General features: G+C 39.2%; 1 protein-coding gene across 1 annotated transcript; it reads right to left on the reverse strand.

Annotated features, from left to right (window-relative positions):
• Positions 1 to 14,031: 14,031 nt before the first annotated feature.
• Positions 14,032 to 42,642, reverse strand: cnmd (chondromodulin). Its single transcript, XM_007893456.1, has 7 exons — positions 42,395 to 42,642; positions 41,573 to 41,710; positions 34,910 to 35,050; positions 33,418 to 33,531; positions 24,470 to 24,623; positions 21,385 to 21,623; positions 14,032 to 14,782 (listed from the first exon to the last, which is right to left on the reverse strand). Exons 1-7 carry the CDS (start codon positions 42,464 to 42,466, stop codon positions 14,561 to 14,563), a joined length of 1,080 nt encoding a protein of 359 aa, XP_007891647.1. The 5' UTR covers positions 42,467 to 42,642; the 3' UTR covers positions 14,032 to 14,560.
• Positions 42,643 to 72,089: the final 29,447 nt, after the last annotated feature.

A 72,089-nucleotide genomic window follows, 5' to 3' on the forward strand; every position in this document is an offset into this window, starting at 1 on the left:
AAATTATTAATAATAATTTGGTCGTTCAATCCACAATTGTTTGTGAAGCACTATGCTATTAGCTGCCGCGTTTTACCCACAAAATATACAGTCAATTCACTTTACAGTATATTCTATGAAGTGCTTAGAGACCACATGATAAGGCTCTATATCAAATGTAATGATTATTATTATGACAGATGTTACCACATATAATGTTAATTCTGGTGCCAAATGCCAGTATGAACAGTGGTCTCGATTTGTAATGGAAATGTGTTCCTTGTAATCAAATGGGCAGCATTATCTCTTTACTAATGCAGTTATTAGATGTTAAATTGAATTTTCATTAAGCTCGATTCACAACTACAATGAAAGGGTGGATGCCTTTGCATGATTTTATTCTATCCTTAAAAAAACATAAATAATACCTTTTTAAAATTGTTAAATTGCTGAAGGTGTTGTACAAATAGATGAAGATATTTAAGTAATCAAATACTTGGATTTGATATATTGCCTTATCACATCGTTGAGACATTGCAAGGCTCTTCACAGGATATGCTAAAAAGTGGTGTGACTGGATTTTTTTTATTAAAGGAGACTGTTTATGTGAAGATGACAAGTCAATAAGAGCGCCTACCTAGATAATAGAAGTTGACTGTAAGAGCAAAAACCTCAATGGATGGTGTACTGTCTGATTGACAGCAACTTTTAACTGTCAATGCACATGTAAGGTTCAGCCAGACGTACTCAAAAGAACTCTCAAGACAATTGACCAAAGATGACTCCTGATGCCGAAATCAGCACTTCTACATCGCGAAAGGCCAAGCTGCTTCAATACACTTACCTTGATAAGAGGTATGTTTTTGTCAGACATCCAATTAATAGATTTGATGTTGAAAGGACACAATTGTATTTACTTTAGATTGCAATTGCTAGTTTGGTTAACACGTTGAACAACTAAAATAATGTGAACTGTCAATGCTATATTATTGTAACAGAAAAGTTGAATGATGAATTCTAATTGAACCCATATCGTGCTGGTTTTCTCTGTGCAGATATCCTTGAGAATAACAACAAACAACAGCAAATTAGATTTGTTTTGCGCCTTTCACGTCAGGAGGCTGTCCCAAGGCTGAAATAACGATGAATAACAATATTTGCATTGATATACAGCTTTATTGTATTGTCCTTTTCAAAGTGCTTCACATGATCACTGTATAGTGACTATATTTGTAGGCGAATGTGGTTGCCAATTGGCAGTGTCCCATGAATTAATTCATATGTTTTTAAGAAACGTTAAAATTCCTTCCTGGTTGAGCTATTGATTTCAAGAGAGGAAATTACTCATTGGAAACAAATGGCGTGAATTTAAGGTGTATAGCTGACATTGGTTATCGCAAAATATAACACATATTGATAATTTAGTACAAAGGAGATCATCTGATGTGTAGATGTTTTTTCAGATTATGAGCACAAGGAATTTGGGAAGAAGTAGCTTAACCCGAATCAACATGGATTGGGGCAAATTATTAATTTAGCATTAAAATGAAGTACAGTAAATATCAGAAATCATAGTAACTAGTGAAAAGTTGCATCATCTTTGTTGATGACAAGATGTTTAAATGAAGAACACCCATCAGCCCATTTCATCTCATTCTAAAATACCAACGATTACAGCAAGCATTATAGCATTGAGATGTCTTCGCAAAGGGCTCAGCGTCCTTGCCACTGTTACCCTTCCTGGTAATAGTGGTAACTCATTACAGCTGTTGGTTACCTTGGTTCATCAGTACATCAAAAACTGAAGTTGCATGTAAAATTGTTTTAGCATAGTACAGAACTATTATTATAGTAGTTCATTTTCTTGGACTTGTATAGGAACAAAGAATGTTAGGAGTGCTATCTTCATGAACAATTTTATGTAAATGTTTTCTCGTTGAAGGAAGCAAAAGGTTATTTTTATCACGTGTAAATGTTTTTCTTATATCCTTGCATCATGTTTGATAAATGTTTGATAATTTGATAATTATGTTCAATAATAATTGATTTTCGCCCACAAAATAAACAGGTTCTGCATGATTACTGTACAGTAAATCGTGTGAGGTGCTTTGAGACATTGCAACGATGTGATAAGGCACTATATCAAATGCAAGGATTACTATTATTCTTACATTTAATGTAATAAAATTATCCTTTGATATAGCATCTTAGCATGTCGTTGAGACATCTCAAAGCACTTCACAGGATACAGTGTAAAGTGTATTTTGTGAGTAAAATGCGGCAGCCAATTGTACACAGCAGTGTCCCACAACAGTCGTGGATTATGATAGGTATCAATCATTGCAGTTTTAATGAGAGAGAAATATTCCACTGATAGAACAATATTATTGCTTGATTTTGTACAAAATCTATATTAACCGTTGCAAATTGCAAAAAGTAAGAGAGCCCAACTACCAAGCTCCATCTGCTCCAGCTGGTATTGCAATGAAAGGTAAAGCAGCAAAGCAAGGCAATAATCATGTTCTCAACAAGGGTCTCCAGATCTCATTAAAAATTGCCAGTTGACCTTGGAAACCAGGAATACACTGTTCCAGGAGATTGTTTTCACTCTGGACAATTTGAAAAGGGGCAATCTAATCTGGTCTTGCTTCTTTCTGCATGACTACCATCCTAAATACAAGATGCTCCAATAGGGGCCAAAGTCTACTTTTTCCGTTAGGCCTAATAGTACAGCCAGAGCAGGAGAATTGGTCTGGATCATTCTTACTTAAGAATCTAGGTCATCTGAGAGACCATTATTTCATTCACAAAAAGATCCATAAAATTGAAGATGAATTTTTGGAGTCTGTAGAATCAAAGATGAAACAATATCTGCAAATATTGTATCAGCTTTTAATTTTAAAGGTCTGTTGTGACCATTGATCATTTGTGAGATATATGCATTTGTGGAGTACTGTAGCTCAATGGTTAGAGTACCTGCCTTGTAAGCGAGGGAACCAGGGTTCGATTCCCGGCAGGGCGAAGCGTTGGGCAAGTTTCCTTACTCCACATGCCTCTGTTTACCTAGCAGTAAGTAGGAACCTGGTTGTTAATTGATTTGCTGATCACTTTTCCAAGAGTAATAATTCCTTCAAAAAAGTCACTCAATGCACGATTGTTTATGGGACACTGTGTTTTTTGCCCTAAAATATAGTCAATTCACTATACATTATATTTTGTGAAGAGCTTTGAGACGTTTCGAAGATGTGATAAGGCGCTATATTAAATGCAAGGATTATTATTATTTGTGGTCTTTTGAAAACATTTTGTAGAATTTTGAAATTGATCTGCTGGTGCTTGATGCAAGATGACACTGCCTTATCTTTTGTAGACAAATGTGTTTTTTGTGCAGAAGTGCTATTTAAACAGAAGAAGGCAATATTGTACTATCACTATATTCTGTTGATTTTCAGTTTGTTCCACATTTCAGCACCATAGGAAATATATAATCTGTTAATTGTGTCTCTAGGTGCATTATTCTGTTATCCCCTCCCCAACTTCACTTCCTACTGTAGCAAAAAACTGCTCTCTTTCATAGTTACTAATAACTTCTCACATTTTTGGTTTGCTCTTCAATTAGATGCAGTGCTCACTGAGATCTGACATAATCTCCCCTTAACACTTGAAAACACTCCCACAAACACCAGTTAGAAAGTTTGATCCAAACTAGATCCAACTGACTTTGTTGTTAGATCAATACTCAATTCCTAGTGCAAGGCACATTCCTGTTTGTTTTGATGAGACAGAAACAATTTAGCACAAAGCTGCAACCTTGGAGTTGCACTTCTAGCAATGTATTTTTCCTCGTTCTATAGGATTTTTTTTAAAAATGACTTGCCTGCTTTTCTAATAGTATTTTATTGAATGTAACAAAATACCAAATTGGGAAGTGGTATTTGAAAGAGCTGAAAATGTAGTTCACAAACATTTCCAATCATTGGTGCCCATCAAAGTCCGTACAAATAAAGGGGTAATTTGCCCTCAGTAGTTAAATTGTTTCGAATATCATTCGGGGGATTGAAAATTTAGAACATATTTATTTAATATCCATGCTTTTGGAGCTCATGGGTAGGAAATGAAGGATAGCTGAAACATTGGTGCTAACTAAGCTCATTGTATATGAGCATGGTCATCTATTGTTGCATTTTAGTTTTAACAACAGCTTAATTGTATCAATATTTCACACAGTATCATGGAAATAATAATTCCTTAGAACAATGGGAACTGGTTGATTTTTATTGAGTTTGACAATTAGCCATGCAAAATAAAGCATGATTTTACTTTATACTGACAATTTGGATATGAGGCCAATTGTAGATGTTTAACTCTATGATGTTTATGTAGTTAACATCCAAACTGATGTATTCTGTAACAAACTCCAGTAATAAGATACAATTGCTTACTGAATTAAAGGTCAATAAGCAATCTTTAAATAGCAAAGATTCAATTAGAAATGTAGCAAGTATTTTTCTCCCAGTTCCAGTTTATAATACCCCAGTTTTACCCCCAAACTGGGGTATCGTAAACATCGGTGACAAAGGGTTGTGGACCCTAAATGTTGACTCACTATCCTTTCTCCATATGCTGCCTGACCTATTGAGTGTTCCCAGCGACTTCCGCTTTTGCTTCAGAATTCCAGCATCTGCATTATTTTGCGTTTTGCAGTATTGTAAACTAGTTTCTGTCCACATATTTTAGCGCTTTATGCCAGAACACACCAATAAATTCTTAGCAAATCTTTCCAGCCAGTTAACTGCATAGGTAGGTAGACCTTTTAAGTATAATGTGCACAGTTACTATGGAAAAAGAACTGGTCTAAAGTAGTAAATATAAAATCATATACTTGAACCACGAGAGAACCATTATAAACAATGATGAAAAGCCATGTGATTCGACTGGTATTAAGACAACTGGCAGTCGTCAATCATCTTCAAATAGCTGGCAATGGCAGTCTACAAAAAATAGAATGCAAAGGAGTTCAGTACCTTTCAGCATGAGCTGGAGGTCAATAGAATGAAAACTGACAATCTGATATTTTAACAAAACCTGACAATCTAATATTTCAACAGAATCAACAAATATTATGACTGACAAACAACAATGTTTTGGAGCAACGTAAATGCAGGACAGAAACATTTGATTTGCATGAGTACACAACTAATGCCTTCAAGGAAGCAGCGGTACATTTTTGCATAAATTTCCAGAAAAAACCCCAGCACTTCAAAGATCTATAATTGCCGTTAATATCTCGTCCTCTGAATTTTGTTAATTTGCTTGTTGTGGAAAAATGTCTGGCCTCCAATAGGGCTGCCTCTTCTGAACAACAATTTATTTCAGCTTCTTTACAGTTGTCCTCTCCATTTGTCTATTTCCAACTTCAGCCCATCAGATCTTTTTAAATCCTAGTCTTTATGTACTTCCCAAGTTTCTACATCACTTTTAAACCTTCAATTGATTCTACATCTAAGGGTTTCTGGTGTAGTGAATTTCAATTTCACAGTTCTTTCTCTGAGTGCAATATTTTTGGAGTGACTTAACCTGCCTCAGCTCTAACTTTAAAATTCGATTGTCTTTGAGATCACCCTTAACCCCTCAACTCTGTTTACTTGACACAAGTTTATCCAGCTTTTTATCATCCATATCCCCATTTTATCTGCAGGATTATTCTGATGAATTATTTGAATAAAAAGTGGCCCCACCATGGATATGAGTCTAAGAATATATCTCAAAGCAATAATTATCTACACGAGAAGATTCAACCTCATAAAGACAAATGGAAGTCTGTTTAAACTTAAATTCTCCAGAAGAATTTGGCACATAAGAAACTTGAGCAACACTTCAATCTGATCAAACTTGATTAAAGTTACTGACAACTAAGGAATGACTAAATTGGAAAACTTTAATTCAAAAGGTATGGAAAGATAATGTAGATTGAAATATTATTTCATCCCATGCTGTTTCTTTCACCATTTTATTTTAGAACCCTCCAGGAAATCTTTATTGCTTTCTTCTGTGGCTCCTCTGGTGTCAATTTCAGAGATCAAAGGCTTGGATCTTTAATTCAAATCCAACACATCCAGATTTCCAGGATGCCTTATCCACTGTGACTCTGTGTCAATATTTTTGATTGGCCACCATAAAGACGATTCGCAAGCATGTTTTATTTCAAGTGGTGTCTGTAAAGCATTTGATCACAGCCTGAAATCCACTGTCTTTCAGGAAGCCCCTTTTACACAGGTTCAAGTCAATTGTTTAATGTTTTTTGTTGGGGGCGGGGGGTGGCATTTAGCATTGGTGAGTCTACAGATGGACTTCTATACCCAGCAGCTACAATATTACTGTCTGCGATTCGCATGCATTGTAGATTTAATCATATCGAATACCTTAAAACATAAAAATATTTGGAACTAATTTGATTATCTTCATATGAGTCAGTTTCTCATCCTATCCCCTAGAGGATACTGTGCCAGTTTCAGATTTTAGTACCAGTAGACTGCTAGATTTGTCGAGTTTGTAATGTTTTACCTCCACTTTTTTAAAATTTGTTTCTTCATAGCCCCCTGCTTTTAAATATTTCTCAAAATAATTGTGTGCAGATTGTAATGGGTGCCATTTTAAGAATTTGAACAAAATAATAATCCATGACCTTTCATGTCAGGAGGATATCTCAAAAGTGCTTCACAGAATTCACAGTTAAGTGTAGTGAGTGTATTTTATCGGCGAATGCATCAGCTAATTTTCAATCCATAGTAGCTCACTCACAACCATGATGCAATTACAGACCCTCCAGTGCAGCACACCCACAGCAACATTGCAATGTTTTTGCAGTCATTATGTAAATGTACTATAAGTAATAATCTGTATCTGACTTGCCATTGCTAGCGAGTATCAGGAGATAAAATTATATCATGATAAAAGTTTGCAGAAAAGATCTTTCGTAAATAAGAAACGTTAACATATTTAAACATTGTTGTATTTTAGCATAAAATACTATACCTATAGTAAGTTTATTTGATTTGACTTATTTCATATGAGTGCTATTAAAGGAGTAAAGTGGCATCTAATGTTTTTCCTCTCCCTGATAATTGGGCCTTCAGCCTCTCTGCCCTCTCTCCCACCCTTTGGAACTCCATCCCACATTTCCTTTGCCCCGCTCCCTCCCTTGCCTCTTTCAAGGCAAGTCTCAATATCCTCCTCTTCGACCGCGCCTTCAGCCACTCTCTTACCCCCCCTGATCCTAACCCCCTGCTCGGGTCCAAATCTGTGACTGTTCAGCGCCTTGGGACATCCTCCTGATGTAATGTAATCCAAATGTAATTTTGTATTATAATTGCAGTGTGACTATAATTGTTTAAATGTCTAGTTGCACACAGTTTTATTCATACAGCTGTATTCAGTTATATACAGTGGTATCATCAATGCTGCATTGTGAATGTGATAAACCAATTTTTCACAAATTCTATTTCATTTGTGCACAGACTCATATTCCCATGGCTTCAGGGAGAATATTAACTTAATCAACGTGGACCTTTCCTTTATTTGTCTGGCGTGAATTATATTTATTCATTACAACATTTCAACATCGCATATCTAGTTGAACAATATAGTTTCAATTTAATAAAATTAAGGGTTGAGCAATGACATGCCTAATTTATGTAACCAATATATATCTGCGGCTTTTAGATACAGTATTTTCAAGATAATTTTGTACAAAAGGATTTCAAAGAGGTGTTGGGGACTTTGAAACCAGAGTGTGGTTGTACAGAAATATAAGTGAGAAAGGGTAGTTAGTGAGTTGTCCTTAGCTAAATTGGAGAATCAATGTACTTTGATATCACTGATTGGGTGAGAGATACTGCTCCTGTGCCTGGGCATGTTGGCATGTTCCCGCTTCTTATGGTATAAGCCAAAAAGGAAATACTTGAGCTTCTAAATGAATAATGTGACTTGGACAGGAAGGAAACAGTCTCTAATGCTGCAATAATACAATAATGTTTGCATTTGATATTGTTCGTTATCACATTAAAACATCTCAAAGTGCTTCACAGAGATTTCTGTGAAGTGTAGCAACTTTTCAACAGAGAGAGCTGAAATAGCTTTGATCCCCACAGTAAAGAATGCAAAGTAACTCCCTGCAAAGGAAAGCTACACTAATAAATGGTAACAGCAATGTCAGTGTAAGGTACAATAATGTATCAAGTTTATACACAGAGGAGAGTTCAGTAATACATCTGATCACGATGATGACCATTGAATCATTATTTGGTCTTATGTAACAGATTCATTCTTTTTGTTTTATAAAATGAACCTGCAGCAGAGGTTTATGCAAGGCAGGTTGTTCCTAGCAGAAACTGAAAATCCCCAATATCTAAGTGTGATCTCTTTAAAGTTGTGGTAATAAGATCTTCAATCAATGACTTAATCTTGTGCAGGTGGACAGAGGTGTTATGCTATGATTTCTTCAACGAATATGTAGTCAGACAGGAACCAAGCTGTGAACTGTGGAATGGATGTTGTGTGCATGTTCCTCAGAGCGGTAGGGAAAATTCTTGAGTCCTTAATAAAAGACGTAATTATGGGATACCTGGAAGACCATAAAAAGATTAGGCAGAGTCAACATGGCTTTACAAAAGGGAAGTCATGCTTGACTAACCTTTTAGAATTTTTTAAGGATGTATCCAGCAGGTTGGATAAGGGGGAACCAGTAGATGTGGTATATTTGGATTTTAGGAAGGCATTTGACAAGGTGCAACACAAAAGGCTGTTACTCAAGATCAAGGCCCATGGGATTAATGGGAAAATATTAACATGGATAGAAGAGTGGCTATCGGGTAGAAAGCAGAGAGTAGTGATAAACGGATCATTCTCGAATTGGCAGGATGTAACTAGTGGAGTGCCACAAGGATCAGTGCTTGGGCCTCAGCTATTTACCATTTACATCAATGATCTGGACGAGGACATTGAATGTAATGTGTCTAAATTCGCGGATGATACTAAACTAGGTAGCAGAGTGAGCTCTCAGGATAATGCAAAAAGATTGCAACAAGATATAGATAGGCGAGGGGAGTGGGCAAGTCGGTGGCAGATTGAATTCAATGTTAGCAAGTGTGAAATTATTCACCTAGGTAGCAAGAATAAAAGAACAGATTATTTTCTGGAAGGGGAGAAGTTAGATAGAGTTAGTATTCAAAGGGATTTGGGTGTCCTTGTACACCAGTCCCAAAAAGTTAGTTTGCAGGTGCAGCAAGCAACTAAGAAGGCGAACGGCATGTTAGCGTTCATTTCGAAAGGTTTAGAATATAAGAGTAGGGAAGTCTTGCTGCAACTGTATAGGGCCTTGGTGAGACCGCACCTAGAGTATTGTGTGCAGTTTTGGTCTCCTTATTTAAAAAAGGACATACTTGCCCTAGAGGGGGTGCAGCGTAGATTCACTCGGTTAGTTCCTGGGATGAGGGGACTGACCTATGAGGATAGGCTGAATAAACTAGGGCTGTATTCTCTAGAGTACAGAAGAATTAGGGGGGATCTTATTGAAACTGATACGATTCTTAAAGGGCTGGATAAAGTAGACACAGAGGGACTGTTTCCCCTGGTAGGAGAATCTATAACCACGGGTCACAGTCTTAAAATTAAGGGTCAGCCTCTTAGAACAGAGTTGAGAAAACATTTCTTCACTCAGAGGGTAGTGAACTTATGGAATTCACTACCCCAAAAGGCTGTAGATTCTCAGTCCTTGAACATTTTCAAGGCTGAGGCTGATAGATTCTTGAAAAATAGAGAGATTAGGGGATATGGGGATAGGGCAGGTAATCAGAGTTAGGTGAGAAGATCAGCCACAATCTTATTGAATGGCAGAGCAGGCAAGAAGGGCCGAATGGCCTACTCCTGCTCCTAATTCTTATGTTCTTATGTTCTTAAAAACAGAAATATTTACAGAGGAACAGACAGCCTCTCATTTGTAAATTATCATTATTCTTTCATGCTTTGAGATTTGCTTGTCTTTAAAACTTTAATTTGATCTACAGAAAATTACAAAGTCTTCTCTTTTCATTATCAAAGCATCTTTATCCTGGGTTTTGTTGTATTGAAAGTTTTCTTGGTTTCTAAATGTTTTAAGATTAAAATGTATATAGGAATCCAAATGAATTGAAGGCGATTTGATTAGTTTTTTTGTAACTGCAGATTCCTGTTATATTTGCCAACAAATACAGTCAGTACACTTGAAAGAAATGTTTCAATGTGATAAAGCATTGCATCAAATGCTATAAATATTTTATTATAATAATGGTCACACTATACCTCCCCAGGTTGTATTGTATCTCTTACTTATTAGAACCAGTAGTTATAATTCCAGACGAACAACTAATGCTTCTATTGATTTGTGGTTTTGTTCTTCTGAGGCAATAATTTAGCTTACTCTGCTCTAAGCCGAGTTACTAAAATGTTATCTCTTGCTGCATGTTAACTGTCTGGAATGGGAAGAGTGGATTCCTCCATTGATTATGTGAGGAAATTAAAAATGTAACAGACCCAGTGGAGATTGTAAAACAAGTTTGAGACTTATCCCTACAATGTTTTTTCTCCCCTACCCAATGGAATTGGTGTTAATATTTCACCTATGAAGCACTTTCTCCATTTCACAGTTATACATGTAACAGATCACCTGATTTAATTACTCATGCAATTTGTTTTGCTTTCTTGGACCATTTGGTCACACCACTTGCTTAAATATGCTGAGGCCCACAAGCAGGTAGGTGCAAGTGCTGTTCTGTCCAAGTACAGAGCCATTTTCAGCGACACTCCCAGGCTTTCTGTGAGTAAATACAGTTGGCATTGTTATAGTGCCTATAATGTTGTCTGAGTCCTTCACAGCAATTGCTATTATGTGTACTGAAAGTTCCTGAAACAGGCATGAGATGAATAAACAATTAATTTATGGTTTGTTGGCTGGGACACTGAACAAAACTCCCTTGGATTTTAGAATAGTGTTGTGGGATCTTTAACAATCATTAATCTCAGAGGGTGGTGGTGGAGTGTGGGGAGGGGCTGGAGAGAGGGCGGGTGGGGGGGACTATGGAAACCTATAAGATCATCAAAGGGCATGATAGAGTAGATAGTGGGAGATTGTTTCCCCTGGTTGGATGCATTTGTCTGTTCTCTAGGGAGTGACTTGTGTTTTGGAGGATTGGGGGGAATCCCATCCCAACTGTTGGGGGTTTTGTACAATTATGTATCTGGGTAAACTACAGGAAGCTGCTTCCTCTGCGATGGCTTTTGTGACCATCCAACATTTGGAAGATTCTGAATGTAGGGCTTTTCTCTTTACAAAAATAACATAACATAACATGTAGGAGCAGGAGTAGGCCATTTGGCCTTTCAAGCCTGCCCCGCCATTCAATCATGGCTGATCTTCTAATCTAACTCCAGCTAATAACCTAACCCTGCCTTATCCCCATATCCCTTAATCCCTTTTGCAATAAGAAATCTATCTATTTCAGTCTTGAATATGTTCAAGGACTGAGCATCAACAGCCCTTTGGGGTAGCGAGTTCCATACATTCACCACCCTTTGAGTGAAGAACTTCTTCCTCAACTCAGTGCGAAATGGCTGGCCTCTGATTTTAAGGTTGTGACCCCTGGTTTTAGTTTCTCCAACCAGGGAAAACAATCTCCCACTATCTATTCTATCATGCCCTTGGATGATCTTATAAGTTTCTATAAGATCCCCTCTAATTCTTCTATATTCTGGAGAATTGGTCAGCCTATCCTCGTAACTCATCCCCTTCATCCCTGGTACTAACCTAGTAAATCTACACTGCACCCTCTCCAAGGCAAGTGCATCCTTCCTTAAATAAGGAAACCAAAACTGGACACAGTATTCCAGGTGTGGTCTCACCAGGGCCCTATACAGTTGCAGCAAGACTTCCCTACTCTTATACTTTGATCCTTTCATAATGAATGCTAACATACCATTAGCCTTCCTAATTGCTGCTGCACCTGCAGACTAACTTTCTGTGATTGGTGTACAAGGACACCCGAATCCCTCTGGACGCTAACACATTCCAATCTCTCCCCTTCTAAAAAATAACCCGCTCTACTGTTTTTGCTACCTAGGTGGTTGACTTCGCACTTCCCTACATTATACTTCATCTGCCACCTACCTGCCCAATCACTTAACCGATCTATGTCTCGCTGCATTTTTTTGTGTCATCCTCTGTGTTAACACTTCCTCCTAGTTTTGTGTCATCTGCGAATTTAGATATATTAACTTCGATGTCCTCATCTAGATTGTTGATGTAGATGGCAAATAGCTGAGGCCCAAGGACTGATCCTTGTGGCACTCCACTAGTTACATCCCGCCAATCTGAAAAGGACCGTTTATCCCTACTCTTTGTTTCCTACCTGTTAACCATTCCCCAATCCACGTTAATATGCTCCCCCCAATTCCATGGGCCCTTATCTTTTGGACTAACCTTTTATGGGGCACCTTATCGAATGCCTTCTGGAAGTCCAAATAGACCACATCCACTGATTCACCCTTATCTAGTTTACTCGAAATATCCTCAAAAAACTCAGATTTGTCAAACATGACTTCCCTTTTGTAAAGCCAGGTTGACTTGGCCTAATTATATTGTGCTCCCCTAAATACCGCCCTACTACATCCTTAATCAATGATTCTAATTTTTTTCCTATCACTGATGTGAGACTAACTGGCCTATAGTTCCCCATCTTTTCCTTTCCACCTTTTTTAAATAGTGGTGTGACATTTGCGATCTTCCAATCCAATGTAACAATACAAAAATGTATCAAGCCTTGCAGAGTCAGTGAGATAGAACACATTAACTGGTCTCCTTTAGGCTTCAGCAATTCAATTAACTTAACCTTTAATTCTACTACAGATATTTCTGCTTAAATACATCAGTTAATTAAATTTTATCCATATTATTTTTGATTATCTTCTCCTTTTCACTGTCAGTGACCTATTGTCTGACCAGTGTCATCAGGCACCACACCACTAGTGCCAGGCTACAGTGGACAGACAATGAGCATGGGGGAGACCTCACTAACTCATTAAATTATACTCTGGTCTTCAGGAAAAGTACAGGAGGCTCCTGTGTATCTGAGAACTGAGATCTCATAAGTGAGAATTTCCAGTTCAAACCTATTTCCTGTCTCGTTCTCATCACATTGGCACATCAGTGGTATTGGGGCATCATGCCTGAAGCAGTGGTTGAATCAAGACAATATAGATGTATTCAAGAGGAAGCTAGATCTTCACGTGAGGGAAAGGGAACGAGAAAGATATGGAAGGGAGTAAGAAAGGAGTAGAGACTTGTGTGCAGTATAAACACCTGGTTGGGCTGAGTTGCCTGTTTCCATGCTGTACATTCTTTGTAAATCTATTGTACCCTCTTACCATATATATCTCTTCTTTGCTTCTACTGAATGCCCAGCTGTCTCACTCAGCTGTTTCAAACATTGTTGTAGTTATGTAGCCTTAGACTGCTATGTGATTCCTGTTCATGTGGTGCTTTGTTTAATGATTTGAGGTTTTGAAATTTACACTGAATGAATTAGGCTTTGCACTAGATTATAATGTGTTTCTGTTTTAAACATGCATGCCTGTTTCAGTTTTCGCATTTCATTTGGGCTGTGTTTAAGAGTATAAATACATCTGGCTTCTCCAAGGTCTTGTTTGTTCTCTCTGGGCTATGCATCGACTGTGACTGAGTAGGTGAATAGCCAGAGGCCTGCTCGTAGGCTTCTGCTCTGAGCTGACTGTTCAGAGCTGGTTGACAGCAGCCTAGATATGGCTCTGACTTCAAATTGCCCTCCTCCTACAGGGAGCCTCCTGGCTTTCATTCAGTCCCTGTACATGGTAGGTCAACAGAGATCAGAAACTCAATGGAGCAGATGAATCGTTTTTTTTAAAATGCAAAATGAACTAGAGGTGATGGGATTTTTTTAAACCTTTGTATAGAAAAGTGGAAGACAACATGATAATGCACTGCATTGTTTAATAATTAGAGGAAAAGCAGCGTCCAGCTCACAGCTATTCTAATTCCAGAGGCTTGATAGCAGAAGGCAGTTAACAGTCCCAGCCATCTAGTTCTAAGGTATTAATTGGCCTCTTTAATCTTAAGAGTTACATATACACCACCAATGGATCATTTTATCTGTACAACATTGCAAAAAAGATCTAAGCACACATACATGTTGCTGCATGCTTTATTGCACCATTACAAAACTCTGTACAATTTTCTAAACAAGATGAATCATCTCATGCAATTATACTTTTGCCTGAAATGGTCTAGCTTTGCTCATTTTTTTTTATAGTTTGCAACACTTAAACTCAATTAATAATGCATTTCATGGGAACATTTTGTCATTAATGTGAGGTTATAAATGCATTTTGATTTGTATCTCTATCTGAAAACTTCTTTGGCACTAACCATTATTAAATTTATAGCCAACAATTTTTGCCACTGTCCTGCACTTTATTTCAAAACAACGGCCTGGCAATGAAGGGCTTCTGCAGCAGTTTACAACACACCAAGTATGCGTCCTACCCACCAGGTACATGGCATGATCATTGTGCAGGCAACACGGCATCCCCGATAATCATAAGGCCAGGGCATATAACCACCGAGCGGTTCACAGATGCGCTGGCAATGTGTATAACTGCGTCTGCACTCAGCACAGCAGATTCCTTGGTGGTCCAACATGGGGTCAAAGGTCATTCCACCCTCGCCCTGTAAGAGTCGCTAGAGAAGAAAATAATGAAGACATGTAAGTGTCATGTTTTGAAACGTTTTTATCTCTTATCTAATTCATATGTAAAGCAAAGTCCCTCTTTTCAAACAAAATGTTGTTAACCTCGTCATTTTAACTCTGACCAGTTTAGAGAACTGTACCCAGGTTAACAATAATTTTCCTTCTGTAACAAGTCTGTCTTCCTCTGTTGTAACAAAATATACAATCAGTGTACAGTTCCTGACAAAGTTACTGATATGAGCATCCATGTGCTACAAGGTTAACAGGATTTAGTGTAGTGCCACTGAAGCATATTATACAAGTCAAACATATCAAACATGAGTCCAGCCAAAATTACCGTGACATTTTAAAGGAATAATACATTGTTAATATGCATAACTAAGGCCTTTTTAATTTAAGGAATTATTTTCCTTCTTATCCATTAGCATTTTCCCACAGCTGGTTCCATTTTTTCAAACTCTTTATAAATCATAAATTCCTCCTAGGTCTCCATAGGACCCACAGCTGAAAGGGCAGTCAACCAACCCACTGCACAGCCTCTGAGAATGCTGCTCAAACCTCATGATGAGAAGGTGTTTGAGAGCAGCCTAAACAGCTACATTACATTTTATTAGGAGAAAGTGCTTAGATTTTTCTGGAAGCCTTCCACATCAGCACATTGAGCCTCGGAACTTGGTACATTAAGGGAATTGATCCTGTAGCTTACTTGTGCATCTCTTGCCCGAGCTAAATCAAACAAATACAGTTCATAAGGCAGAATGCTGGACTAAATATACAGTAGCTTGAGATAGCCTACAGGCTTCAAGTTTCAATTCCAAAATGGGAATCCAGTTATTGTGAGTGGAGATTTGACAAATAAAAAACACTTAAGCTCTGAATAAATTCAATGCAGCCTAATCTTTGGTATTTCTCACTTCCAGTGCCAAGTTCGTGCAGGAATTCTGATAGGAATCCTGGCAAGAAATATCACGAATCATACCCTAATATGGCAAACCAAATGTAGCTTGCTTGATCTCCAAGTGAAATGCCGTTTTGACCTTCCCTGATTTTCTGTTGTATTTAACTGTTCTCTGTCTGGTGCTTGGCACATTATTTGTTTGTGGCAAGTGCTTTTCAAAATTATAGTTGTATCCTTATATTTGTATTTATAAAGGGATTGTTGGATAATGTTTGAAACACTGCTTGAAATATACTTAATAGATCCAGCAACCTATTGGGTTGAATTAAAAATGTTAACAGTATGCTTAATATGCCAGACTGGGACATTTCTTAATTTTTTTAAAAATTGTTTTGTATTCTTCATACCCACATGAAACAATCATTTAATTTTTTTGAAAAATTTATTCCATTCTGATTTTCTTCCCACGGCTTCTGAAAATTGTGAAAAATATGTAGTTCCAGGAAGCCTCTGGTACCTCCCCGGTCATAATTTTTCATGTATGAGATTAGATAGTGAAGATTAATTGACTTGATAGGCTGCTTGACTAAAGGGGCAGGGCATTGAGCCCATTAAGTCCTCATTCCAATATCTAAAGCACAGTTGGTTTCTCGCCAGAGCCTCTTGATAGCAATAAGAAGTGGGGACAGGAGCTTATGGTTTTCACCCTCGTGGTGTTGTGGATGCTGATGCCAACAGTAATGTTCTTTCCCTTACTAATTATGGCAGCATTTAATGTTGATGAATGTTATGCAAATACAGGTCATGAATATAATGATTTTGAGCCCACTGTCTCTTATGCAATTTTATTACAACTGTAGCGTTTGAATAACAACAAATTATTTATATAGTTAAAAATTAAATGATTGTTTCATGTGGGTATGAAGAATACAAAACAATTTTTAAAAAAATTAAGAAATGTCCCAGTCTGGCATATTAGGCATACTGTTAATATTTTTAATTCAACCCAATAGGTTGCTGGATCTATTAAGTATATTTCACATCCAAAGGACGTCCCCTTATCTTTATTATAAGATAGTTAAAGGTTCTTCAGAAAAAAAATGCCTTCTATTCAATGCTACAAGAAGTGTACTATGCATACTAGCCGCTTAATTCTTTATTTTCCCAACACTGCATTGAAAGCTGTAATGCCCATTCTGCTAGCTTCAGAAGGTAACGATTTACAATGCTGAATGCAGAAGCTCCCTTTATTGTGTTGCTCTCAAAAGATTTGATTGAAAGGTTTATGAAAAGGCATAATCTCTGGTGGCTCTTTAGATCCTCTTCCTACTGAGATCAAGACTGCATTCCATTCAACTGCATATTTGAATCAATCACTGCACCACCAGCTAACAGTGCCTCTATTAGCTGTTCATGAAAAACACCTAAAAAGTCAAGGTCAACAAAGCTGAAGGACATCTGAAGTAAGGTTATGAAATCAAGATGTAAACTAATTTTCTGATGGCCTTAAATATTCTTTGTGTTCATGTGAGTAATTTTGTGAACTTGCGATATCAGACTTTGAAAAACTCCTAGGTAAGCCAACTGAAGCATTAACCTTTGAGCTTTATTATAGAAAGAATGCTAATCAAACATCAGGAATAATATTGCTTCCCTCTGTTAATGCACTTCCTATCTATTCCTAGTCGACCTGGGTTCGATTCCCGGCAGGGTGAAACCTTGGGTAAGTTTCCTTACTCCACACGCCTGATAATAATCCCTCAAGAAAAAAACAATAATAAATTGGTCGGTTCAATCCATGACTGTTGGTGGGACACTGCTGTGCGCAATTGGCTGCCGCATTTCACCCACAAATATACAGTCAATTCACTTTACAGTCTATTCTGTGAAGCGCATTGAGACGTCCAGAAGACTTGAAAAGGCTATATCAAATGCAAGGATTATTATTATTATTATAACCTTAAAATAAAACACTTACATTTCATGTTTGTGCTCCCAGCTTTAACTGTCCATTTTGCAAAGTGGGAACAAGTTTTATTTGCCTTTTTATTGGCAAAGCACATTGTTACAACTGCTAAAACTCATTGCATTTAGAATTTTACAGCTGGCTGTAAGTAGAGGATGCAAACATACTCCTAGAAGGCGTTCTAATACTCTGTGCCATCCAGTCTTTTGTGTTTATGGAAATTTGCAAACTATAAAATTACTAATTTTAATAACAAAACATACAATGTTTCAATCCCTTACACAAAATCTTATTTGTTATAATTAATCCCTTTGTCTGAGACAATGAAATCTCATTCAATTATGAAATTTCTCTATTCTGATTCTGAGGCTAGTGAACACAGTGGGGGGTTGATATATATGAATGTTGAAATTGTCACTAGAAATATTTCTGAAAAGAAATCACACCAGTGGAATACAAAGACTGTGGTATATTAAATTCTGGATTCATTTTTCAAATGGTGCTGGTGCTGTAAACAATATAAGGATTTCAGATATCATCCTATGGCAATGATCACTAAATTTAATGCAGGCATTTGTGCGACTAAGGGAGTAATCCAGCAAACATTAGTAAATTTACTGATCTTGGTGGCCCTGCACATCTGATTCTCTGGTGGTCAGTACATTTTGTGACCTTAGTCATTTGAATTTATGATGGCAAAATTTCATCATATGCTCAGACCAGTAAGGCTAGTAAAATACTGATAGTCAGAGACGTACCCTATAAGAATCCTGCAGCCTGTGCTGTGTACCTTATGATAGTTACGATTATTGAGGTTTTATATAAAATGTGTCTTAATGGATTGATTAGGTCTATTTTTTCCTTAACTTTACAAATTTGATTTTGTCCACCATTGCTTTTCTCCACCAAGTTTCTATCTTCTCTCCTCTCATAAAGGACTCCTTGATGCTGGCTCAACTTCAAGACTGTGATCAATAGATATCTGTTAGGTAAAGGTATCAAGGGATATGGAAAAAATAATTATAATAATCCTTGCATTTGATATACTGCCTTATTATGTCGTCAAGGTGTCTCAATGCGCTTCACAGGATATTACTGTAAAGTTGATTGACTGTGTATTTTGTGGGAAAAACGTAGAATCCATTTTATGCACAGTAATGTCCCACAAACAGCTCTGGAATGAGCGACCAATTTTGTTTTTAATTTGGGGTGATTGTTGGCCAGGACACTACAAAAAACTCCCTTCTCTTTTCAAATAGTGCCATGGGATCTTTAACGTCCATGTGAACAGGCAGACGGGTGTGTCATCTAAGGCTATGTGATTCCATTATGGTGCTTGACCTCACAACCTTCTGACTCAGAGGCGAGAGTCCTGCCAGGGAGCCAGGCTGAAAAACAATGGATTTTAGGTACAGATCAGCCATAATCTAATAGAATGGTGGAATAAGTTTGCGGGGCTGAATGGACTACTTCTGTTCCTATGTGATAAAATGCAATGAGAATCAGTCATTCTCCAGTACCTTTCATAAGTATCCATTTGTCATCAGTGAGCTTTAATGGTGAATAGTGATAAGCTATTTGACTTCATGGAATATCACCTTTTCTGTTCTCATATGTTGCCCCCAAAATGCACCTTCTAGGAAAAGTTGTGCACTGTGATTCTAAGCAAGAACCCAGGCTGATTTTCCCCTCCTTGACTTATGGGAGTGAGAGACACCAAGGTCAATTATATTGTTCGTATTGCTAACTCATCAAAAATCCAGGATTCAAACATTATGATTTGTGTGACAACACTTGTGGTGCATGAAACCCACTATGTCATTGGAGGATGATCTCACCCATGTTATTAGGGTATAGTTATTTTTAGATCCTCATTGTTCACCATTGAACAGCAAGCGGTAGGGTTCAGGTTACTCATGTTTTTCCTAATCAGAAAAACTTTCTTTAGGTGTCTTCAAGATCAAAGATCCATGTGCTACATAACATTTATGGATGTTAGCAGGGATTTTACGTTGATTGTCACTTGTACAGATCTCAATCCCTCTCTGAGTGATTTGGTATTTTCAATTTCAATGATAATTTCTGTACCTTCCTACTATTTACTCTGTCATTCTGAAGTGTGTTGCATTAGTGAATGACAAAAAAACATTATAACAGATTGTAAACAGCATGTTCTGAGCTGTTGTTTTCCATCGGGCTTTTGAATTGTTTTGTCACTCAGTTCCTCTTGTGATGTTTCCTTTGTTCCTCTTCTCTTTTGCTTCAGTAGTTTTTGTTCTGTGATGTTCTGTAAGCTCTTTGGTGATTTAAGAAATTCTCTAGTTCCACGAAACGCAGCCTGATGCAAAGGGAATACTAATAGTCTTTTTTTTGTTTCTAATACTTTGAAAGATTGGCTCATTTATAATTGGTTCCTATTCTTATTTTGTTTTTCTGTTACACTCGTGGGGAATTTTCTAATGATTTAGTTTAGTTCATTGGGGCAGATGTTATTTCTCTTCTTCCTTCAGGACCTTGGTCATTAAATCATTCAGAGAGAAGCATTATTCTATGTTTTCCTCTGAGTGTTTATTTCTACAAAGCAAGGCATCTATGTTCTCATTTGTAAACATTTGATGCCTTTGTGCCTTGACAGGTGGATATTTGATTACCATTTCATCATTATCATCTTCACAGCTATCCTTTCAGAGAAGGTCTTGCAGATTTTCTATAATTATACATTATAGGTCAGATTCAGGTAGCTGATTGTCAATTTGCACATTAGTATGCCTATCAAAATCATTAGTTTTCTTGTGGTGTGGAGGAGAATATAGCTTAGCTCTCATTATAATGATTTTAGTTATTTATAGTATTCTGATCAGAAGCGAGTACACTGGTTGTCTTGTTTTTTTGCAGACAGAATAGAGGTAACATACGATGCTTTGAAAATACAAAGGACCATTGATGTTAGCACAACCTAATATCTCCAGTTTTAATGCTTTGCAGCATTTAATAAACTACTGTTGTTCCTTAATATGTTGATAACCAAAATATACCAAGACATTGGATCATTTGACTTAAGCAACCTATTAAAATAATGCTGGGTGATTTTGAATTGGTTTATTTGGAAATTTGTCTTATAGACCGCAGGGAATTAAAAAGTACTATGCTTGTGCAAAAAAAACCTGAAGCTGCAAATCAATGAGAGCTAGCAATATCGTCTAAGTTGTAAATTGATTCAAATCGGGAAAATTCAAAGTATCCAACAAATCTCATCCAACATGAACAGTGCTTTTGTTTATGTTCCTACGGTATATAATACGCTGGATTCTAACCATCTGAGAACTTAGGTTATCACACTAATGTAGCAAAGTACAACAACAACAACAATAAATTTGTAAAACGCCTTTCCCGTTGAGAGGATGTTCCAAGGTGCTGAGTGATGTGCTTCCCTCCCCAATTGTTTTTGAAAGACGTGTGGTACTCAAACTTCTGTCAGATGTGTCTGACATGATGAAACCTCTATAGGGATAAATTGGAAGTGTTGCAGCCTTCCAATTTTATTAATAATTGTGTTCTTAAAATGTTTCAAAAATGTAATTAAGCTAAGCATCATCATGACCTACAATTTAAATTAAACTTGAAATCAATTATTTGACATGAATTTTAAATTTTGTCCAGGTTCCACTGCTTGACGAAAAGTATATAAACTTACTGAATGGCTATATGAAAGATAAATTAATACTCACATGATACGGGTTTTCTGCGTTAAATGCAGATGGACTGCCCTCCTCTTCTGGAGCAGTTACGGTTCCTTCGGGTTTTGCCTCCTCAGGTTGAATGTCTGTTACTTCAACATCGACCTCTTCAGGTGCTCCCTCAATCTGATCGTATTCATCAACTACAGCCGGTCTGAAATCACCGTCGTAATGGGGGTCAAGCAACTGACGCCTCTCACGTGCCACTGATCGTTTCTTCCTTTGTTCTTCTGCAAAAAGAGCATTGCAAATTTATTTTTGAGCTTCAATTGTTTCAATGCTACGAAAAATATTCTTGATCTCTGAGAACGGGATCTGAATCCAGAACAAACTGATGGGCTGAAGATTTCCTATCTCCACTGATTGTAAGACCATACATAATGTGAGTTTGGACAGTTCCTAGTGGCACAGTCCACAACCGTAAAACTACCCAGAAGTTGAACAAAACACTAATATTGGCAACTCATTCAAAAAAGCCCTATGAATGAATGCCGGATGTGTGAAATGGAAGAATTCACATGGGAGTGCAGTGCTCTTCTGAAACAAAATAAATCTTAAATGACAGTGCTCAATCATAGCAGCCAGGATCTATTTGTCATACACATTGGGGATTCTGTTTCCCTCAAAATCTGAGACAGCTAATACAGGCATACACACATGGGTCGCTGCACATGGCGTGGTCCCAGAGTAATCAATGGAAATATATGTGAATAAAAATTAGGCTGCACATATTGGGGGAGAAAATGCAGTATATTCTGTCTGGATCTGTAAGTTTAAAAACTCTAAGTCACAAATAGAGATTCCTGATGGATCTGTAGCTATTACCCTTGTTGTCTTGGCTTATGCAGGTAGATAGCTAGAAGACATTTTTATTGCATGTCGAGAGGGTTTGATATTTTCATGCTTATTGATGGTTGAAGCATTGTGATGGCTCCAGCACAAGGTTAGATCTCGACCAAGAGAGAATGGGATTCAATCGCTATAGCCTAATTTATCTTTGTATGGGTGTAAGTTCAGCGTGTAAATAATAGCATAACTACAAATATCAAAGGGTTTTGGAAAGGGCAGGTAAATGGGGTTAAAACACATAACACTTTCAGAGAGCCAGCAGAGGCACGATGGGCTGAATAGCCTCCTTCTGTGCTGTAAATTTCTATTGTCTTTATCCATTTCTGTTGGCAGAAAGTAAAGTCAGCTACATTTGTCTGGTCTGTAACATTTCCAAACACCGATATTCCTCACTTGATTAAATCACTATATAAGTATATATATCGAGGAATAGCATTCTTTTTGAAAACTTCTTTAATCTTCATGTAATGTTCATTTATCTTTGAGAAATGCGGTAGCATTTCTGGAGCAAATGTCAAAAATGGGATAAGATTGATAGTTTATTCTCAGAATCTCATACCTCTAGCTTTAAACTCTACAGCTTAATTTGCATTGCACAAAAACTTCCGCCGACATGGACTTTTGGTTTTAGGTTGAATCTGTTTTAGTCCCCAGTTTATACTGTCAAAAAACAGTAGGGAAGCAATTTTCTGAATTTACACTTGTGACAACAGTTTTTGCATCAGCCTTTATGCCAGTGTTCTAACAACATCAGTGTCAAACTGGTATAAATCATGCATCACAAATCATGCTTCATTCACAGGGAAATCACAGTTTCACAGGGAAACTTGCAATAGAAATCATTTTTTGTTGCAGATGAAAAAAGGTCTATATTTGAAAGCAGGGTCAAAGTACTCAATCTCTGAAAATACTGAGAATAGGTCTTTCCTGTCACTGTCATTCTAAAGAAGCATTAAGTGGCATCAAGGTTTCATCCGGACATGGTGCAGTTTCCTTCAAAGAACCATTCAATGTAAGCCAATTGGAATTAAATTATTGTACAAGTCCGTCTTTTTTTACTGTGACTGATAACTCTAGTGCAAGGACTCTGATTAAATTGTAAAATTAGTGGAAAGAGGACACTTCTATCAAGCTGAGGTCATATTTAATAAAATATATTACATGTATAGATGTAAATGACCTCATATAATAACGTAGGAACTCAATTTAAAGTTTTTCAAGAGTGAAAATAAAACGTACATATAGAAAGTAGATTTGTTTTTGGAGAAGAAAAATGATAATCAGCAACGTGATAAAGAAAATGTCAGTAAAAGGGAATTAATTGTGGTTCTACAATAGGGTTAAGTCAAGTTGTTTTTCAGACAAAATGGTTTGGATTACTAGAACATTTATAGTTTGTTTTATATAACAAAAGAGAATTGTCCTGCTCCAAGTAGAAAGTTTGTTGCTGTGGGCTAAAGGTTATTCGGTTTCTTTCAAATCATTTAATGAATTTTCCCATGTAAATTTATAAATAATTATAATGTGCATTATTAAATTTTACATTTATTGTATCACGGTTATCAATTTAATATTGAAAGGAGAAATTAAAACTTAGCCAATGCTCCAGTTCTCAGGACTCACTGTTAATTGCTAAGGGAAGAATTAGCAGCTAACCTATAGCTGAAAGTTTCCAGGTATCCATCTGTCTGTCAAACCTGAATATGGCAGCCATTATAGAATCCCACTATAAAGACGTGGTGAAAAGATTTCCTTTTTGAGTCATCAACTTTTGTTGGATCCTATCCAGGGTTGCCAATTCTGGTTAGACATTCCTCTGGGGGGAATGGTTGCTATCGTCATGTGAGAGAGATTAACTTTACGGATGCATCATAAAGTGAGACAATAATGACTTTACAGTCGCGTCATAAGTGTTGCAAAGTCCCTATAATGTCCCTAAATTCCAAGAATTCCCTATGATTTTTCTCCTGGGTAATTCACAAAGATTCTAGGACAATCTAAGAGGGTTGGAACCCAAATCCCATCATACCTTTTTCTCATGTTCCCTTGGCATAACTGATAATATTGTTCTGTTATTTATTTCCTGTAATGTACCTTGTATATCACTGTAAAGGTCCGTGTTATGATCATATGTTTAAAGAACCAACATTTTGGACTGAAACAAACCCTGCACTGGTATGTTAGCAGATCTGCGACAGCAGATGGTGCTTGTTGCTTCACTGGTTACCTTTTGTGTATGTTGGACGAAGCCAGTAAATAGGGAGATCACTGCACAACTCCAAAATCTTGGGGCTCAAGAAGCTGTGGTCTTTAACTGGTTGTTCTGCTGCCACCCAAATAAGAGACTCTTCCTCAAACTTTGCAGGCATGATTTCATCTTCCTAAAGAGGGCAACATCAAAGGTGTCACATTTTGTCTATTGACTGTAAATGCGAATACGGGTTATCAAAAGAATAGCTATTTGAATGAGGAAGACAGCTGGCACCTGTAAAACTTTACCTGGCCTGAGTCAGCACTTCTAACAGAAGATGAGTATTTAAAAAAAGGGCAACATTCTTCCATTCATTTACACTACTCATAATTCTATTATTAATATCTTATTTGTGGAGTCCTGTGGTTCAGTGGTTAGAGCACTCAACAACAATAACAACAAAATTACACTTATAGAGCGCCTTTCACGTCGGGAGGATGTCCCAAAGTGCTGAACATGGGGAGGGGTGGTTTAGGGGTGAGGGAAGGCAGAGAGGTGGGAGGGAGACCAAAGGCACGGTCGAAGAGAAGGGTCTTGAGACTGGCCTTGAAGGAGGCAAAAGAGGAAGCGAAGCGAAGGGACCGTGAGATGGAGTTTCAGAGTGTGGGGGCAGAGAGCCTGAAAGCCCGGCCACCGATGGTAGGGCGGATCGGGCGGGAGACATGGAGCAGACCAGAACCTGATGAATGGAGACAGCGGGCAGGTTGGTAGGGAGTCAGCAGGTCAGAGAGGTAGGAGGGGGCAAGGCCATGGATGGCCTTAAAGGTGAGGACGAGGATCTTGAACACGCAAGCGAGATACCCGAGTTCGATACCTGGCAGGGCAAAATGTTGGGCACGTTTCCTTTGTTTACCTAGCAATAAGTAGGAACAAAATGCAAAATATTGCAAATGCTGGAAATCTGAAACAAAAACAGAAGTCTCTGGGAACTCTGAGCAGATCAGGCAGCATCTATGGAGAAAGGAAAGTGAGTCAACATTTCGGGTCCATGACCCCTCATTAGAACTGGGGCATGTTGAGATGGAGAGGCTTTTAAGGGCTAACAGAGAGGAGGAAGGCAGGGCAAGGAAGACAAAGGAGAAAATGGGGAGAGGACAGGGGATGATGGGTTAAAGAGGTGTTAATGATGCAAAACAAAGGGGGAGTGCAACAAAATAAGTATATCAGAGAGAAAAGTTGTATCTGGGACCCAGGTGATGAGGTAATGGTCACAGAAGAGGGGGAGGGGGACGGTGAGCTGTTATGGTCTGAATTTGTTGAAATCAATACTGAGGCCAGAGGGCTGCAAGGTCCCTAGCAGATAAATAAGGTGCTGTTCCTCGAGCTTGCGCTGTGGCTCATTGGAACAGCGGTAGGAGACCATGGATGGAGAGGTCAGAGTGCGAGTGGGAGGGAGAGTTGAAGTGGCAAGAAACTGGAAGCTAAGGGTTGAACTTGCGGACAGAATGGACGTATTTGGCAAATCGGTCACCCAATCTGCGTTTCGACTCCCCAATGTAGAGGAGTCCACATCGTAAGCAGCGGATACAGTAAACTATATTGATGGTAGTACACATAACTTGTCTGTGTTTGGGGCCCTGGACAGTGGTGTGGGAAGAGGTGAAAGAGCAGGTATTGCATCTCCTGCGCTGGTATGGGAAGGTGCTGGGGGGAGGAGAGCAACTATTGGCAGGAAGTAGTAACCTGGTTGTTAGTCGATTGGCGGATCGCTTTTCCAGGGGTAATAACTCCTTCAAAAAATAATAATAATAAATTGGTCACTCAATCCACGACTGTTTGTGGGACACTGCTGTGTGCAATTGGCTGCCACGCTTTTCCCACAAAAACATACAGTCAATTCACTTTACAATATATTCTATGAAGCGCTTTGAGATGTCTCGAAGACTTGGTAAGGCGCTATACCAAATGCATGAATTATTATTATTTATGTCTTGTATTTTTAAAACATGTCCTGTTTGTTTACAATTAAAAATGCAGTTTGCAAAAACACAATGATTTATGTAATGTCTCACATCAGCAACTTTACACAGCAAGACAGATACAACAAACACAAACAATGATCGATCTTTCAGCTCAAATTGGTAACTGGTTTACTAGACCTAAATACTGGGCTGTTTTTCTTTTTTCCCTCTTAAGATGACACTTCCAGAAATAGCTAGACTACATCGATGATACCACATGATGGTGCTGTTGGCACAAGGCTGAGATCTGCATGGCTTAACTGGTGAATGTGACTATCCTGGCACTATCATCAAACTCTGTTGTGCATCAAAGACAGGTTCATACTGAAGTTGCTGCACATATCATTCTCGCTCACTTACATAAGGGCACAGCTATTGTGCAGAAAAGATAAAGTTCCACCTTTTGTTAACCCATTTCTTCAAGAAAAATTCTTTAATCTAATTGATTGATGAGAGATTTCTGAATGTTCCCCTCAGGCATCTCTGGAAAGGGAGTCGATGGAACATCTTGTGAAAAGGGCACCTTGCGTTGCTTAGACAGGCATATAAATATGTCTTGTCTTGCTTAAAGGTCTTATATTAATTCCCAGAAGTAAGATGCCAGCTGTTGGTACTTTATGCAATCCTATGCAATGAAAAGTTTAAGTAAAGAAATATTAATTCAGTTTCACTTGCGTAACTGGATTTCGTATATGGAGTGAATCTTTACTGTTTTTGAGTGTAAACTATTACATTACATTCATGTATAAAATATAGGCTGTGCCAGTATTTGTTAATTCTACAATATAAGTAGATTAATTTGTTTAGTCATAATTTTTGAAAACGTCAAATTAGGTCTTAACAGCGCAGAAGATTGATGTTCATTACAGTAACATTTTCAAATACACAACAAAATTATTATTCATTTTGCTGTAAAGTGGGTATAAATGATCACAGACTCGCATTTTTTCTGTTTTCCTTCTTACACCCTGGAGGTGAGAAGATTGAGAGGGGATGTGATACAGGGGTATAAAATTGTGAAGGTGTTGGATAAGATGAATAAATAGGCTGTTTCCAATTGTTAGTGAGTCCATAACAGGAACAAAAATATAAGATAGCCACTAAGAGATCTAAAACAAAGTTTAAAAGGAACATGTTTTACAATTGATGCTGGTTAAAATGCAGAATTTACTGACAAACCCTTGGTTGAAACAGAAAACACCAATGCATTTAAGAGGAAACTCAATGGATACATGAGGGAAAAGGGAAGAAAGGGGTATAAAAGGAGAGTTTTAGGATGTGTAGACACTCAGACTAATTGAGTCTAAGGGCCTGTTTTGGTGCTGTGGATTCTATGTAATTCTATCTACTATTGATAAATGATTATAAAATGCAATGTCAAATTGTGGGATCCAAGCTTATACAATTTACTCCTATTTCTTAAAATCTCTATAGATAGTGGAATGATTTATAAACAAGTATTTCATACCAATATGTATTTTTAGAATACTATATAATACATATAGGGGACACTTTATTCTAATGTTTTGAATTATATTTATGGTAATATTTGATATTAAATATTTTGGTTGCAAAAAGAGATTTGCTCATGCCATGGCAATCAAGCTGCATTTGTTGATCAGGACAGCAAATGTACTGTTTTCCTGTTAATGTTGTCAAATTTAAGAGAGTTAGATAAAGTCAATGCTTGTTGCTGGAAACTCTGTTATGGAACTGAATTGTGAGTGCAGTTTCATAATTTCCACTGTCAGGATATTTGAAGGATAATGTCCAAGAAAGACTTAATTTCATAGAAATGGCTATCAGGTTTACCTAATCTTGAACACCTCAGATTTAAAATTACATTTACCTGCATTTTACCATTTTACTTAAGAATGTTCCAGCAACAAGCATTGGAAACAAAAATTGACAGGTAAAACGGTAAACGAGCAATAGGAGGCTTTCAAGGAGGAGATAGTTTGGGGACAGACCAAACACATTCCTATGAGGGGGAAAGGTAGGGCATCCAAAGCTAGAGCTCTCTGGATGACTAAGGAAATTGGGATTAAAATGAAGCAGAAAAAGGAGGCTTATGATGAACATCAGGTTCAAAATATATTAGAGAATCGAGTAGAATACAGAAAGTGCAGAGGAGAACTGAAAAACAAAATAAGAGGGGCAAAAAGAGTCTATGAGAAAAGATTAGCGGGTAAGATAAAAGGGAACACTAAAGTCTTCTTTAAACATATAAAGAGTAAAAGGATCATCAAAAGAAGGGTGGGGCTGATTAGGGACCAAAAAGGAAAACTTCTTGTGGAGGCAGAGGGCATGGCCGAGGCACTGAATGAATACTTTGCATCTGTCTTCACAAAAGAGAATGCTGCCAATGTCACAGTAAAAGAGGAGGGGGTAGAAAAATTGGATAGGATAAAAAGATAGAGAGGTGGTATTGAAAAGGTTAGCAGGACTCGAAGTAGAAAAGTTACCCAGGTCTGGATGGGATTCCTCCTAGATTGCTGAGGTAAGTTGGGGTGGAAATGACAAAGACTCTGGCCACAATCTTCCAATCCTCCTTGGGTATGGGAGAAGTGCCTGGGGACTGGAAGGTTGCAAATGTTACACGTCTGTTCAAAAAAGGGGACAGGAATAAACCTGGTAACTATGGGCCATTCAGTCTAACATCAATGGTGGGGAGACTTCTAGAGACCATAATTGGGTACAAAATTTGTTTTCAATTGGAAAAACATAAGTTAATTAATAAAAGTCAACACGGATTTGTTAAAGGCAAACCGTGTCTGACATACTTAATTAAGTTCTTTGATGAAATAACAGAGAGGATTGATGAAAGTAGTGCAGTTGATGTAGTCTTTATGGACTTTCAGAAGGTGTTTGATAAGATGCCATGTAATAGATTAGTTAGCAGAATTAAAGCCCATGGGATAAAAGAGACAGTGGCAGCATTATTATAATTATATTTCTGGGCACCACACTTTAGGAAGGATATCAAGGCCTTGGAGAGGTTGCAGAGGAGATTTATCAGAATGGTACCAGGGATGAGGGACTTTAGTTTTGTGGAGAGATGAGAGAAGCTGGGATTGTTCTCCTTAGAACAGAGAAGATTAAGAGGAGATTTAATAGAAGTATTAAAAATTATGAGGGGTTTGATAGAGTATAGTAGAAGGAACTGTTTTCACTGGCATTCCCCATGTTACCTGTCAGTAACCCGGGTACATATATTTAAGAAAATTGGCAGAGGGGAGATGAGGAGAAAATATTTTGCAGAGAGTTGTTTCATTCTGGAATTCACTGATGGAAACAGATTCAATAACAACTTTCGAAAGGCAATGGGATAGGTACTTGAAAAGGAAAAAATTGCAAGGATATGGAGAAAGAGCAGGGGTGTGGGACTAATTGAGTAGCTCTTCCAAAAAGCCAGGACAGACACAATGGGCCGAATGGCATCCTTCTAAGCTGTAATATTCTATGCTTCTAAGAAAAATAGGGTTTACCATGATTTTAAACCAAGAGGTAAACTGTTTCTCTTAAGTATGATGCTGAATTGTTCTCCCCCTGTGAATTTAGGATAGGTGAATAATATTTTGATGGTGTTTCATTGATCATGAGTGATATATTTTTTCCTGAAGAGAATAAGTCCAACCACAAGAAGGAAACCTATTAGGGCTGCATATATCATGCACTATATAAGGGAAACTAATACCCCTTAAGAAAATGTCTTCATGGTTACAGTATTGCTATTCTTCTTGTTGATAAATGTGTCCTGGGTAATGTTCTGCAAGCTTGAATTGATTTTGTTACAGTTAAAATTTCTAACTTTTCAGTATTTAACTTTCTGCTCTTTGCATTTGATATTGCACCTTTCACGTCAGGAAGATGTCTCAAAACACTGCCCAAGATTTGTTGTAAAGTGTAGTGACTATCCCACAAACAGCTATAAAATTAATCACTTTTTTTAATCTTATCTTGGGAATTGTAGGCCAGGACACTGGAAGAAACTCTCTTCTCTTTCCAAGAAGTACCCTGGGATGCTTCACATTCACCCGAACAGACAGATTTAAAGTCTTATCCAAAGAATGGCACCTCTGACAACGCACTGGAGTGTCAGTCTAGACTATATGAGTTCAAAGTCCCAACATGAAGCTTGAATAGAGAGATTTACTCTATTAACGTAGCATTTCAGAAATTGTCAATATCTAGAATTTCTATGAAGAAGGCCAGTAGACCTATTTGATCTCCTGTACACAGAATGTCCACCCGATTGTTTTCCCATCACAGCATCAAGCTGGTATGTAAATTAGTTACAAAATCTCATGGTCTCCTACTCTGTGGTTAGTTTGATACAATTTCACTGCACCAAATTTTGCATCTCTCAATAAGATAGTGTACATTCTGGCAACAGCTACGGTCTGCAGGTGCTGATTTTTGGAAAATTATTTGGCAGACTTGTCCCCCTTTCCCTCAGGCCATGCTATTCATGCTGTGGAATGCCATTAACTCTCCTGAGTCGATTCTTTTGAAAGGTAAAGGTATTTTCAAGAGATGCTGAAGTACTTTTTCTTGCAACTGATTGCTGTCAAAGCAGTATTAAGTTATTAGATTGAAAGCTGTAGTCTGATTATAGTCTATGTGCTAGACTGCAGTCAGAATACAAGTTGCAGAACTGACAGGCTTCAGTGAAGCATAGATGAAATCAACTTACATGACAATTCTGAGGTAAACTGTCTCGTATTAAATAGCAATATTGAAGTATTTTGAATTCATTTTGCTTCTGAGTCACTGATTAAATGACTGCAATATTAAATAGAAACATTATGGAAATGTTTATATCACATTCGCGCCTGATTTATTTTGGCATTCAAATATCAATAAGTTAATTCTTCCCTGAAAGTAAATTGAGATAGACAGGCTAAATTGATCTTTACTTTCTTACTGAAGCGTTGATTGGGAGGTAATCGGCAACCTGCTTAACCCACTCTATTTCTACCTAGGGTCAGCCAAATGACAGAATATAAAAATAATTCTTGCAATATAATAATGATAGGTTAACAGAGGCGTGTGGAATAAGGAAACTTGCCCACCATTTCCCCCTTGCCGGGAATCAAACCCAGGTCTCTCGCTTGCGAAGCGAGTGTTCTAACCACTGAACAATATAACAATAATAGTAGCAATTCACAATGTAAATTTCACTTTAATAAAGATTGAGATATTGTATTTTCTCCTATTTGTGATATATGTAGAATATAAATGCTTGTTGAATTACGTAGATGCAATAATTCTTTGTGAAGTTATGGGGTGCAATAATAAGTTTTTTTGTATAAACTTGAAGGTTTTCACTTTCTACAATCTGTTCTACCCTGTTCAAATACTGGAAAAATTTTCAGACGCAAAAACAATCAATATTTTGTTGATAGAAGTGCCCTGAATCTCTGGAATTCCTTGTCTCAACCCCTTATCTTGCCTCCTCTTTGCCAATCTTCAAATCGCACCTGAAGACTTTTCCCTTCAACTGTGCCTTCAGCTACCTCCCTTTCCTTCCCAGCTCGGCATCAAAAAGTATTGTTATTAAGTCCTCAGACGCTACCTATATGAAGGACACTATAAATGCAAGTTGTTGTTGTAGAGAACAAATGACATTCCTACTATTCAATACTTCCTGTTTTTAATTTGTACTAAATTATAGTTGCCACCAGCAGTTTTATCCACAATGAAGCAATTATTTTGTTTTGATCAGCCGGCTATCTATCTGTCATATTCGGAAACCCGTCACCATGCTTAAGAATGTCCAAACCAGACAGAGTTCCATATTTGCCATGAAAATGTCTCTCTATCTCAAATGTGCAATCTCTCCTCAGAGGGATGCACTTTGCTTACCTAAATGTCAAAACTGAAACTAGTTGCCAATAAATATCACAACCAAACCCAACACTAACATTCACCTGACCTTTTGACACACACTTCCAACAGATCGTTGGATTGGCATCAGGACTGCTACCACGGCCAATCTGTCCCTCCCTAAACCAGACTGCCACAAAAGAAAATTGTCCAACAATCAGGTCCACTCTTAACCATGGCTCGATTTATTTCTGTCCCTATTCCATGTGGGTTCTGTTAAGGAAAGTGCATTACGTGCCACAACATTATCATGTATGATACTCGCGAACATGTGCCAAGTAAATTCCGGACGAGACCTGTGAAAAGCACAAGTTAAACTTAGGTTAGAAATGTCACGTCTCATTGTTTCTACCTCCACCTTTACTTCTCTTACTGCTTCGGGCACAAAGTAAATGGGCCACAAAATGTTGGCTTTCCTTGTCCCACCTGTACCTCATTTGCATTCCAGTTGTTCTACTAATTAGCCTGGGTGGGCTGGGTTGCTAATAATAACTAAGAAGGAATAAATGCAATATATCATAAAAACTCATTTCAGGTCAGATTCACTGCACGATTGCCCGGTGGCTAATAATGATGGCAACTATTCTGAGCTTTATTTGTCTTTGCAGTCTCTTCTTTCACTTGTCTTCTTTCACTTGAGACATTCCATTGCAAATTAGCTTCCTTACCTATCCCAACATTAACATTCACAGAATGGCAACCAGGTTAGATGCTTTACTGAATCTGAATGTCACACTCAAAAGGAAAGTCTTTCCCTAGAACAAGTGAATCTCCCATTGAATGACAATAGCATGGGATTGAAGTCTGCGGAAATGAATGAACTGATTTCACACATTCCTCCAGCTGATGGATGCCTGGTGGAGTTGGGCAACAATGTCTCCAAGTAACGTTTTGATTAATATGTGACTTTTTTTATATAAACGAATGGTCTGAAATGCTGTACACTGTCCAGCGCCTTGGGACGTCCTCCCAACGTGAAAGGCGCTATACAAATGTAATCTTGTTGTTGTTGTTACCTTTGTCATACTCTTGTAAACCTGTGGAAGTTTTAAAAATCTACATTTGAAAACCTACTAGCTCAAAAGAAACAGCCTCTGTTTTCAAAGACTCAATATCTGGAAGATGTGCTTTAGCTTGTGCCTTGATGTAGCATTTCTCCCCTCCAGCAAAGTGGATTCCTGTAATTCCCTGCAACACAGAAACAAGGTACAGTTGAATAGTCCATATAAACACGTTTAAATTAATAACACGGTTTCCCCTCTTATTGTTCTGAAACATACCACAAAGTACAGTCAAACCTGTTGAAGGAACTGCTTCCATTCAACAACCACTCCCTGTTAACATCCACCCTGAACAGTCTGGACAGCCCAGTTCGCACACTAATGAACCTTTACTCAGAGTCCACCTTATAAAGGCCACTCTGGCCCAATCCCCTGAAAGGTTGTTGAAGACAGGATTGACTGTATGTAAAAAGTAATATATTACTATTTACTTCTGCGAGCTATCTAGTTCATGTGGTTCCCAAGGATACATATATAATATGTGCGTGTGTGTGTGTGCGCGGGACACGAATACAAACACAAGAGATGTGTTTATGCCAGGCATTGGATAGTTGGAGCATTGCATCCAATTTTGAACACCCAATATAGAAAGGAGACGACAACAACTACAAAGGAAATCTTGCAGGAATTGAAAAATTTGGATCATTTTAAGTGGAAGAGGGTCAAAGGGGATTGTAAACAAAGTTCTTAAATTATAAACAGCAGACTATTTGCACTGCGAGTTTGTAATCAAAAGGTGGCTTAAACTGAGGATTATCAGAAGAAGTAAAAATGAGGTGAAGCTTTTTATGTATACAGAGTTTACAGAACAAAAATGGCTGTCGTAACCACATCCATAACAGCATTTAAAATGGAATTAGATAAATATATAAGGGAAATTATTACCAAAGGATAGATATGGAGAAGGAACAGGGAATGGTAGCAATACCAATTAACTTCATAGGAGGAGATAGCACAAGCATAAAACATGTTAGGCCAAATGGCATCCTTCTGGGCAGTGAACATTCTATGATTGTAACGTGGCCATGAGGATCAGCTAAGAGACCTTAAACTTTCTGATTCTTAAACAATCAGGAAACTGAATGAGTACACAACTAATGTTTCCTTACTTTTCAAAATTGTGAATTGGGCCAATTAATTTTGGCTCCAAACAATAAACTATGAATAATAATCACATCTGTAAATTAAATATTATTCCTATAAAATCATTGACTATGTGAAAAGGATGAAGCTAAATTGATCAAACATTACATTTTAATGGACAAGTAATTTATTTCTAGAACAAAATAACAAATTTCTGCACAATATCTAGATTGAGAAAGAATTTCTAAAATCATTATAAAAAATAACAAAACATAACAGAAGTCAAAAAAATGGATTTAAGAATATTAAACTATTGCAGTTTTTCAAACTTTTCAATGTCATTGTTTAATGAAAACAGTACATAATTTGCTCCAAAACCTGTGTTGGCAGAAGTAAACTGCTAAAAAAAACTTGCAACTTACAGTCTGAAAATCATGAACTTCAACTGCCTCTTCATTCCCACTTCCAGTTCTGAAGGTCTCGAGATTATTTTCAGTATCAATTTCCAATGAACCTTCCTTTACCTTTCCATTGATGCTCATGGTGTAATGCATATTGTACACCTGCAATCAAATAAATGCCATTATTATTAACAATATAAAGGGTAAAAAGCATGCCAAGAACCTTTCAGTTAAGTAATCCTTGCATTTTATGATTTATTATATCCATGCTTTTCTATATAAGAAATAGATGGATAAAATCAACATTTCTTTTGCTATTGTAATTTCATTGGTGTGTGATATATTAATTATACTCCTTGCATTTGATGTAAGTGCCTTATCACGTTGCTGAGACATCTTAAAATACTTGGTGCAGCTGCTGCCTTGTATGTCTATCCATTACATTTTACAAACTCACCATATTTATCCAAAATAGTTGGTAATGTGTCCTGAGTGGTGGTGATGTTGGCAACTCTCATTGGAAAACTGTGAATCAGTTTACTTTATTTGCGTGCTGTTGGGCAGGTTTTGAAACATAAAATGTCAGATTTCCTAAATGAGATGGTGCAGTAATTCAGGACATGAATCAAAGTGTTTCAGCTAATAAACCACAACACTCTGGCCACAAACAGGTTTCCCTGCTTTATAGCAAATAACATAATAAATCATATTATTCATGTATTATTGATTAATTTTGAAGGTTTCTTTTTAACTGAACTGAAAAATGTATCCACATTGGAGGAACAGTTTAGGATATTTAATGGGTTTATTGCTGAAGATTAATTTACCCTTAATAGAACTAAAAGATTTTTTTTTCCATTTCTTACATTTCACTCTTTGGAACACTTAGTTCAAATAGCAGAAGATGTGTATAATTCAGGCATATTTGAAGGTCATGTTTCATCAAAATACTGCAACAGAGTCTGGGCAAGCGACAGAGACAAACAGCTGAATTGTTCTTCTGCCAAAGCACCTGAAAGCAGATCTAGTGAAGAAAGCCCAGCAAAGGAAATTATTTCCTTCACTTTTGTATATATTTTTAGGAGATGCATCCTTTGTAGCATTGAATCAGTTCTTAAATTATTAAGCATTTTTAACCACTGACAATTGGATTGAAAATTGTATTGCTCTCATTGGTTGAAGCAATACAATTCTTTCTTCACTAGATCTGCTTTCAGGTGCTTTGGCAGAAGAACAATTCAGCTGTTTGTCTCTGCCACTTGCCCAGACTCTGTTCAGTGTTTCCAGGATAAATGGAAACATTTTGACCCATGAATTTAAAACCTTCAAATTAAAATATATGTGCCCTATTTTGCTTTAGGATACCAGTCTTTAAGAAGGGTGTTATTTTCTTGTATGTATACATTATACACAATTGCTTCATGAGATTCTAACTGTGAGGATATCCTAAGGTTAGAAACATCTCTGTGATTACCACTAATCTCAAATTAATCAAAATCACTGCATGATATTCCTCTCAAGAATAGAATATTGCAGTGTTGTAATATTGCATTAGATAATCTACATTAGGATGAAAAGATAATGTAAACACATCTATACCTAAATTAAGACATGATGCCCATATTTAGAAATAATTCAATTATTTTGTTCCCACAGCGTGCATTCTTAATGAAGGTATGATTACTGATATAAAGCCTATTTCAGCGCTCATGCATATTGTTGCATAATATCTCTGAATATCATGCACCAGATCAGCTCATGATTATTTATTTCAATAAAGCATTCAACATAACAAATTTAAACTGTTATAGTTCTTTACATAAATGTTGGGAAGGTAATTACCATCAACACCATGAACAACAACAACTTGGATTTATATAGCACCCTTCATGCCGGATGGCGTCTCAAAGCTCCAAGCCAGGGGGAGGGGGAGGAAGGTGACCAAAGACGCGGTTGAAAAGAAAGGTCTTTAGCAGAGACCTGAAAATAGGAAGGGAGGGAGCGAGGCGAAGGGAGTGAGGAAGGAAGTTCCAGAGCCTCGGGGCATAGGGTGGAGCGGAGGACTCGGGGGACGAGGAGGAGGCCAGACCCGGAGGAATGAAGGCAACGGGTACTGTTTTGAGGAGAGAGGAGGTCAGAGAGGTATGGAGGAGTGCAGGGACTTGAGCACAAGGCTGAGGATCTTGAAATCGATCCTCTTTGGGCCAGTGCAGTCTGGCAAGGACTGGGGTGATCGGGGAGCTGAGATCCATGCGGGTGAGAGTGCGGGCAGCAGAGTTTTGAATGATTTGGATTTTATGGATGGTAGTGGATGGGAGGCTGGCGAGGAGGGCGTTAGAGTCGTCCAGCCAAGAGGTGACAAAGGCATGGATTTCATGCCTTTGACAAAGGCCAGGGTTTCAGCGGCTTTTGGAGTGAGGTATTGGCAGAGATGGGCGATGCGTTGGAGGTGGAATCAAGTGGTGCTGGTGAGGGACTGGATGTGGGGGAGGAAGGATAATTGGGGGTCAAACCTGATGCCGAGGTTGCGTACAGATTCGGAGAGTTTTAGGGGGAGGTCGAATAGGTGGAGGAGGTGAGAGCCGTGAGATTTTAGACGTTGATGAGAGCCAAAGAGTAGGGCTTCTGTCTTATCAATGTTCAGCTGAAGGAAATTTGCTCTCATCCAGCTCCTGAGGTCTGACAGGCAGGCTGACAGGACATCAGGGGACTGGGGGTCGTAAAGTGAGGTGGAAAAATAGAGTTGGGTGTCGTCTGCATACATGTGGAAGTGTAAACCATGTCTGTGGATGACATCCCCAAGAGGGAACATATAGATCAGAAAGAGGAGAGGGCCAAGGATGGATCCTTGAGGTACCCCGCAGGGGACCGGGTGAGAGCGGGAGGAGAAGCCGTTTATGCAGATGTACTGCTGGCGGTTCGTGAGGTAGGACTTGAACCAGGCGAGTGCGGTCCCACTGAGGTGGATGACGGAGGAAAGGCAGTGGAGGAGGATGGCGTGATCGACTGTGTCGAACACGGCGGAGAGGTCCAGGAGGACAAGGAGGCAGAGGGAGCCCTGGTCACAGATAGAGAGGATGTTGTTTGTGACTTTCACAAGCGCAGTCTCTGTACTGTGGGTGGAAACCGGACTGAAGGGGTTTGAAGAGGGAGTGGGAGGAGAGGTGTGCGCGAAGTTGGTTGGCAACAACGCATTCTAGAACTTTTGAGAGGAAGGGCAGGTTAGAGATAGGGCGGTAGTGGCTGGGGTTTGAGGGATTAGGAGGGTTTTTTCAGGAGGGGGGTGATGACAGCAGTTTTGAGGGAGGCAGGGACTGATCCGGAGGAGAGTGACTGGTTGATGACATCACCCAGTAGTGGGCAGAGGAGGGGGAGCTGTGTGATCAGCAAGTTGGTGGGGAGGGGATCGAGGCAGCAGGTAGTGGTTTTCATGGAGGTGATGGTGGGTGCGAGGGAGGAGGGAGAGATGGGGAGGCAGGAATGTAGAATGGGGGTGGTGGTAGGAGCAGACGATGGGGAGGGTGAGCGGTCAGAGAGGGCGTGGTGGTGGGTGACAAGGGGCAGGTGGATGAGGCTGCCTGGCGGATGTTAGGTATTTTAGATGAAAAGAAGTCCATGACCTCCTCGCACTTGGCATTTAATACGAAGATTGAGGAGGCCTGAGAGGGGGCACTGTTAAACAAGATTGCTACTGTGTCCTTTATCATAATGATACCAATAGGCTTTATGAGGTTTTGGCAGAAAACAATGGAAAACAAATGGGGAAAAGGAATAAATAATAAAATAGTAAGATAAATAAATAATAAAGTAAAGGAATTTGGATGGCACAAAATCAAATACTCCCTTGGACTTATTTTTAACCTCTTTTTATCATAAAATAATCCTTACATTTGGCATAGTATCCTTCACGTTAGGAAGATGTCTCGAAGCATTACACAGAATTCACTGTAAAGTGTAGTGACTGTAAAATCTCCATCCATCCCTCTCAGCTGCCTTGGAGTCATCTGAACTTCTTCCCCTCTGGACTTCCTCCTACAATGATCTATCCTCCTCAGTCACTCTTCTCCACAGCTCCCTTTCCTCCATTCTCAATTCCCTTGCTCACCTCTCTTCCCGAACCGTCTACTATTCACGTAAGTCGCCATGGTACACCAGCCACCTCCGCTCCCTTAAAGCACAGGTGTGTGCCGCTGAACACACCTAGCTTAAATCAAACTCAACGGTCCATTGGCAGATCTGGCTGGACCTTATCAAATCTTATCGCTCCACCCTCGCCTCTGCTAAATCGTCGTTCTACTCCAAGACAATCTTGGAGGTCAAGGACCAGCCCAGGCTCCTCTTCTCCATTATCAACTGGCTCCAATCATACCTCGCCCATCCTTACCTTCAATGCCAACTGTGAGGTGATGCTGGACTTACTCAAATCCAAAGTTGAGGAGATTCGATCAGCTGCCTCTGCCATTTGGTCTGCTACACTCTCCCCCTCCCACCGGGCCCCTACCCATCCCTCCCACCTCACCTTCGAACCTGTCTCCCATTCCTCTCTCACCACCACATGATACCGACCAACTGCTCCATCGACCCCATCCCTACCCCTCTCCTTATCTCCCAGCTCCGCCTCATTGCCCCTCAACTCACTGACATCATAAACTTCTCCCTATCCACTGGAACCATTCCCATCTCATTAAAAAACACTGTCATCATTCCTATCCTTAAAAAACCCTCCCTGGACCCATCTCCACTCTCAAAACTACTGCCCCATCTCCAACCTCCCTTTCTTCTCCAAGGTCCTGGAATTAATTGTTGCTTCCCAGTTTCGCTCCTTCCACTCCCACGACTCCCTTCACGAACCCTTCCAATTGGGTTTCCATGCCACCCACAGCACATAACATCCCTGGTCAAAGTGACAAATGACATTCCGTCCATCTGCTACCAGGGTTCCCTCTGCCTCCTCGTCCTCTTTGACCTCTCTGCTGCCTTCGACACCGTCAACCACTCTATCCTCATCCACCGCCTCTCCTCTCACCTCAACGTTCATGGCTCTGTCCTTGACTGGTTCAGATCATACCTCTCACACTGCCTCCACTTCATCTCCACAAATGGTTTCTCCTCTAGCTCCCATACCATCTTGTGCGCATTCCTCAGGGCTCTGTCCTTGGTCGCCTCCTCTTCAATGTTGTTATTTGAGAGGAAATGTGGCAACCAATTTGAACACAGCTATATCCCATAAACAGCCAATACGTGAATATTCATTTTTATCTAGTGGATTGTTGGCCAGGGCACAGTAGAAGCTCCCTCCTCTTTTCAAATCCTATCATCAGATGTTACGTTTGGATAGTGCCATAGGAACCTTGGTTTAACTTGTCATCTGAAAGATGGTATCTCCAACAATGCAGCACACCCCGGCGTTGTATTGGAGTATAAAAGGAGTATCAGCTCAGATGGTGAATTCAAAGCCCTGAACCCATAGATTCTGACTCAAGGGGAGAGATGTACCAACAGAGACAAGCAAACACCTGCTCAGCTGTATGTTTTAATACAATTTAACATTCATATGTTACAAAAATTAGAAAGTAACAGTTCTCAGCACAACATGACGATTAGTCTTCATTGCAGTGGAAAATACTAACAGATAGTCTTTTCTCACAGTGCCAAAGAACAGCCTTGCCTCATAGATAGAATTCCACACCATAAGGGCAGCCTTGTTTAAGACTGGTTTCTGAATTGCTCATTGGAAGATACAGGAACCTTGGCTCCAAAGAGTTGTTTTAGCTTTACCTCAAAATTGCAAAAGTATTGAATGGCCAAATTCAAATTCCCAGTTTGCTATAAAATAATCCAGCTCCTGGCCCCTATTCAGTTGTACAACAATGACAACTTGCATTTATATGGCACGATTCACACGGTGCAGCATCCTGGAGCGCTTAAAGTTATAAAAGAACCCAGTACTTGAGCGCTCTGAGACGTTACCTGTGTGAGGATGCTATATAAATGCAAGTTGTTGTTGTTGATCCCCAGTCAGTTGTAAAACAACCCAACCCACAGCTTTGAGAGAGATCTTGGGAGGAGTTGTCAGAAATGTTGCTGTAATTAGAGTTTGAGGTTTCTGATGAGATATCTCCCAAACTTTGCACATCGGTTTACAAATAAGAGAAGGTTGCAATAATAATAAAAATAATGGTTGGATTGCATACCTTCATTAAGTTTCAGCCCCTGATATTTCTAACTCCACTAATGTGGGGACTGTTGATTGACGAGCCCAGTCCCCTCCCCAGTATTTTGCGTGGCTCCTAATAATGTAAAGTCTAATGCAATTTTTTTTTACCAGTTTTTTGGGAACCCAATTTTGGAAAGCGACAAAGCAGTTAAATGTAGAAAAGGATAGAGGTGGTTTTCTAATAGTACTACATCATTTTCACTGGTCAGAATTAACACAGTACTGCTAGGTAGGAAAAAGTTTTCCCTGGAGAGCCATACCATTGAGAGTAAAATTGCTCCACCAGTCGATCCTAGTGCAACTAACAGACCATTAACTGAGTCCTGGCTGTGGTGGCTGTCAAGCATTGCCCTGACTCGAGAGGCGCCTCATGCAATTTCACCTTGTGATTGCTGCCCCTCAGCTTCAGATCTTCAGCCTGGACAGGGTGGGAATGCTGACATAATCAAATAAAAAGGGCTGCTTACATTTTTGTCATTGATCTTCCAGAAGTAAAAGGCACCGATGGCTCCAAGTACCAGCAGAGCAGCCCCAGTGATGAGCACCACTGCGCCGATCTTCAGCAGACGACCACTGCTGGAGGATTTCACCGCCACTGTGTAAGCCTCCAAGGTAGGGAAGGAGGGGGAAAAAAACATCTTAATATAACTAATGTCAGATAACAGAAATGCACAGTGCATGAAACATCCACAGCAAACTAGCCCGACAATGCACGTACACAGGGAGGAGAAAATCTTATACCAAGGGGGAAACATTGATTTGCAAACCAAGGGGACACTTTTTCCATTTGAAAAAAAAAGGGGATCTGACTTTGGGATTTTGAACATGTTTGTTGAGGTGGAAACTTGAAACGAGTTTAACTTAAAAGTCCCCCCCCAAACAACACACGAAACACACACACACACACACACACACAGAGTTGCTGAGTTGTCCCCCACTGGACGTTGCATTTAGTTATTGATGAAATTCCACCAACGTTTCTCGTGGAGAGAAAAATAGACTCATCGCATTTGTACTAAAAGTTGCAGTTTGGTCTCAGCGTGAAACTTGATTCTAAAATTCTCACAGAAGCCTGGGAAGGGTTTTTTTTTAAATGACACCGTTAATGTCTATTAAGAAATGACCTTCTCGACTGCGAATCGGTTCACATTCCAACGAAGTCATTCAACAAGTGAGTGAGTGAGTGAGTGAGTGTGTGAATTAACGTTCCTGGTGTAGATGGGATCTAAATGGAAGTTGATCTGTTTCTCTACAATCCAGACTTTTTGAGAGGTTTTCTGAGTACTTACAGGGGGTAGGCACTGCTCCACGTCAGCTGGTCCTGCCAGGGCTATGGGCACTTTTTCTGAGGTTTCTGCCATGGTGTCTGTCTGCTCTGCGCTGACCCTCTCTCTCTCTCTGTCTGAGTGAAACTCCAGTCAATGCAGCATTGAGCAGTTACGTGCTCTGTGTTCCCAATGATCCGCGTTCGGACACCGTCAAACCAAACCCTGGACTTGCACAAACCCCTTCTCACATTCCCCTGAACGTCATTTCCCCCTCGGGATCGGTTTATTTATGTAGGGATTTGACGAGGAATTGAATGCGCGATGAGACTATAATAGGGTCAAACAGAAGAAGGTGGTGAGAGTTTATTTGGACTTCAAATATAACAAACAGGTTACATCGGTTTGGTACATTCTCGGCACTATTCCTGTAGCTGGAATCTCCAGGGTATTTAATAACAGTAATAACCATTTCATACAGCGCCTTATCACGTCTTCGAGGCGTCTCAAAGTGCTTCACAGAAGCTCATTTGTGTTTATTATTACAGATACGGTTTACAGTATTTTCGTAATGTTTCTTAAGTATTGCTTTCAAAATGCTGCGTTTAAACTACTGTAGGGAACCCCTGAGATTTGCGCAATATGACAATAAGATTGGGAATTGAGCCATTGTTTATTAAGCCTATCACGATTGGGAAAAATATTCATGTGTAGTTTCTTATCAGACTATTTCATCAGATATAATCGGACACTTAAGTAGAGAGTAAAGTACACGTGCAAACACATTGAGGCAGCTTGGTTCAATGGGTATTGCTGCCTTTGAGTCAGAAGGTTGTGGGTTCAAGCCCCAAGTTCTGGTATTTGAACTCACATTGTCTTGTCCACAGTCCATCTGATATTCCAGTGCAGTGCTGGGATGTGCTGCACTGTTGAAGGTGCTGTCTTCACATCATGGCTGTTTATGGCAGATTGGCTGCCGCATTCACCTACAAAAATACACAGCCACTGCACTGATCATGTGAAGCTCTTTGAGACATTCTCCTGATTCGAGGAGGTGTTACATCAAATGCAAATATTAATATTATTATTACTTGTACACTCATTCTGCTAATATAGTTAAGTGGCATTTAGCTCTCTCAATGACTCAGTAGATAAATACACTACATGATACAAGTCACACATATAAACCAGAAAGGTTCCATGGCTAGTCTTCTTTGGAAGAACTGGCAAAATTCCACAAGCAAAGTTTGTTTTTCTTTCTCCAGCGAAACATACAGTCTGTATTTTTAAAAGTGACACGGGGTTAAATACTTTGTGTGGCTTATCCCTCTACAAGCTTTGCAGACAATCAGACACTAATCTTCTGTGAAATTCCCCAAACCCCCCCTCCCCCTATATTCAACGTGAGCTGCTGCGAGCAGCATGATGACATGCGCTGAAAATTTTCCAGGAGAGAAATGGTATTTTTGGTGCCGGAAGTTCCTTTGTTCATAAAATCCCATTTCACAAACTTGTTGAAATCACAGCCTTAAAATCGCATAAGCCCCCATTGTGGCAAGCGTGACTGGCAATACCATTCCTGTGAATAGTCTTACACTGAACCCCCAGCAGCACGACCAACACTGCTCATGTTGTGGAGATGGCAAGCCTTGCCAACAACAAAGATGGTTTTGCCTGAGTCGTTGATGTTTGTTAAGCTGACGTTGAAAGTATTGAAACTTTTCATTGCAGCTTCACAGGTAACGACTTAGCCAATTCTCTATCCTATCCGAGCACCTGTGTCGCATGCCCCTGGCTTCAAAAACAGCAGGTCGCCTGAGCAGGATTCCAAGATAGTGGCTTGATGGATTTCAACTAGTTTTGGTGCCATTATTGTTAAGAATCTAGGAGGGGGGGGTATTTCAAAACACGTTTTTAACAATGTTTCTTCAATAAGTAGTGTTATGTGTTTAAGGATGACACAATTTGATCTTGTATTGTAATATTTAGATATTGTTTGTGCATTTTTCTTCTGTGAGTTTTTTTTAATTGTTCAGCATTAAACTTATATAGTGACCTGATGTATTACCAGGAAAGTATAATTGCAATTAACAGTTCTGCGAGTTAAAAGATTGCAATGCTTCCGATGGTTCTTTTCCTCAGATTCACAGACAGCACATGGCTTTCTTCCAGATGATGGAGAAGCTACTGCTGTGAATAAAAAAACTGTGACCGCCGGGGTCTAAAGATAGGTTTGGGAGGTGCACTGATGGAAGAAAACTGTTTTTACTTCGCTGTCATAGAGGAATAGAAAAATTCTGAAAATTAACTGGTTCAGGAGGTTGTTTAGAAATTAATGCTGCAGTTTTGTTTCAAGCATTGAGTCAATGTGATGCCTGCTGTAGAGGGATATGCACCAGCAGAGCAGGGTTACACTACCAGCTGTGTTTCGTTCTCTCTCTGGGCTCATTGCAAGTGAAGCAAAGCTCTGCACACATAAGCACAGACACAGAGCTCCACTAAATGGTGCCAAATGCCAATTAATTTTTAATAATATTACATTTAAAAAATGTTGCGTTTAAAAGTTCACTTTGAATCGACCTGCATTCATATTGCAGTAATTACCTCAGTTATGTAAAGTCCAAGTCGTGTCAGACTAATCTTCTGGCGATGACATCGTTTCCCTGAATTGGGTTTAGAGCTCCTGAAATTGAAGTTATGGTGTGGAGTTTGTTCACTCAATGTGAACATTTGAATAGCCGCAGCATGAGATCACCCTTGCTAACTTTGAGTGGGTAATGCATTTACATTAGGAAAAGGAAATCCTATCAAGATCAGAGAGATGTTGGAGTGATATTTCTGATTGGCAAAAGTGGCAGGTTGCAAATGCATTTAAAAGTATCAAGCTGTCTTAGTTTTGAGCATGTCACACATAACAAGATTACGTTAACCATAATGAATGATTGACACACAGTCATGCCAGCCTACCTGATCTCCTCCCTCCAGAATAATCACACTCCCATCCACCAATCACGGATTCAAGGTCCTTTTTAAATGAATGCAGTGTCCTGCTCTCAACCACCCTTCCTGGGAACTTGTTCCAGTTGTTAATCATCCTCTGGATTAAAGAAAAACAATCAAAATTGCCCTCTTCAAATCCATCCATTGCCTGTTGCCATGAGTTTGATCTCTTGTTCTGGTAGAATTGTACTGATAGGTAGATATAATAAGGACTAATATGCAGAATTTTAACAGGACATCATACTAAGAAACTCCATGAGGATTCCAGTCAACTTGCGGGACACCGCTTTGGTAAGTAGATCATATTGTGTTCTACATCTGTTTACCAGACGTCCCCATTTACACAAATGAGAGTCCATATTAAGGAATTCCATTTAGAAATACCTCAATCGTTAACGTGTGTCTGTGACTAGATTATATGAGTCACACATACATGGAACACTCCAGTTTTTTCCAAAGCTTAGAGCACAATTGTGCTTTTGTAATAATAATAATCCTTGTATTTGATATAGCACTTTTCACGTCTTCTAGACATCTGTAACATAAAATGTGTATGCATACCATTCATTTACTGTGTGCAAATTGGCTGCCACATTCACCTTCAACATATGAAAGTCACTACACCATATCTTAGATTTGATATAGCGCTTTATGACATCCCTTCGATGTGAAAGGTGCTATATTAAATCCAAGGATGATGATTATTATTATAAGTGGTGGTGCTCCATAGTTCCACAGTAAGTTGGAGCATTTGATTGTGTGCTGGCATTGGAATGTTACTGGTGAGAGTGAAGGCATTATTTATTATGTCTGGCCTATACTAAGCAACGTCTGAAAGATATACCAAACCAGTCAGGTGTCATACATTCAGATTCTGAACACTTGAACAGTTACACACTTGAGGCAATCATATACACAGCAGTGATTACGACTGATGCCCAAGAAGACAGAGTTAGTTATATTATCACCCATCGCTATGTCAGGTAGTCTTGCTTGGACAAACTTCCATTATGATAGAATTTGTTTCACCCATACCCCTTCGAGGCATTTAATCATGCTTTGGCTAAAAATGCCGACTTCATGTGGATGAAAAAACTATATTCTGATATTTTATTCTATTTTATACCAGTTTATTGGAGCAGAGAATAAACTTGTGCATTATACTAAAAATGAAGTTGGAAAGCAAGAACATATTAGTTTCAAACATATTATTAGATGTCAAAACAATTGCTGCTAGTAAGACACCTGTCAAACCAGAGAGTTTTTTTNACTCAAAAAAAGTATAAAAGATACTGAAGAGACGTACTACTAATAATTTTCCATGCATTTGAATTGGTACCTTTTACATCAGGAGAACATTTCAAAGCTCTTATTTCATAGGATTTACTAGCTTAGATGTGAAGCTTGAATCCACAATTTGCTGAATTAGAGGTGAGAGTGCTAAAAACTGAGCCAGGCATACGCTTAAAATTGAGAATTCATTTGGTGTAAGGAGAAATTAAAGAAGTACAGATTGCTTAAACTTCAAAAGTGTTAGAAAATAATATTCAAAACATTGAGAAGGGTGTCTAATATTATTTCTTAACTGATGTATTTGAAGAACCATTACCTCTGCCTATGCATTTTAGTAAGATGGAACAGTGCATGAATCAGGCAGGAACAGTAAAACATGGAGACCAGGAGCAGTCTGAAAACAACCAGCAAAACTAATCAGCAGCAGCATTTGTTTCAAACTCATTTAGTGTCAGTGACAATCCAGCCCTTGGCAATCAAACTACAGCAGACTAATTAATAAAGATCTCCGAGGACTATGAGCAAGTCTGAAAGGTCGTATGTCTTGCAACTTAAGAATTAAATGTAAAGCAAACCAATGACCCTGAGGGACATTTGCTAATGTGAACAGGATGTCACAAAATATTCTTAAAAGGAGATACATCTTAATCAATGTTCTGAATTTACTTTGTGAGTCAGGTAGACCTATTCTTATCAGTTATTCCTTCGGCTGGCTGCACACCTGGCAGTTCTTGACATTTGAGATTTGGATTGGGAAGTTTGGCCCCAAATATGAAACTCACCATGGTTCATGGAGGGTGGAGATACTGCCAGGAAAGGACCATGGAATCCTGTAGCTCAGTGGTTAGAGCATTCACCTTGCAAGTGAGAGACCTGGGTTTGATTCCCAGCAGGGCGAAATGTTGGGCAAGCTTCCTTACTCCACACGCCTCTGTTTCCCCAGCAGTAATCAGGAACCCATTTGTTAGTCGATTGGCACATTGCTTTTCCGGGGGTAATAATTCCTTCAAAAAATAAATAATAAATTGATCACTCAATCTACGACTGTTTGTGGGACACTGCTGTGGGCAATTGGCTGTCGCATTTCGTCCACAAATTATACAGTCAATTCACTTTACAGTATATTCTTTGAAGTGCTTTGAGACGTCTTGAAGATGTGATAAGGCGCTGTATCAGATGTAAGAATTATTATTATTATAAAGCTATGCCTCGGGCCCTCTGTTGGCTGGGATTGGGATGTTAGAAGATCCTGATCTGAGGAATTTGATCTGCCCTCACAAAGAGGAGTGGAGAAACCGGAATTCAGAGCTACCTTAGTTACCAGACTCAGAGTTGACTTACCCGGGTCGGAGAGGCCATCCAGCTACTTGGCTTGCTCAACGTGCGAAAAACCGAGGCCCTCCTGATTGGCTCGCGTCAGCGCCTCCGCACCTCAGGTGCCGACACCATCAGCATCCAAGGCTGCACTCTCCACCTCTCAAAGCCAGTCAGGAACCTCGGCGTTTTGTTCGACCCTGAGCTGTCCTTTCTCCCTCACATCCGCACCACAACTGGCACCGCCTTCCATCACCTCCGGAACATCGCCAGACTACGGCATTACCTCACCCCTCACGCTGCTGAAACCCTGGTTCACGCCTTTGTCACCTCAAGGCTGGACTATGGGAACTCTCTCCTCGCCGGCCTTCCCGCCACCTCCCTCCACAAGCTGCAGGTCATTCAGAACTCTGCAGTTCGTGTACTGTCCCGCACCAGGCTTCGGGACCACATCACACCCTCGCTCGCCTCCACTGGCTCCCCATTCCCCAGAGGATTGATTTCAAGATCCTCATCCTCACCTACAAGGCCATTCACGGCCTTGCTCCCTCCTACCTCTCCAACCTACTATCACCCTATCTACCTGCCCGTACCCTCCGTTCCTCCGGCTCCGGTCTGCTCCACGTCCCCCGCCCCAATCGCCCTACCATTATAGCGCCTCTCAGCCCCCAGGCTCTGGAACTCTATCCCACAGTGCCTTCGCCTTGCTTCCTCCCTTTCCTCCTTCAAGGCCAGTCTCAAAACCTTTCTCTTTGACCGAGCCTTCAGCTCCCCTCTCGACTCTCTTTCCCCCTCCTCGCTCCCTCCCTTCCCTCCCCTCACCCTGACCATTTCCCCCCTGCTCGGGTCATGACCCAACTGTGCAGCGCCTTGGGACGTCCTCCTGATGTGAAAGGCGCTTTATAAATGGAATCTTGTTGTTGTTGTTGTTGGCTTCCTCAGTTGGTTGTGATGCAAGGAATTAGGTCTGTGTCATCCTTTGACCTGGATTACGGTGGGGATACCGGATGTCGGGAGTGTGGGGGTGGACCTAACTTACCATTTGTGGAATGGACACTGCTGTGCACAATTGGCTGCCACGGTCGCTCACACATATACAGTCAATTCACTTTACAGTGTGTTCTGTGAAGCGCTTTGGGACGTCCTCCCGACGTGAAAAGCGCTATATCAAATGCAAGGATTATTATTATTATTATAATGCGATTCAGTTTAACACGGCCAATGGGGGTGAGTAGGGAAAACAACAACAACGACACGATTATTTGTATAGCACCTTTCACTTCGAGAAGACATCCCACTAAACAAAACAGCTAGATCTTGTTCTGTAGTGCATTCCCCTCAAATCTGTCTTCTAAAGGGGAGGGGAGGTATCATTGGCCATAGTTACAAATCAACCCGACTAGAACTTATTATGTCTTGGATTGATAACTTTAGCAATTCACTCGAATTGGAAATGAGGTGGAAAACAAATTGTAGGAGGCATCAAGTGTGAAGCAAGAGAATGTATTATTTTGCTTTTTAATATGGCAATAATCTATGAATATGAAGAAGTTGCAGACTCCAATTTCCATAATGGATCTAGAAGAAAATAATAGAAAATGATGCAACTACACTCGCAAAGAAAGGCACAAAATACATTTGATATTGTTCCCAACCAGCAAGGGCTCCTTATCAAAGTGATTTAAATGTACTGATGTCAAGAATCCAATATTAAGTTGGTGTGAAATAAGACAAAAACAACAACAACTTGCACTTTTATAGCGCCTCAAAAAGCCTGACTCCGAGCAGGGGGGAGTGGGAAGGTGGCCATAGGCATCGTCAAAGAGGAAAAAGCAATCATTGAGAACAACTTTAAAGGTTTATCTGGAAAAGGCAAGGTTTTCTATTGCTGAGTGCTGATTAAGGTATCACTTCTTTCTTGCAAAATGTAAAGAATACATTGCATTCTATTTTAGGCACTTTGTTCACTAATTGTTATACATAAAGAAGGGAGCATATTGCAGTGATGTAGCAGAAGAAAGTATTATGTGTAAGCACTTTTGGCTTTAAAATAATTGTAATAGACATGTTCCTTCTCACTTGTTAAGAGTTTTAATTGATAATTATTGGAGTTTTTAATCCATGTGGATAAATGCACAAGGTTTTGATTAAAACCGATTCCTGTGAATTTTACCCTCACTTGTAATTGGGATTGCACATTGGAAACAACACAGCAACGGTCTTTTGCTAGACTAATGAATGTACCAGCAATCGGTATCATTTGTATTATGGAAAGCTCCTGTTATTTCACCCTCATTCAAAATCAGCTTTCTCCCATTTCTGAAATGTTGCCTGCCTTTCAATTGCAATTACATTTGACCATTAGTTATTAAGGGTGCTATATTTTTGCCTACAATTAAATATAAATTTATACTTATGGGAGTGCGTCGCTAGGTGCTTAAGAATAATAGCTTGACACACGAGCTGGGGTGGTAGGCGATTGGGTGGGAGGGGAAAGTTGACTGCGTCAAAAAGGTAAGTCTTTAGCTCAATGTCGAAATGAAGTGAAGGAGGAAATGAGTCGGAGTGACCAAAGGATGGAGTTCCAAAAAGAGGGGGACGATAGGCTGAAAGTCTATGAGCTAATGGTGGGGCGAGGAGCATGAAGCAGGCAGGTGCCCACTGAGTGAAGGGAGCAGCTAGGGTCGATGGAGTTTGAGGAAGTAGGATGGTGCAAGACCATGGAGGGATTTAAAGATGAGGATGAGGATCTTGCACTCAATCCGCTGTGAGATTGGGAACAAATAGAGCCTGGTGAGGATCGGGATGATAGGTTTGCAGAAGGGAAGAGCTGTGGAGTTGAGCAGAATATTAGCGTAGTCAAGCCTTGGCATGCTAAATACATAGATGTGGATCTAAGCCTAGAGTGATAGAGGTGGAGGTAGGTAATATTTCAGAAATGGGGGAAAGCTGATTTGAATGCGTGTGAGGTTTAAAGGACAGTTGGGAGTCAAACAAGACACAGAGGTTCTGCAATGGCTGATAACTACAAGTGACTAATGCAATTTTGAAACCCTCAAAATTGGGTGCTGAGAGCCAGAGTATTATTTGTAGGTTGGCAAAGGAGTCTGCATAAATTCAAGGTCAATTTATGAAAGAACAATTTTATTCATGCCTCAGGCACCCTGTGTGATGTCTTTGTTTGCAGTGCAGCAGGACAGGTTAGTAGGTTATGAATTCTGGCAAAAACACATTTTAAAATGTCCATCACTCAGTATCTCTTAATATTTTAAAGCAATTTTTTACTGTGTTTTTTAAAATAATATGTATAATAACGGTACAATAACTGTACAATAGTACTGAGGTTTATTTCAGTGTTTTGAGCTGTAAATACCTCCGCAGAGTTGAGGGGCAAAAAATATGTCCTTTACAATCTTTGCTGATCTGGCCACACTTGTACCTAGTTCTCATATATCTGTGGTGACTTAAGTAACAAGAACGCACGGAAAATCCTTAATTGGGGAGCTTATTAGACAGAGTGACAGGAAGGAATTATTGGTGTGTGAAATGTATGGGTACACTGAAACAAATTACCCATACATCCGGAAGGAGCCTGAACATTGCAAAAATTGCCATTTGGAGTAAAACCTCATTTTTTTCACAGAATAATTTTGAAATATCTTTGTAATTGGATGGTGGATTCAACCTAAAACACTATGAATCTGCAGAACAATTTTAAACAGCATCTGTCAAGAGGATTTCTTCCACATGTTTCTGAAGAAACTACCACAAGTGGTACCGAAGGATGATGTTTATGATTTACGATGATAATAATAATCCTTGTATTTGATATAATAATCCTTGCATTTGATATAGTGCTTTTCACGTCTTCTAGATGTCTCAAAGCGCTTCACAGAATAGACTGTAAAGTGAATTGACTGTATACTTGTGGGCGAAATGCGGCAGCGAATTGTGCACAGCAGTGTCCCACAAACAGTCGTGGATTGAAGTGACCAATTTATTATTGTTTTTTTTTTCTTGAGGGATTATTATCAGGCGTGTGGAGTAAGCAAATTGGCCCAAGGTTTCACTCTGCCGGGAATTGAACCCAGGTCTCTCGCTTGCAAACCGAGTACTTTAACCACTGAGCTACAGGCCTCATAGTGCTTCACAGAATGTATTATTAAGTGAATTGACTGTGTATTTTGACGTCAACCACACCGCAGTGGCCACAAAAAGGTGTTACATTCCATGGTCTTCAATCAGGATTCAAATACTTTGCAATGTTTCTAACTCAAACATTGCTTAACTGATCCAAGCACGCAAGTAAGCAAGGAAGAACTTGCATTGTTATCGTGACTACCACAGCAATAATCTCACAGATAATTAGTACAGTATCAAGTGTAAGTAATTTTTGTGTAGGCAAATGTGGCGATCATCTTCTCCAACAAGATCTCACAAACAGCCTTGTGGTGATTGATGAACAACCTGGAGGATTGTTTAAACTCCCTTGTGCACTTCATATAGTATTATGGGATCTTTTAAGTCCTTGAGACCAGGCAAACAAAACTAGCTCCTCTGGCTTCCTGTACGCCAGAGGATTGAGCTCAAGATCCTCATTCTCACTCAAGTCATGGAAGAGGTCACAACAATAATGAAGAACATCATTAATTACAGACAATGATAGGTTTTTGCATTCTAAGGATTGCAGACAGATATAATTGCTAAGTTTAAGCGATATTAGAAATTGCTAGCGTCATTGTACATCAGTCTAGCTCAATTAGTTAGCGTTCTTGCTTCTGAGTCTGAAGGTTCAAGTCTCACATCATGAGCTCATAATCTAGACTTTGACACTCCAATGCATTTCTGGGGAATCTATGCATTTTTGGAGGAACAGTCCTTCAGGTGAGATCTTAAACTAAGGATTGTCTGCCTGTTCGAGTGGACATTAAAAATCCCATAGCACTGCTTGAAAAGAGAAGGGAGTTTCTCTTGGTGTCCTGAGCAACAATCCCTCAGATATAATTTATCATTTTCTCCATTGTTGTTTATTGGGTATTGCTGTGCACAAATTGAATGCCGTGCTCACCCACAAATACATATTTTGAGTAAATCCTGTGAAGCTCTTTGAGACATTTCAAGGACTTGATAAGGCACTATATCAAATGCAAGGATTATTATTATATACTGATATTGTTTTACGTTAGCTATGAATAATTAGCAGTTCAATAAGATTAAATGTTAATGCTGCCTTTTGGGGCACTATGATGATGTGAACTTTACAGAAATTACAAGTACCTTTATCTCTATGTATAATGCTTAAATATTGCATGATGTTATTGGAGTTTAAGTGTCTTATCTCCTGACAGCAAGTGAGTGCGTACAATTCTGCTTATGACCTATTCAGTAAATGAAATATTGAGAACTTTGCAGTTGCCTTTCTTTTAACTGTAAGCCACATCTTCTATAATTTCCGTCCTTTGTTAACATCAGATAGTCGGTCTTTTAGTGAACACATTTATATAATGCAGGCTTTAGTTTTATAGATCCATCTCAAGAAATGTTATATTGAAACATGCATTGGTTTGCTTTCTTATTCTATTCTGGTTGAGTTGTTACTAGAGACACAAAATATGGCAGACTGCAGTCTTCTCCTTTTGTTCATTATTGTAAACAGATGCTATTGCTATATAGCAGATCCTTCTATATTCAAATAACATGCATGGAAACATCTGTATTTTGGGACTTACAGCCTCCTGACATGAAAGGTGCTTTACAAATGTAATTATTGTTGTTGTATGAGCTCACTCTCACAAAACGAAGGCCTGTTAATTTTATGTCTCCTGCTAATGAGCATTGCACAAGGCTTTTGCCAGTAACTATTTTGCTACAATAAGCAACATCCTAAATCTGCAAGACACAGCATTTAGCAAAACTACTTTTGAGGCAACAAAGTTACATTGCGACAACATGCAACAAATGCATTATATAATTTGTATTAAACTGGTCATTAAATCATTAAATCAAAGGTTTCCTTGATCAACCTCACATTCATAGGTATTTAACAGTTTATCCAAATTGACCTCAGCCCTTCCCTCACTTCCTCCCTCCCTTGCCTCCTTCAAGGCCAGTCTTAAAATCTTCCTTTTCAACTACGCCTTTGGTCACCCTCCGACCCTTACTCTCCCTGCCCTCCACCCCTCCTGATCTCAACACCCAGCTCAGGTGTCAATCCTTGACTGTCCAGCTCTTTGGGCTGTTCTCCCAACGTGAAAGGCACTATACAAATTAAATTTGTTGTTACTGTTGTTGTTCGATATGGGCTGGTAATTTGTGAGGTTAGAGGAATCAAGGGTGTTTTTTTTTTGAGGAGGTGAGTGATGACAGCGGTTTTGAGGGGGAATGATACGGAGTCTGAGGAGAGGAACTGGTTTACTGCGTCTGCCAGCAGGGGACAGAGGAGGGGGAGAGTTGAGTGACCAGCAACTGGGTAGGAAGGTGGTCATGGCTGAAGGTGATGGGTTTCATATGGGTGATGATGGTCGGCCAGGTGGATGTTTTCTCTCTTTGAGACAAAGAGTCCAGGACTTCTTTGCATCTGGCATTACATATCAGGATCAAGGTGCTGGAGGTGGTGCATGGAGGAGGTGAGTAGTGGAGAATAGCACTTTATTAGAAATAAATCGTTAGAAGATAATGCAGAATGTTGATCAGAAAATTGGAATGTCATGATGCATTACTTCCAATGCAAAACAAATCATTTGTATGCAATTCAGATTTATTCAAATCCCAACTGTATACATACAAATTGCACTTAAACTTGCACTAATACCTGTGAATTTTTCTAAAATTGCCATCTGTCTTTTCATCCCAGTGGGGCTTCCTGACTTCCAGCACCTCATTATTGGAACATCTCTCATTCCCCAGCAAACATAAAACACCACTACAGATTTTAGTACATTGTTATTAGTGCATTTCCCTTGCTTATTAAATGTAAATGATCCATTTAGCACGTGGAATCTGTTTCTCTCATTCCCAGTTTCTGTGTGATTCAGTGTGCCTTTCTGTTAGATAAGTAAACAAGCGGCAGCTTTAACTTTATGAAACAATTTATATATGTAATCCTCTTGCTAAGGAGGATTGATAAATAGCAGCATCATTTTTACTTGAACGCTATAGTTTACGTTCCTGCTTGACTCAGTCGATAACACTCTTGCCTCTGAGTCAGAGGTTTGTTGGTTCAATCCCCATGTGAGCAGTTGGAACCCATATAGTCTAAGATGAACTTTAATACAGTGCTGGAGGAGTGCTGCATTGTTGAGGAGATGTTAAATCGGGGTCGTCTGCTTGTTCAGGTGGATGTTTAAAAGTTCCCATGGCATTATTTGAAAAGAGAAGAGTTTCTCACAGTATCTTAGCCAAAAATCCACCATTCACCCCAAGGCTGTTTGTGGGACATTTCTGTGAGCAAATTGATTGCCACATTTGCCAACAAAGCACAGTAACACCACTTCATAGTATATCCAGTGAAGTCCTTTGTGATGTCTTGATGTTGGGATAAGATGCTACATCAGAATTATTATTACTGGATTTTGTTATTGGATGTTTTCTCTTTTCTCCTTCAAATTATTATTTTTATGCTTGCTCCAATTCTTTCTCATTTGCTCACTCTGGCTCAACCAACTGAAACTTTCCAGGAGCCTGCATGTTTGTTTAGTATTGAAAACTGGATTTGTGTATATTTAAGTGAATTTAATGTTCTTTGGAAAATTAAGCATTAAGATTGATGGGATGGGAATCCAGTTATTTTAGTATGATGAGAGGCACTTCAAAAGTACTATAAGTTCCTTGACTTATACTGTTAGGACACACCAAGAGGATTTAGTTTAAAATTAAAAAAAACTCAGGCAGGCACAGAAAGTAAAGCATTTCTTCACAACAAAATGGAACAAGCTCTCAACAAAGGAATTATTTTCTTTGGAAAAGAAGGTAGTTTCTCCCATTATCAAATGGGGCATTCACTGACTGAGAAATATTGCTAAGCACAAATTAGCTGTTGTGTTTGACCACCCAATACTTGGTAAGTTTCATTAAAAAAATCCTGTGAAGTGCTTTGAGATTTGATTTGAAAGGCGCTATACCAAATGGAAGGATGATGTGGATTATTATTATTATGTTATTTCTGTTTAAAGAGATAGTTGCTACATGGTTTTCATTGATGGGTCAGCCAGACCAAGAATACTGCCACATTACATGTCAATGGATGTTATTTTTCTTAGTATATTTGAACTTCTTAAATTAGCTACTTTTGTAGGAGGTTGTTATTTTGTTCACCAGCTATTTTGTCCAGGCATTTCTGATCCGTCTTATTAACAGTCCCAGTTGCACCAATGATTATGGGAACTGTTTGTTTTAAGTTGATGTATATGTCTGCATTCAATTTGTAAATTGATATAGGTATTTCCTGATCTTCTTTAGTTTCTTATTTTTTATGTTGTAATCATTTAGGATTGCCACATCAATAATACTACATATATAATCTATTTGGTTCTTTGTAATAATATCTGTTTTTTTGAGATCACGGTTATCTGTATGTGCTTGTGAATATTACTATTATTACTGCATTAATTAACAACTTCAAGAAAGTACTTGAGTGTTAGAGAAATAGGTATACTTACTGAGATGAATACGTACTTCATGGAGTTCAAATACCTTTGTGCTATGGGAGCCAAGGGTGGGTACAGGGGAGGGAATGTCGTCGGTCAAAAAGGGGACAGGATTTAATTGAGCAGACATAGGCTGGACGAATATTCATTATCTTTTTCCTAATCATATTGAATTAAAAGTCACATAGCCAAAGTCAATAAATTTACTGACATTTGAAAAATCAGTTCTTCAATTCTTCAGTTCCAACTTCAAAATCTTATTGTATTCTTCCAATGTGTTCTTTCTAATCTGTTCACATGTAGGTTGGACCATTCAACATGTTGCTTGTTAATCCTCCTAATTGGAGCAATAAATGTTTCTAAAATCTTCTGTCCGATTTGGAACTGTGAGGACTTTATACATTCACGTGGAGAGTACAGTCAGTCTCTGGTTCCATGTTGTGAGTTCAAATGCAATGAGTAAGTTTACGATCCAAAGAATACCAAAGGAACAACAACAAAATTACATTTATAGAGCGCCTTTCACGTCAGGAGGACGTCGCAAGCTCACCCCCTCCCTTGCTTGCTTCAAGACCTGTCTCAAGATTTTACTTTTTGATGGTGCCTTCAATCACCTTCCCACCACCATCACCCTTGTCCTCCACTCCTTTTAACTTCAGCCCGCAACTCGGGTGCAAACCCTTCACTGTCCAGCCCCTTGGGATGTGCTCCTAACATGAAAGGTGTTATATAAATGCAATATGTTGTATCATATAGTCAAGTGAATCAATATGAGTGCAGTGTTCAAAAATCTTATTTCATTGGTTCATGTTAAATTAATGCCTGAGTGACCATTAAATCACATGAGGTTACAATTTCTGAATAGCTTCCTGGCTAAAATTAATTGATTTAATTGCTGTTGTTGAGTCTTAAATTTTTACCACTCTATTAAACCCATGTGAGAAAATGGCTTATGTTACCACATGTAACATTTTTACAGCCAGTCATACATAATGCTCAAGGTGTTAAGCAAGCATTAAAATTACCAGCAGGCAAGTTAACAATCTCTTTGTCTCTTAAGTACTTTGCATCATAAAGCCTTCAATTTTATCTTTTCTGAACCATTTGGTCCATTAACTAGTTTTCTGACACATTTCATTTTCTGGCTGCATATTTATTGGAGGTATGTTATTTGTTTGGATGCCTGTAAGAAACAATTGGCTGTTGCCTAGTATGGATCTTGCTTTAGAGCACTATTGTTGGGAAATTCTAGTATCTTAAAATTTTTAATTCAATAGGTATGACATTCCAGTGACAAGAATCAATTTTACATAAACCACTCACTACAATTTTGAAGGTCTCAAATGGGTGAAACACAAAGTGAATATGAAACTTGAAGACCTGTCAAATTTCAATCACTTGAGGTGAAAATTACTCATTTTGGTTACAATTGTTACTATATCATGTTTAGTTGAAGAACATTGTTTGATCTCACCCTTCCAGAAAACCAATCTTCCTACCATCTTCCCTTTATAGTATTAAGATGAATTCAATATCCTGGTTTAACCATCCGTCCTAGTAACCCAGTAGCTTGACATCTCTACTGAGAATGAAATTCATAGATTCATAGAATGTTACGGCACAGAAGGAGGCCATTCGGCCCATTGAGTCTGTGCCGGCTTTTTGACAGAGCAAGTCACTTTCACTAACCCCAATCACCAGCTTTCTCCCCATAACCCTGCAAACCAGTCTTCCCCAGATACGTGTCTAGTTCTCTCTTAAAATCTGTTATCGAATCGGACTTCACTACCCTTTCAGGCAGATCATTCCAAATTCGAACAACTCGCTGAGTGAAAAAAATTGTGCTCTAATTAAAAATGAATCAATCCAGTCACAGCTAACAAGAGTGAATGCACATTAAAGTATACAGAACACATTAATTAATTCTAGTGAATTGTGCATTTTGACCTGTATATCTATGCCTGGTTTAAATTATTGCCTTTACTCTTATTATTTGTTGCCTTTACTATTATACTATTTTAACAATTATTATTATTGAGATGTCATCCCAAATTTGTTGTTGTTATGTCAAAATTGATTCCTTGTTTAATAACAACAACAACAAATTGCATTGATATAGCACCTTTCACTTTGGGAGAACATCACAAGGTATTGGACAGGGAAGGGTTTGCACCCAAGCTGGGGTTGGAATCAAGAAGGGTGAAGGGCAAGGCGGTGGGGGTGGGGGTAAGATGACCAAAGGCACGGTCGAAACGGAAGGTCTTGAGATGGGTAGGTTTGAAGTAGGCAAAGGAGGGAGTGAGGTGGAGGGGCTCTGGGATGGAGATACAGAGGGTGGGCGCAGAAAGGTTGAAGGCCCGTTACCAATGGTGGAGCTGGCAGGGCAGGGGGCATGGAGCAGGCCAGTGCCTGTGGAGCGGAGAGAGCGGACTGGTTGTTAAAAGTTGAGGAAGAGAGTAGAGAGCTTTTAAGGTGAGGATGAGGATCTTGAACTCGATCCTCTGGGAGATGGGGAGCCAAAATCATCTGCATCTTATGGAAGGAAGTATTGGAAAGTCAAAGACTTCAAATAAGACTTTAATTTATTTCCTAATATAGATATCAAACTAACAGATATTCAAAAATGCCAGGAGCACGTTTGTGACTTCTGAATTAGGAAACTTTGGATACTCTTCAATTTTATAGTGCTTGTGTAGCCCTATATTAAACAAATTGGAGGATAAAGTGCCGTTAGAGCCTTGACCCCAGTTCTACCTTTGTTTTGTTAAGTATTCCCTCAGAGGATCAAATTCAACATCTTCGTCCTCACTTTCAAGGCCATCTCACTTTCAAGGTCCCCTCCTACCTCTCTGACCTGCTGATTCCCTACCAACCTGCACGCTCCCTCTGTTCAGCGGGCTCCGGCCTGCTCCATGTCTCCTGCCCGACCCCTACCATTGGTGGCCAAGCTTTCAGCCTCTCTGCCCCCACACTCCATCCCATAGTCCCTTCATCTGACTTCCCTCCCTTGCCTCCTTCAAGGTCGGTCTCAAGATCCTCCTCTTTGATCGTGCCTTCGGTCTCCCTCCCACCTCTCCGCCTTCCCTCACCCCTACCCCACCCCTCCCCCCTGCTCGGGTCCTAACCACTGACTGTCCAGCGCCTTGGGATGTCCTCCCAACGCGAAAGGTGCTCTATAAATGTAATTTTGTTGTTGTTGTATTCCAAGAAGTTATTCACCTGATTCTGTTGCCTTACAAAGTGTGACTATATAAGTGCAACTTGTTGCTGAGTAATCAAGTCATCCCTGCTTAATGATCTTCGCATACTTGTTTCTTTTTTCATGAATGCTGAAGCATTTCACCCCTCTAACTACAAGAGCATTGTTGTGCATTGTAACAACTGTCAAACATATGATCTAACACATCTGCAGTGTTGTTTTACTCACTTCTCTAAGTGGCTCAGTTTGTTCTTTATTACTTTGCCGAATATAATCACAACCCAAATATTGATTTATATTATTTCTCATATCTTCTGCTAATCCCTTACTATTTCCAATTTTCTCTTTTCCTGCAGGTTTCTCTGTTAACTTCTTCTTTTGTAACTGATCATTTGGTTTTGTTTCTGTAATGTACAGTACAATGGATATAAACAAGAAAGAGCAGAAGGAAACCCAAACAAGAAAGCAAAAATGAAGAAATCAGATGGTTACAGTGACTGGAAGAGACAAGGGACAGAAATAAAAGGATAACACTATGGGTTCGAATTTGAAAAGACTGGTAAGGGAGTAAGATCAAAGGTAGAAAAGAAATTGTATTAAGCCGGAAAAATCCAGCATCTTGCAAATAAGACTTCAAATATCCCCTGACAAACTCTGCCAGCATCTTACGCTGCAGGGAAAATCTTTCATAATTAGCAACTTTCTCGAGGAAAATCCATTGGGATGCAAAAAAAATAAACAGATCTGTCTTCCAAGAAAGAAGGATAATTTAAGAATAGTAGTTAATGTGAGTAAATCAGACTTTGTGATTCTGAAAGACAAGAAAGGTCCGCAAGGAGCTGGTGATCAAAATAGTAAGGATTAAGTATATTCGTAATGTTCTTCAGACAAACGCACACATGTGTATGCACATCAGGTATAAAAAGGAGGGAGAGGGAATTTTTCCAGCTGCCAGTGTGATACTGGCATTTCCCAGTACTCCCTGTCTCCATTCTGGGAAACTTAATGGAGTTAGCTCAACCCAATTAACAACAGAAAATTGTAACAAATTTAATTTAGTGGAAGAACTCTAGAATGCACAATAGCATTTGTATTTTATTTAAAAAATCAACTGGGAGATCGCTTGCCCAAGTAGCTTCAACTAAGTGCTCTGAGATGCTATCCTGCCTGAAGAGAGCTATATAAATGCAAGTTGTTGTGCAAGGAGTCATCACCTCCTTCAGATGAATGCAGAGCTTGCTGGCAGATTTTATTTAGTATGGGAGAGACTGTAGTATTGCTAAAATAAACAGTGTCCTCACCAAAAACATTTGAGCTCGCCATGAGATTCCATCATTGTCAGAACAGAGTCCATTAGCAGTACAAATGAGCAGAAAGGAATAGTAGATCATAAGAGGTTAGCATGTACACCAATTATTTGCAAATAAACTAGATTCACCTTTGAATTCAGACAGAGGAAATAATTAAAGAGTTAATTGGATACAAGCCATTTTAAGCAAATATCACAGGGTTAGCAGAATTGCTTAGTAATGACTCAGATAAAATAATTGGAGGGAAAGGGAGATAAACAGACAAGTGAGAATGATTGTATTTATAAGCAGTATTTAACCAATGAAGGGAAAATCAAATTAACATCTGCCTTGAGACAATGATCAAGTACAGCAGAATATAATAGATAGCACTTGAAGATATTCTGGCAGCTGAGATGCTTTGGGATATGATGCTGAAACTGTGATGTCTTCTGGTGAATCAGAGGGATATGACTTCTATCAGTAACAAGCCTTAATGAAACAGATTTATCTATCCATGAATCAGAAGGTGCAAGGGGAATTTAAAAAGAAAAAGTGAGCACCATTAATGATTTATACACATTGCAAGAGAATAAAAGCAGCCAGGAGAATACAAGAATCAAGATAAACTTGGAGAGGTCAAATGAACTTTCAGAGTGAATTACATTAAATTAAGCAAGTTTCAGATGAAAGCAAGGTTAAGGTTATTGGAACTTACAAAGAGGCAATAAAATAATTTAAATAAATGAACAAAAGTCAAATGTGTTTTGAAACTGCAAGAGAAAAAAAGTGAGAGAAAGGAAATTAAATGTATTACAATTTTTTTTCAATTGGAATTGAAGAAAAGATGAAAATAAAATTCATGGTAAACATGGTATAAGACCCTGTACGAATGTAGTTACACCCAAAACAATACAATACACAATACAGAATTACATTTGTAAAGCACCTTTCAGGTCAGGAGGACGTCCCGAGGTTGAACATTGAGGGATTAGGACCCGAGCGGGGTGAAGGGGTGGGATCAGGGAGGGTGGAGGGCAGAGAGGGTAGAAGGCACGGTTGAAGAGGAGGGTCTTGAGGCGTGCCTTGAAGGATGCAAGGGAGGGAGCGAGGCAAAGGGAATGTGGGATGGAGTTCCAGAGGGTGGGGGCAGAGAGGCAAGGCTGGCAGACAGACAGACAGACAGACAGAGACTACATGAATTGGTGAAAGCACAGTGAAAGATGTAAATTTTGAGGTGTACCTCGAAAGAAGGGAGGAAGGGAACAAATTGGAGGCACCTTTCACCTTCTCAACATACTTCACATGTGCAATGAAGTGAAAATTCACACAAACTGGACCCATACAATGGAGAGCTTTTAGCAGAGAGACTGGATGAACATCTTACAGTGGTTTCTTTCTTCCCAGTTCTCAGTCAGGCTCTCCACCCCCTCCCCAAATTCCAGATCTTAAGGGCAATTAACAAGTTATTGTAAGATAGCAAATGTGCATTAAGATAGGATCCTATTTTTAGATGATCAAATCTACCGTTCAGTACAATCAGGAGCATTGAGATCTTTTGGGACTCAATCAGCAAGGTCCTTGAAGACATCTTGGGAATGAATGCCTCTGGATTGATGGGCAATAAGGCAGTCATTAAAAGCATAGGAGAGATTGAGTTTCCAAGGTATGCAATTAATGAGATGACAAAGGTCTGGGTAAGTCCAGAGACACCAGAAAAAATAAAACTAAATATTTTTAAGATGATTGCAATCAGCTTATTTCATATTAAAAAAACAGGTCAGGTCTCTTTGAAAAGAGGTGTGTTAAAGGATATAATACTCCGGATGAGACGTTAAACTGAGACTTATCTGCCTGTTTTGGCAAACGTTAAAGGGCGGAAGATCTCTTGGCCCTAATCAAAAAGAGACATTTCTCTTTCTTTGTGTCCTGGCCAACAATCTCCTGAATGCAAATTGATTATTCATTTCATAGCTGTTTGCAGGACAGTCACCGTAATTTACAGTGAAGTGCTTTGGGATATTCTCGTAACATGAAAGATGTTAGGATTGGAGTTGGGGAAAGGTCTAACATGTGGAATTAGAAGGGTCATCAGGAATACAGTTAGGGTGATTAACAAGTTATTTACATGGCTAAGTAGAGAAGTGAAGGAACGGCATTGTTGATATTGTCTTTGAAGACTCAAAGAATAATCATTTCAGCTGAGAGGAAATTAGAGTGTTCAATGCTATATTTTCATGCCTTTATAGATGTTACTGTTTGAACCTAGGTGTTGTCTTGTGTTTGCTGTTTTATGCTTATATATGAGTGCCACAGCGCTGTCACATAGTGGTTAGTGTGTTCGCCTCACGAGCAAGAGGACCATGGTCGATTTTTGATCAGGGCGAAACCTTAGGCAGGTTTCCTTACTCCACACACCTCTGTTTACCTATCAGTAAGTAGGAACCCGGTTGTTAGTCGATTGGGAGATCGCTTTCCAACAGGAATAAACTCTCCAAAAAATAATAATAATAATTTGGTCACTCAATCCACGACTCAACGCACAATTGGCTGCCAGGCATGGCCCACAAAATATACAGTCAGTATATTGTGTGAAGAGCTTTGAGACATCTCAACGACGTGATAAGGCATTATATCAAATGCAAGGATTATTATTATATTTATTAAAACAACATAATGTGAACCTGAAAGACCGATAAAAGGGCATGAGTTATCTTGGGTCAAAAAATAAATGTCTCATGCTCCATTTACATTACCGGGAGTAAAAGGGCTTCGAAATCTTGGTTCTGTTCCTTATTCTTGCTGTTCCACTGATCAACAAATCTAGCTTTTAATGTTGTTAAAGAGCTGGAGAGCTGGATGCACAACAAGCTCTTTTATTACCCCAAAACCTTCAGTTTGCTCAAAGTTCCCTCACAGTTCAATGGATGGCCCGAGAACATTCAAGTCACAACAGGGGAAATGAACCAGTTTGATTTGCACCCATCACATTTATACTGTAATGAGTGTGAATCATACTGTACACTGACACCTAATTAACAGGGATGATTGATCATTAAGGGATTGATCTGGCACAGGTCGAGTAAAATATTCCTCAGTGTGCTTTGTGTTCTGAAATCAAGTGGGAGCTGAAGGCAGGCAAGGGTTTAATGCTGGAGCAGAGTTGCAACAACATAATCTAAATATGATCAGTCTAGCAGCAGGTGGAGCAGAATCTGGACCAGAACGATAGGTTGTTTCAGGCATGAATTTTGGAATTCGGTTTTGTAATGGAGGATCATACTCAACCCAGATGCTTCTTTGACCTGCTGCGCATTTCCAGCTTTTTCTTTGATCTAGCTTGCATTTTGAGTGTTCTTTTCATGTTCTTTCTATCTGCTTGAAAGCTTTTACCATGCTAAGTGAGATTGCCACTGGTGAGGTCTCGTTTTCTGTGATTGCAAATATCTGTTCCAAACATCTGTGTGTAATTTTCAGCAGATCTCCCTTTAATAAACCGTGTTTGGTCAGGTCAGAGCAGGGTGAAACTATTCCCAACTTTGCTGCTAGGATTTTCAAACCGTATACATACAGGATCTGTTATTTTCACACACAAATGCTCATTCCTCTCTTTTTAAAAAAATGATTCAAGAAGATTTCCAATGTTTCAAAGAGCTGCCAGCAAAGCTGAAGAAGGATTAGCATTAGTGTGATTTCTTACAAACCATTGCAGACTATCAGGATGGTGGAATACTTTGTATCAAGCTTTACACTCCCAATAGGTTAAGTGAACTGCTGTTTCCTGTTTGCTGTTTCGTCCACCCTCTGGAACTCCATCCCGCAGTCCCTCCGTCTCACCCATTCCCTTGCCTCCTTCAAGACCCATCTCAAGAACCTCCGCTTCGACTGTGCTTTCGATCACCCTCCTTCCCCCCTGCCCTGCACCCTCCCCAATCCCGACCACCAGCTCAGGTCCAAAACACCCACTGTCCAGCGCCTTGGGATGTCCTGCTGACTTGAAAGGCGCTATACAAATGTAATGTTGTTGTTGATGTTCCTGAGGTAAATTTTGGAGCTAATAATTCTGTTCATTCTCTTCAATCAAGAAGATTCTTTGAAACTGAATTAGCAATTGCGGCTTGAAAATTTCTTAACGACCAAAAAAGTCACCTTTCCTTTTTCTCATCATTTTGGAAGAGAAGTAATGTGGAGATACCCTCTCCATCTGGTAGTTGTGCTTTTGCAGCAAATTAGCAGCTTTGATTCAAGTGTATCTCACTGTACACAAATACAGGTCAGGGCTAAAGTCCATATGCTGTAGCAACGCTGCATTTGGATTGCTTTTTCAAGATGATTGCTGTAAGTTTTTCAAAAAAATTAGATTTTTAATTTTTGGAGATGTTACCCTGAAGAGGTAAAAGGGGCGTTAAATCCTGCCTGGATATTAATGTTGTATTCTTTCGATACCCTACTGTTCTGCCACTTCGATTTCACAGACTCTCAGCATTTACCCATCGAGCATCCAAATTACTCAGCATGTAGCCATTAAATGTGAGTATCATGGAGCCTTCATACCATTGCAGGTGAGATTTGTTGCTGCTGTTCGCATCCGTTGTTTTCATTTATATTGATTTTTATAGTGTACTTCATCATGAGAATGTTGTATCTACAACTTGCCTTATTGATTGGACACCCCAAATCCCGCTTAAGTAGAATAATTCTAAAATTCCACTACAATCTGTGCTTTGGTGAAAGCATCAATTACTCCTCTTTAAGCATTTTAACTAATCCCCCCAAAAGCTTTGAACTAATCCTGTTAATTACACCAATGTTTGCTACATAATAAATGACCTGACAACTCCCCACTCTGAAGGTTGGTGGTCTGTCTGATTAATCCTTATAATACTGTAACATTGGTTTAAATGAGTACAATTAAAGTAGCTTAAAACACTAGATTTGAGGAGCGAAATTTGTTCTACAATTGACATTAAAATATTTTTTTTAAATGTTGATGAAATGTATATTTGAATGTATTTGCATTCAGATAGGTATAATATTATTACTCCTATGAAATGTTATAAATTAAAGCACATTTGTTAACCTTATTTGGTCTTAGCTCTAAAAGGCAACGGTGGAAGTTTCCCTTAAACCGAATTTAGTTTAAACAACAACAAAATTACATTTGTATAGCGCATTTCACATCGGGAGGACGTCCTAAGGCGCTGGACAGACAGAGTTATGGATCCGAGCTGGGGTTCGGGGTGGGGGAGAGTGGAGGGCAGGGGGGAAAGCAGGGAGATTGAAAGCATGGTTGACGAGGAGGGTCTTGAGGTGGGTCTTGAAGGTGGCGAGGGAAGGAGCAAGACAGAGGGACCGCAGGATGGAGTTCCAGAGCGGGCTGCAGAATTCTGGATGATCTGCAGCCTGTGGAGGGAGGAGTTGGGGGGGCTGACAGGCAAGGAGTTTGCATAGTTGAGCCTTGATATAATGAAAGCATGTATGAGGGTTTCGGCGGTCTGCGGTGTGTGACAGTGTCGGAGTCAGGTGACATTGCGGAGATGGGGGAAGGCAGAGCAGGTCGTGGTGCAGATGTGGGGTAGAAAGGATAGTTGCAGGTCAAACAAGACCCCAAGGTTCTGGACTGGCTAAGCAAGGTGGAGTGTGCAACCATGGATGGTGATGTTGTAAGTACCCGAGGTGAGGAGGCGCTCAACAGTACAGTAATGTTTTGAGGCTCAAAATATTACATAGACATAGCCTTAAAATTATCTTAAAATTCAAGCTTGTACATCATTTTTTGAAAACAGTCTAGAATTGGAAACTTCAAATTGGACCAGGGGTATTTATTATCTACGACAACTGATATCTCCCCCACATCTGGTCCCAGAAAAGGAACACTTTCCTTCACCTCCGCCACATTGCCCATCTCCGACAATACTTCACTCCACAAGCTGCCGAAACCCTTGTCCACGCCTTCGTCACCTCTTGGCTGGACTACTCAAACACCATTCTCCCCTCCTCCACTATTCACAAAATTCAACTCATCCAAAACTCCGCCGCCCACATTCTCACCCGCACTAAAATCCGCACCCCAATTACCCCAGTCCTTGCAAACTCCACTGACTTCTTGTCACAGAGTGGATCAACTTCAAGATCCTCACTCTAGCGTTTAAATCCCTCCATGCTTGGCACCGCCCTAATTCTCCAACCTCCTCTCTCCTCACAGCACTACCTACTGCCTACGTTCTACTGGCTCCAGCCTCCTCCTTGTCCCTCGAATCCTATGCTCCACCATCGACAGCTGTGCCACTGCGCCCCGAAGCTATGGAACTCCCTCCTTCAATCCCTTCACCCTGCGCCCTCTTTCCCCATTTTCAGGTCACGCCTAAAGACCTTCCTCTTCGATCACTCCTATGGTCACCTTCCCACTCCCCCTGGCTCGGCATCAGGCTTCACCATTGTTAAGGCTGGCATGAAGGTTTGTGCTAACCGTGTAAACACTTATGTGCAAAGAGAATTACAAGTGCCCTTAATTGTGTAATTTAGAACCAATGAATCTTTATTCCTTTTAATCGGTTATTAATTAGAGAATTTAGGACACCTGCAATTCTTTGAGTCTACTCATGTTCAACTCAACACATAAAACTAGGCGCCATTGTGTGTGCTATCACATTACCTGCATTGCTCAAAGAATGGATTTTTTTTATTGATGTAAAGTTATTCATTCTATGTAGGCCTTTGAGCTCTAGGGGAGTCATTTGTCTGACATCCAAGGTAAAATGTTTTGTTCCTACTTGCTGCTCAGATTTCCTGGGTAAACGTAACAATGTGACATTCAATCTAACACAGAGATATCTTGACTAATACAATTTGACATTGCTGACTGGTGGAAGTTTGTGATGGAATGGCTCCAGTTGAAATTGGGAATGAGACAGTGGCATTGTGGCTGACAGCTGCGGTCACTTGCACTGCCACCAGCAGGGTGATTGTAACTAAAGAATCTTCATCTAAGTCAGTCTCTAATTCCTCAGAAAGATGGATTAATATCTGTTTACTTGCACCATGGCAGGGAAAATATCCTCCCTCTGTGAGAGCTACACTGCTGAAAAAGGTCTGTGTATTAACATTAGCATTGAAACTAGATTTATCCATTCTGTACATTGGTGCTGCCTTAAAACAAAGTTTATGTAATCTGTACATTGCTGGTGTCCTGATCCAAAATCTATGGTTCTACTCATTAATAATAATCCTTGCACTTGATATTGCACCTTATCACATCATTGAGATGTTTCAAAGCGCTTCACAAGGTATATTGTAAATTCGATTGACTGTGTATTCTGTGGGCGAAATACGGTGTTGTTGTCTTGAAACAAAGCCTCCGGGAATTGGAAATCTCTATTGTTGCTCCACTATTCTTATTTAGTGATGGGCCACGATTGTTGCAACATATTTTCCTGTTCTTCAGGAACAGATTAATGTTTCACCAATATAATTTTAGTGAATCATTTTTAAGTTGGATATAACTAAAGATGAAGGACTTATACCTTTGCAAAAACTGTCCTTTTTAACTATCCACAATGACACCATAATACTAATTCTTATATTTGGTATTGTGTGTTTCCCATCAGAAGGACTTCTCAAAGTGCTTCACAGAATATACTGTAAAGTGTAGTGACTTGATGCATTTTGTGGGCGAACATGGCAGCCAATTTGTACACAGCAATCAATGCACCACAAACAGCTATAGAATGAGTAATCAATTTTATCTGAGAGATTGTTAGCCAAGATACTGGGAGAAACTCCCCTTTTCTTTTTGAATAGTTCCATGAGACCTTTAACATCCACTTAAGCAAGTAGACCAGTCCTTGGTTTAATGTCTCATCACCTCCGACAAAGCAATGCATCCCCAACACTGGATTTGAGTGTCACTAAGATGGAGTTCCAAGTCCTGATGTGGCGCTGGAAGCCATAATCTTTTGACTCAGACTAGAGTGTTACCAACTGAACCAGGCTGACACATGTAGCAATTATGTGGAACAAAAGCCAGAAAGAAGACAGCATTTTATAATGTAAACACTAAAGAGGTACAATAGGATGTCAGTACTTCTATTTGGTCAGCTTCTTTATAGCATCCCAGTTAGAGTGTAATTCAACATAATAGGAAGGGGGTTCCATAAATGTGTAAGTGGATCACGGGAGAGGTAACCCAGTCAAAGTGAAATCGTTGGAACCACTTGACCTAAAAAAAATTAGTAGATTGATTTATGTTCAGACTAGGAAAAGGAGTTTTAAAAATGGCCAAATTCTGAGGAAAAACTTCAATGATAGTATGAGTTGACCCTGTTTTTATTCTTGCAGTTTATGTTAACCAATGGTTAAATTATCGTTGAGGATAAATGGACAAAAATTAGAAGAATGAACAATGATTTCATTTATATGGTGCGCTTCAAGCAGAGTAATGTCGCAGAGCGTATATTAAAATAAATCTAAATATTTGTCAAGTAAACTGAAACTAAAGGATGAAAACATGATATTTGGGTTACATTCAATGAGAATATTGAGAATTAATAAAAATCACTGGCAGCTAGAATAGAATGCCCAGAAGTGAATTATGTCTATAGATTAATACAGATTTTAGGTTAGATACATTGAATGGTAAAGAATTACCATGTTGGGGCAAAACATTTAAAGTCATCATCATAAATCATTTTTACTACATTTTGTCACAAGGGACAAAATTTTAGTAAACAAAAAAGGACAAATTGTTATTGCTCAAGCGATAAAGTGAAATAATATTCATTAGAAAGAGAGGAATTAAAATAGAATAAAAGATTCAAATAGGGATAAGAAGGCATTGAATAATAATCTTAAATGCTCTTGTACAAATCCAAGGAGTATTAGGAGTAATTTACTGGAATTAGAGAAAATCAACTAGTCAAATATTGACATTATAGGTTTAGCTATGTGCAAACCGTAGAAATGGAGCAAGGGGTATACAATACTTTGTTAGATAGACATTAAACTGGGAGGAGTAAACAATTGGTAAAGGCTGATATTATCACCATTGAAAGCAAAAATAACAGCAGAAGGGTGATGAGCCAATTTGCATAGAAATAAGAGCAACAAAGTAGTAATTGCCAACTGTTATCAACTGCCAGCTCAAGGTAAACAGATAGATAGCAAGTTATTCAGGCAACCTGTGATTCTATAAGCAAGGTAAGCTGCAGAGAATCGTAATATGATAATCTTGAGAAATTTCAATATAAGGTAGGCAGACCAGGCAACTCCAAGGGATAGGTGAAAACACTTGTAATTTCATACAGATATCACAATATAACATTGATGTTGGATGGATAGTGTTGGATCTAGTGTTTAATAGTTCACTACAAATGATGAGAAAACTGGAAATGGGTAAATATGAGTTCCCGTGAGGATTGTGTTCTTAAATTTTTATTTCATAATAGCAATACTAATATGTAGGAGTTCAGAAGAGCAAAATTGGAACTGTGAGTTGAGCTCTATGAGTAATTAAGTGGGAACTGAAAGTAGAAAATAAAATGTCATGACATTTAAAAAGAAAACTTTAAGCAATGTGAAGGTGAATTATAGAGTCCATTTTGTCATATTATAATCCTCACATTTGGTATCGTGCTTTATCACATCGTCGTCTCAATACTCTTCACAGGTTATACTGTAAAGTGGATTGACTTTATATTTTGTGGGTGAACACGGCAGCCAAATTGTGCACAGACACAAGTGAGAACCAATTTTATTTGAGGGATTGCTGGTCAGAACACCGGGAGAAATTCTCTTCTCTTTTCGCCAAGCAATCTTTAATATCGACCTGGATAGGCAGACAGGACCTCAGTTTAACGTTTCATCCAAAGGATGGCACCTCCGACAATGCAACACCCAGTGCACTGTCTTGAATTGCAGCACTATATGGATCCCAAGTTCTGATGTGGGGCTTAAACCTACAACCTGCCAAATGAGCCAGCCTGACACACAATAGTATTTGATATTGACAAACCAGACTGTAACTTCCACTTTCAACCATTTGAGGTCAAGGAATCGTGACGTTCAAGTAAAGTAGCCTTCACTTTTGTGATAGGTGGGTGTGGGTGTTTTGAGAGGGTTACAGTAATAGCACAGGAGTTTTAACAGATTTAAGTAGGTGCCTATGTGTACTGACAAATAATGTAATGTGGATGAATATAAATGTAGTATTCCTGTACATAAAATTAAAAACAAATGGCAACTGTGCCATACACAGTAGTTGTCACAGGATGAAAGACATCAATAATGAAAACATTACATATTGTTATAATGTCTCAGCATGTCAAAGCATTTCATAGATAATTACTGTCAAGTGTAGTGACTGCTTTTTGTAGCCAAAGACAGTAATCATTTGAACCAGCAGCAAACAATGAAGTGAATGATTGATTTCAAATGGAGCATTTTTGGCTACTCCTTTCTGTTTTTGAATAAATTCATGAGATCTTTAATGTCTACCTAAACCGGGAGATGAGATCTTCATTTAATATCTGATTCACAAGAATGCAGCTCTAACAATCTAGCACTCCCCCACAAAGGGTCAATCTGGACAATAATATTAATAAACTTACTTGCATTTGATGTACTCCCTTTCATATCAGGATATCTCTTAAGCGCTTCACATGATTTTACTATAAAATGTAACAAGTGTATATTTATACAGGCATAAATGGCAGCCCAGCTACACATAGCAATATGCCACAAACAACCATGAAGTGAACAAATTACTTTATCTGGGGGATTGTTGGCTAGCATAATAGGAGAAACTTCCTTTCTCTTTACAAACAATGGCATGGGATCTTTAACATCCATCTGAACAGACAGATAAGACCTCGGTTTAACATCTCCCAGTCTCCACTGGAGGATCAACCTGTGAGCTCAAAGATTGGACATGGGGCTTAAACCCACAACCTTCTGACTCAAACATGAAGTGTTACTGAGCTCAA

The sequence above is a fragment of the Callorhinchus milii genome, unplaced genomic scaffold (genome assembly GCF_018977255.1).
Source record: "Callorhinchus milii isolate IMCB2004 unplaced genomic scaffold, IMCB_Cmil_1.0 Scaffold4, whole genome shotgun sequence".
NCBI lineage: Eukaryota > Metazoa > Chordata > Chondrichthyes > Chimaeriformes > Callorhinchidae > Callorhinchus > Callorhinchus milii.

Coding starts and splice junctions, on each gene's coding strand:
- cnmd (XM_007893456.1), bottom strand. CDS start 42,466: ATGGCAGAAACCTCAGAAAAAGTGCCCATAGCCCTGGCAGGACCAGCT. Junction 35,051..41,572: donor GGAAGATCAATGACAAAAAT/GTAAGCAGCCCT, acceptor ATTTGATTGCAG/GTGTACAATATGCATTACAC. Junction 14,783..21,384: donor ACGCAGAAAACCCGTATCAT/GTGAGTATTAAT, acceptor TTTCTTCTCTAG/CGACTCTTACAGGGCGAGGG.